The 72,089-nt window shown below is 42.0% G+C and overlaps 3 protein-coding genes and 1 non-coding gene across 4 annotated transcripts in view; 1 reads left to right on the top strand and 3 right to left on the bottom strand.

Moving 5' to 3' along the window:
• The first annotated feature begins 886 nt into the window (after positions 1-886).
• TRNAG-UCC (transfer RNA glycine (anticodon UCC)) lies at positions 887-958 on the top strand. The gene has a single exon. It is a non-coding gene; the product is annotated as a tRNA-Gly (tRNA).
• Positions 959-3,850: 2,892 nt separating this feature from the next.
• On the bottom strand, positions 3,851-5,645 carry LOC105060533 (putative UDP-rhamnose:rhamnosyltransferase 1). The gene has a single exon (XM_010944290.3). The coding sequence runs from the start codon at positions 5,364-5,366 to the stop codon at positions 3,969-3,971; it is 1,398 nt and encodes a 465-aa protein (XP_010942592.1). The 5' UTR covers positions 5,367-5,645; the 3' UTR covers positions 3,851-3,968.
• Positions 5,646-36,926: 31,281 nt separating this feature from the next.
• On the bottom strand, positions 36,927-39,080 carry LOC105060532 (lycopene beta cyclase, chloroplastic/chromoplastic). The gene has a single exon (XM_010944289.4). The coding sequence runs from the start codon at positions 38,540-38,542 to the stop codon at positions 37,031-37,033; it is 1,512 nt and encodes a 503-aa protein (XP_010942591.1). The 5' UTR covers positions 38,543-39,080; the 3' UTR covers positions 36,927-37,030.
• Positions 39,081-64,807: 25,727 nt separating this feature from the next.
• LOC105060530 (uncharacterized) overlaps positions 64,808-72,089 on the bottom strand; it is a 10,547-nt gene continuing 3,265 nt past the window's right edge. The window contains 6 exon segments of the mRNA XM_010944288.2: positions 64,808-65,170; positions 67,674-67,734; positions 70,340-70,412; positions 70,415-70,636; positions 70,711-70,759; positions 71,107-71,508. Of these exon segments, the coding sequence (XP_010942590.1) occupies positions 65,123-65,170; positions 67,674-67,734; positions 70,340-70,412; positions 70,415-70,636; positions 70,711-70,759; positions 71,107-71,508 (855 nt within the window). The 3' untranslated portion in view covers positions 64,808-65,122.

Below are 72,089 nucleotides of genomic sequence, written 5' to 3'. Positions count from 1 at the left end.
TCTATATAACCTTCTACCCCTAAGAGGGAGGCTTAGGTAGGCAGTGAATCTCTTTTCCAATTGATTAGGGCTGCCAATTGGTGTGACTCTTCATCTTCCATGTTTATCGAATCAATGAGCTCTTATAGAAGTTTATCCTTGGTCCAAAAGCTTGTTCAAACCTAAGGAGGATAGCTTTTATGGCCACCAAACACTCTTTTTTCCCCACATTGAAAAACAATGCATCATCTGCAAAGTGGAGGTTTCTAAGGTTGGAAAAACATGGCTTAGATCCAATCCATTATATTAGGGCCACCTATCTGGCTTGTCTGAGAATTCAAGAAAGCATATTAGTGACTAAAATGAATAAGACTAGAGAAAAGGATCCCCCTGCCTTATTTGTTCTTGAACCATTTTCTTGGGGACCCATTCATTGGAACCACCACCGACACCTAAGAGAGAAGGGCATCAATATAGATCCCTCATTTATTAGGGAATCCTCTAACCCTAGTACCTCATTACTCAATAATTTAGTTTCTTTTTTTCTCTTTTGCAAAAAAATACTTATCTACTTCTAGAACATTACATTATTTATAATTTGTATTGAAAGGAATCTTGATCTCGTACTACTTGGGTCTAAATAGGCTTATTTTTTTGTTTATCTTGCTCAAGTTTTTATATTTAAAACTTGGATTTTATAAATGGCTAAAATTTAAATGTCGAATACAAATTTTTATAAAAATTAGTAATATATATATGTATATATATAAGTGGGATAAGGGTCCAATCATGGTTGGAGTTAGCTCTGCCCAACGTTTGACAAAAAAAAAAAAAAGCATAGGGTTAGATTGCCTTTAGTCGGAGGCGGTATTACAGATTATGGTACTTCTACAAAAGGTAATTGTAAGCGTTTGTAGTCCAACGGTTAGGATAATTGCCTTCCAAGCAATAGACCCGGGTTCGACTCCCGGCAGACGCATAAATTCTTGCAATGGCACCAGCTTGCGTTTTGTTTTTTTAGAGCCTGCCAGCTTAAGAAATGAGAGCTGGTCCTCCTCTCTATCTTCATCGTCTGCATGTTCCACCAGCTTAAGAAATGAGAGCTGGTCCTCCTCTCTATCTTCATCGTCTGCATGTTCCACCAGCTTCCAAGTATTTGTCCATAGCAGAGGGCCTCCCCTGAGCTGCACGTGTAGGTGGGCATATTGCTGAGAATTAGATCACATACAGAATACCATTAATATTTGATTGAGTGCTCAAATTCTTCTATCCAACACCAGCTTGCGTTCTTTTTTTTTTTTTTTTAGAGCCTGCAGTGCAGTGCCTATTAAGCTGAAGAAATGAGAGCTGGTCCTCCTCTCTATCTTCATCGTCTGCATGTTCCACCAGCTTCCAAGTACTGGTCCATAGCAGAGGGCCTCCCCTGAGCTGCACGTGTAGGTGGCCATAATAACATATGGAAAGACCATAGAGATCTAGTGGCACAAAAAGATTAGTGTTTAATATTTGCTTCAAGTAGTTGAACATGAATCAGGTTTAAAAACTCTAGACTGCTTTAGTACAGCCATTTTGTCAGGTTAAGTTAATGGCAAGATTAAGCCTATCTACCAGGAAAGATAAGTTATTTCTAAGATTTCAAAACAATCTCATAAAATGGAACTGAAACCACCATGAGTTGATTTCTTGGATTTCTTTAGCTCTCTAACCCCTCTTAAAGTTACTTCCTACTTTGCTTTTGGCGACCAACATCTCAAGGAATTTTTTTTTTCTAAAATTTGACAATGTAACCCAAATTGTTAAATAAAACCCCGAAATACTACATTTAAATATGAAAAAATTAAGGATTGAAGAAGCAAAGCAAGTATACAAGGGCAGACTATTGGCAAAATACTCTAAAAATGAGATAGCTTGATTAGTTAACTTATCTCAGTGAGATGCGATTAGCAGGTATCTAATAGAGATCTGATACACCACAAAATAGAGCGAGTTGAGTAGAATCAATGGGACTTAACTTTCTTAACTATTAAGTAGATAAAGTTTCTAATTTGGTCAGGTTCAAACTTCAAAATTAATTAGAAGCATGGTTTATAGTCTACTTACTTTTGGAAACAAGATAACGCGTTTTAGCAGGCAAAAGGAACGATGACATAACATAGAGTTGGCGACGACATTGGTGCCCCCAACATACAGAGGGCATATATATGCCATTTGAAGCTTTAGTTTGATCATTCCACGACCACAAAGACAGAGATCATAGTTGGAGAAGAAGATAGTCAGGAGCCCCTCAGACCATCTCTTATGCTGCACTAGCAGCTGTCCAAGTGTGGCAGGGGCAACGCCGAAGAAAACCACCCTCGGAGGGTTAAAATAAATTGATTTCTATCCATTCCATTGGATTTTGAAGCCAGTGATCACATCCACCTCGAAAAAGCATACATCAAAACCACCTGCCACTCAAATGTATTGAACTCGTAGACGATCATAAAATACCAATATTATTTAATTATGACACTGTTCACTAACATCACATTATTTTGTCATAATCAGGAGCATTTGAATTCAAAAATATTAATTTAATAAAACAACAAAGCTCAATCGTCACATCGTTTGGAAGAGAATTAACTGTTCAAAACCTTGACAAGTTTGTTGTTTTAATGCAAAAAAAAGGATGAGAAGTTTTTTGTCCTTTTCACAAAGTTCACCTCTTGTTTTTATTGAAATGAGCAGCAGTGCCCCCATTTTTTTTCTTTTCTTTTCTTTTTCTTTTTTGACACTAAATGCTGCTGTAGCAGGACAGTGGTTCAGTAACAAAGCACGACTTCTCTAATCAATGAAGTATGTCTTTCCAAACGCAAAACAGGAAGGATGCTGCACGCTATTCCTCTGATTTTGGTTTGTAAAGCTGCCACCTCCAAAAGAGGAAGAGGAAGTGGGTTCGGATATAGTTTGCGGTTTGGTTGGGATAATTTTGGCTCGCCATGACGCCACCCAGTCAGTCCGTCGCAGCGCTTCTTTTTTTTTTTTATTTTTTCGGTGGGAAGTCGAATCGTTCTCTCTCTCAGAAAAGAAGGTCGAGCAGCTTCTCTGGGCGCGTGCATTTGGAATGGGAAACATGGCTAAAGTTTAAATGGAGCAAGATCAAGGCATAGCCGCAAGAATGGACTACTTTTTTGGGATTTCAAGGAAGAGCATGGATCCTCTACGCGTTCAGGATCTGGACAAAATAAACACCGCTCTCGAACATTTGTGAATGTTCTATGTTAATTTGGCACTTCTCTGGATGAAATGGGATAAGAACATTGCTCCCGCTATCCATATCGTATCCAAAATCGGTACGAAACGGAGTTTTCTAGCACGTTTATGAGGAGCTGGTTGGCGTGTTCTTCACGGCCAAAACGCCATGGTAATCCATCGAGGAACCCAACATGTGCCAATTCTGGGTACCTATTGATATATATACATGTTATTTATTTATTTATTTATTTGAGGGGAACACATTATTTTATTCGTATTATGTGATGTTCTGTTTGGAAAAAAAAGAGTCAATCCTGTATTCGTACTGTTAAACCGGACTTCAGTTAGCGGACACTAATTTATCACTTCGTATTAGGGCCATGATGTGGGATCTAATTTAACAAAATTTTTTTTTTCCTAGACACCTGCAAATTTACTAGTCTTTTTGTTTTATACATCTAGCTCAACTCTGTAGAATAGTGCGTAAAACTAGAGAAAGAAATATCTGTATGGGAAATAGTTGTATGCAAAAGTTTTCTGGTAAACTGGACTATTAGTAGTACCAAGAATACTTTTTCTAGTAACCAGCATACCACAAACCATTTATGATTTGTTCATCCTGTGAGATTCTAAAACATGAACTTATGATGAAACTTTTATTTATTACATCGATCCGGTACTACAATCTTCTACAAAAACTCAAGGGGAAAAGCCTAGACATCCCCAGACGGCTACGGTGAAAGATGACCCACAGATTACGCTGCCAATGATCTGCATCTCATGTGATCTTTCAAGTAGTGAACGAAAGCATCCATGTAACGGCCATGGATGTCCTTGTTACCGAAGACCTCCCTCATTCGTTTAGCTGTTTCTCTGAGCTTCTTTCCCTCTTCTTCAACCATCACCAATCTCAATACCTTAGCCACGGCTTCCCTCGTAAACGAGCCAGTTTCCTCATCCCTCTCCACCTCCAACCCGACCTTCTTCTCCACCATCACCCGAGCGTTGATCCCCTGATCGCCGAAAATGGGCAGGAGGATGAGTGGATGCCCGAATGCAAGCCCTTCGATGAGCGAGCTCCAACCAGAGTGTGTGAAGAAACCCCCGACAGACGAACATGCCAGAATCTCCAGCTGAGGCATCCAATCCACGGCAACCATCCCACGGGCTGCGATCCGGTCCTCGAACCCCTTCGGCAGTAGCTCTACCTCTTCTCCCTTCCTCCTGAGAGCCCAGAGGAACGGCAGGCCAGAGAGTTCAAGCCCAAATGCCAGCTCGTGCACGAGCTCGTTGCTTAATGTGGCCTCACTCCCTAAAGAAACATAGACTGTAGACTCAGGTGTTTGCTTCGTTAGCCACTTAACGACGTTCCCATGGCCAGTGTTTGCCATTCCGTTTGTGTTTCCGCCATCCGGTCTCTCATCAGCTAACGGAGGAAGGAGGCCGAGCGGAACGATTGGTTTCTTGTAAAGCTCTGGAAGGAGGGTTAGCCATTCACCATCAAACTCCATGCAACCTCTCATGGCCATCAAGTGGCAACCTTTGACGACCGAGTTGAAGCGATAATTATCTGACACCCCTGAGGCGTTGACGTCGCTCAGCAACTTAGCTAAGGATCGGGCCTCGTGGAGACGATGAGCCACCTTCGTAGGGAAGGGGATCCACTCGGGTGTCACCGTGAGTTGCTCTGGTGACCTCTGCCCTGCAGCGAAGGCACTGAAGAAAGATGGGAACGTGTTGAAGTAGGCGCATGGGATGTTCAGCTTCGAGGCGATCGGCGGCAGCCAGTGTGGAGCAAAGTCGCAGATGATCCAGTCGGGTTTTGGAGATGCTCGCTCGAGAAACTCGGCAATTGGTTGGTCGAGTTTATCGAATGCCTTCTTCAGGAATGGAACTTTATGCGGTGGGAGATCGGTGGTGGCCTCAGCATCATCGGGTAGGTCATGGGATGGCGGCAAGGGGATGGAAATCAGATCTATAAGAGGAAGTAGAGGGAGAGGGATATTTGGAAGCCTGTGGATGTTTCTTGAGGTGGAAATGAAGAAGATGTGGTGACCTCTTTTTGCGAGGGACTTGGAGAGCTCAAGGAATGGTATCAAGTGGCCAAAGGCCAGCCATGGGAACAGAACAATGTGGAGAGGGCCTTCACCCATGGGATGGATACCTGAGCTACAGAAGAGTAGAGAGAGAATGGAAATGATGCTTTTGGGTGTGGGTTAAGATTGTGGTTCAAGGATGCAGAGTAGACCGTGTGGGAGCGGAGGATATATAGAGCATTAGATCGGTTGATTCTTTTGGGTCGGTTTACAAGAATTGGATCTATGAAGGACGGAAAAGAAAGGAAAACGTGGAGTGCAAATCGGAAACTTCTACTGTTCGTTTGCTTTTGCTTCCGTTCTCTTTTGAAAGTTCGAAAGCTTTAAACATTTTGCGAACAATTTCAAGGCAGTCATCATCAAAAAATTTCAAGGCTATGCGCCACCTCTTCTAACTGCTATTAGTTTGATAATTTTTTGTCATATTTGAGAATTTTCCACGGTGCTTGGTTTCTTGAGTTTGGTTTTTGATTTATCATGTATAATTGTCTTATATTATTTCTGCATATAAGAACAAAAAAGAGGCTAGCTGATATTTTGAGCCACTCAGAAAATGCAGGTGAATTTGTCGATTTCTCCTGCAATTTGCCTTGGGAAGGCAGTAGCGAAAGTTAGATATTAAAATGGGTGGTTAAGTGTTTTGATCATATAGAACCACATAATCCAAAACACATTATTTTGTTGTACATATTTGGATGTTAGCCAACAAGACTGATTAATGAAGTTCTCATGCTGAGTGGAATTTGCACGATTCTCCTCTCACCACCTTTCTTTAATTAATGTATATATAATTAATTTTTTGATTAAAGCATATAATTTCTGGTCGTGTGATCGACCGCACCAATTTGAAGCCCCACGTCAGGTGCGCCGCCCGACTCTCATGCTCTTTCTTTGTATTTCGTTTTAATATATATTCACAAGTACAAAACGATAGCCATGAACCTTGAAAGCGGTTGTAGATGACCGCCGATTCGTTGTGTGTTTGCCGTCTTCGTTGTCCATTCATCTTTATCCGAGCAAGCCCCGAAGACCGGTTCTCGTACCACAGTTTTGGACCCCTTTTCTTTTTTCTCTTGATTTCCCGAGCCTGCTCAAGAGGGAGAGATGGGGGTGGTGATGCTCCGTCTGAGAGCGACCGGGCTATGGGAAGGACGGTGTTCAAGGCTTCAAACCACATGCCGGCTCAGTTTTTGCGGGATGTGTGATTTAGATCAACAGAGACTGGAGAGGAGGGCCGGCGGGCTTGGATGGGTGTCTTTGTAGCGGGCCTTTGCTTTGGGCTTTGTAGGTCCTACCAAAATCCGTTCCCAGTCGACCATCTCACCGTCAAGGCAGGGCAACCCGAAAGACATATTTAGAGCATATTTATTTTAAAAAAAAATTAAGTTTTGAAATAAAAATAAAAATGAGTAACTTTCATTTCAGCTATTTGGTTGGGAAGAATCTCATTATTATGCCTCTCCGGTAAGATATGATAGTTCGGATTCTTCATCTGATTGGAGTAGTGTGGTGCCAATTGGGATTCCGATCATCTGTAAAGAAAGTCTATATACATCGAAAAAAAAATATGAGGGTTTCTCCAGCAGGAGACCCTCTAATGCTTAAGTCAGTGACGATTGGAAAGGGAGAGCAATAGAAGAAAATAATGAGAATAGTAGAAAGAAGTAGTGAGTCCTCCATTTCTTTCTTTTTTTTATAGAGAAAAGTTTGTTAGATGGTTAGCAATCGCTCAAACCAAAGTAGTGGGTTGTTGGTAGATTGTTGGAAATTAGTTACAAGGCCAACTGCCTATGTAGGCCATTACAACAAAATGCCAACTCAACAGAATTTGCATGCTAACAGCTTCTTGTAGCGTCCGAATTATAGGATAGCTTATGGAGGATCAGAGCGGAAATGAGGTGAGATCGGCAGAGCACTGATGATGTAGACCTCATCCGATAGCTGATTTTAGGTGATCGGCTTCCAACTGATGATATCAATGTCGAGCAAAGCACACGTCATAGATTGTCCACATCATAACATCAAACGTTTGCCACACCTTTGAAGATCGAATACGCCATCAGGTAGACCAAATATGACCCAACAAATCTCATTCTTATTTTGATTTTACGGAGGATGGAAATATGCACCAATCCTTTAAAATCTAATTCAGATTCTCATTCAGTGTTCAATTGCCATTTCGATTCCAATTATAAAGCAAACACATCGGAGAGTATAACCAATATGATTCCCGTTCTAATTTTAATTCATTCCGATGCTAATTTGAATTTTGGTCACGAACCAAATGGACCCTTATTCTGTCTCCCCCACTTCGTCTTCTCCAGGCTAATCTCTAAATATTTCTCATAGTTGACACTGTCAAATACTACTTATTTTAAGAAGTAATATTAGACAATGTCATCTAGGATATACACTACCTAGAGAAAAGAGTTAAGCTGCTGGTCATGAACAGATTGCAGAGTGCAGACTAGAAAAGAAAAGGTCTTTTTAATTAAAAAAAGGAAAGCAAAGAAGGATCATTGGACCAACGAAGTAACCGTAGATTGTACGTAGCTAGTGGCACGGAGTTTTCTACAACAACGTATCTTTGGAGGGTGTTGGAAGATACCCACCGACCGACCGACTGTCGGAGGGCCCGACCGACTGGCGGCCCGACCGACCGACTGGCGGCCCGACCGACTCACGGCCCGACCGACCGACTGGCGGCCCGACCGACTCACGGCCCGACCGACCGACTGCGCGGCCCGATCGACTAACGACGGACGGCTCCGACTGGCCGATAGACCGACCGATCGTCGGTCGGGGCGACCGACTGACGAATGCCATCAGCGGCTAACTACTGACCATTCAACGGTCCATCGCCGACTGAGTGTATGTCGGGCGTATCCATCCCGACCGACTGAACCCGGAGGTCTGGTGGCCGACTCACATGAAACTCGCCAACCGACGGAGGAACCCGACGCCACTCTGCTGGCCACCGACCTAGGGTCGGCCGACTCCTCCGATCGCCGTACAGCCACCGGACCTTGTCAGCTCTGACACGGACATGCGGCGCAGTTACCTAGGGGCGTTGTCCCGCCGAGAGTATGGTCAACCCTGGTGATTGGACGGCCACACGGCGACATGACATTTTCACGGCGACTCTGACAGTCCACAGTGAGTTGACAGTCCCTCACTTGTCCGCACCATTAATGACGGCGCCATACCGTGCTCCACTATATAAACCGGGGAAGGCAACAGTGCAAGGGGGGGATCCGCTCCGTCTCTCCCGAAAACGCAGGCTCGCTCCTCTCTCTCTCTCTTGCTCTCTTTCTCAGAGCTCTCTGTCTACATTTCACTGTTGCCCAGTCACCTCTCTGACTTGACCGTCGGAGGGTCCCCGCCGGAGCCGCTTCCGGTCAGTGCGGACTTCCTTTTGCAGGTGCACGCTTCCCGGCGATCAGACGACGAGGCGATTGGCCGCAACAGATTGGCACGCCAGGTAGGGGACAGCATGACAAAGACAAGAGCTCAACGATCGAGGGTCACTGGGTCGGCCAGGCGCTCTTCCCGTCGGGAAGAGGCCTCCCCGCCAGCCCCGGCGGCGGAGCCTAGCTCTTCGCGCCCTGCAGTGACCACGGAGGCCCAGATTGCGGCCATCGTATGGCAGATGACCGTACTGACCGACGCAGTCAAAAGCCTCCAGCAGCAACCGACGGCCCGACCTATGCCTTCCAGGAGCAGCCGCCGATGACCGCGCCGATCCCTGTCGCCTCCATGCGAGCGCCCCCAACAGTGCTCCCACGGAGAAGAGGAGGGACGACCATGGCACGACGACCGACAGTCCCAGCGGCCCTCTCCTTCCCCGTTGGAACGGGCAAGGAAGGAGAAACGGCCGCGCACACCGTCGGCCTCTCTTTCAGAATCTTCCGGAGACTCCACTCCTGGGGTCTCCCAGCATCGACGAGCGAACGACTATGAGCGACGGTTCGAGGAAATCGACCGCCGACTCGCCCAACTGCAGACGGACGGCCAGAAGTCTTCCAACGACATCGACTTCCAGACCGCCCAACCTCTCTCCCGACTGGTCCTCGACGAGCCGATTCCCAGTCGGTTCAAGATGCTGCACGTGGAGCCATACGACGGCTCCACCGATCCAGTCGACCACCTCGAGAGCTATAAAGCTCTCATGACGATCCAAGGGGCAACCGATGCTCTTTTTTGCATCAGCTTCCCCGCCACACTCCGCAAGGCTGCCAGGGCTTGGTACTCCGGTCTCCGATCGGATAGTATCCATTCCTTCGGGCAGCTCGAGCACTCGTTCGTGGCCCACTTCAGCACCAACCGAAAGCCGCCGCGAACGTCGGACAGCCTTTTCTCCCTCAAGCAGGGGGAAAACGAGACGCTCCGACACTTCGTGGCGCGATTCAACGCGGCCACGCTCGAGGTCCGGGACCTCAACGAAGATATGGCTGTCTCAGCCATGAAGCGGGGCCTGAGGGCATCCCGATTCACTTATTCTCTGGACAAGACCCTCCCCCGGACTTATGCCGAGCTACTGGAGCGCGCATACAAGTATATGCGCGCGGACGAAGGAGCGTCCGACCGACGCTTGGCCGAGCCCAGAGGCCCGAAAGAGAAGCGGAGGAAAGGTCGGGAGCCCGCCGAACCCAGCCGGCCCCCGACCGATAGTCGGGTCTCACCACCCCGACGAATCCAAAAGCCACCTCGGCAGCAGACTCCGAGGCCGGTGCGTCTCAGGTACGACTCCTACACTCCTCTCTCCACTCCCCGTGCGCAGATCCTGATGGAAATCGAGGGAGAGGAATACCTGCGACGGCCTCCGCCTCTGAAGGCAAAAGGCCTCGACCATCGGAAGTACTGTCGGTTCCATCGCAGCCATGGCCACGACACCGAGCGGTGCATCCAGTTGAAGGATGAGATTGAAAATCTCATCCGCCGGGGGTACCTCAGCAAATTTCGGAAGGGTCCGCCGACCCAACCAGTTGCCGATCGACGCCCCCTGCCGACTGAAGAGGCGGCGACCAACCAGCCGACGGCCGGAGTCATCAACATGATCTCCAAGCGGCTGGGCCCGGGGACGTCTGCAGGAGGGGAGCCGACGAAAAGGCCACGCCCGGACGACGTAATCACCTTCACAGAAGACGACGTTCAGGGCATCCAGACTCTCCATGACGATGCTGTTGTTGTGTCGGCAATAATAGCCAATTACGATGTAAAATGAATTTTTGTTGATAATGGAAGTTCGACAAATGTTTTGTTTTACTCGACCTTCTACCGAATGCGACTGTCAACTGACCGACTCAAGAGGGTCTCCGTGCCCTTGATCGGCTTTGCCAGAGACGCTGTCACGATAGAGGGAGAAATTACCCTGCCCGTGACAGTCGGCACCGAACCACGGCAAAGCACGCTCTCCCTCACTTTCGCGGTTGTCCGAGTTCCTTCGGCCTACAACGCCATACTTGGACGACCCGGATTGAACGCCCTCAAGGCGATCGTCTCGACGTACCATCTCCTTGTTCGGTTCCCGATCAAAAACGGAATCGGGGAGATGCGCGGAGATCAACAGCTCGCCCGACGATGCTTCCAAATCTCCGCTCAAAGCGACGAATCGAGGGGTTCTCTGACAATCGACAAGCTGGACCAACGGGAGGAGGAAGAACGAGGTTCGCCGGCCGAGCAGCTCGAGGCGATCCCGATAGGAGAAAATCCCGACAGGAAAGTTTGGGTCGGGTCTCAATTGCCCGACACCGAACGACGCCGACTGACGGAGCTGCTGTCGGCCAATGCCGACATATTTGCTTGGTCGGCAGCAGATATGTTGGGCATCCCTCCCGAAACAATAACTCACCGACTCAACATCGACCCGACGATGAAGCCGATGAGGCAGAAGAAAAGGTCCTTCGCCCCAGAGAGGCAGAGGGCCATCGACGAAGAAGTGGACAAGCTACTCGAAGCGGGCTTCATTCGGAAATCCACGTATCCCGATTGGCTCGCCAATGTTGTCATGGTCAAGAAAGCCAACGGGAAGTGGAAGATCTGCATCGACTATACCGATCTCAACAGAGCCTGCCCAAAAGATAGCTTCCCACTTCCGAAGATCGACCAGCTGGTGGATGCGACGTCCGGATTTCGACTGCTCAGCTTCATGGACGCCTTTGCCGGGTACAATCAGATCTGGATGGCGCCTGAAGACGAGGAGCACACCGCGTTCGTGACCCCGAAGGGCCTCTACTGCTACAGGGTGATGCCCTTCGGATTGAAGAACGCCGGCGCCACCTACCAGCGACTCGTCAACAAGGTCTTCAAAGACCAGATCGGGCGCAACATGGAAGTGTACGTGGACGACATGCTGGTGAAAAGCACGCAGATCCCGGACCATGTTCAGGATCTCGAGGAGACCTTTCGCACCCTTCGACGACACCGAATGAAGCTGAACCCAACCAAGTGTGCTTTCGGGGTGACCTCAGGGAAGTTCCTCGGATTCCTCATTTCTCAGAGAGGGATCGAGGCCAACCCTGAGAAGATAAAGGCAATCCTCGACATGCGTCATCCGAACACCAAGAAGGAGGTCCAACAGCTGAACGGAAGAATCGTCGCTCTTAGCCGATTCATTTCCCGATCAGCTGAAAGGTACCTCCCGTTCTTCAAGATTCTGCGTCAAGCGAACGGTTTCTCTTGGTCGGGTGAGTGCGAACAAGCCTTCGAAGACCTGAAAAGGTACTTGGCTTCTCCACCGCTGCTCGTAAAGCCGCAGGTCGAGGAGACCTTGTATCTCTACTTGGCCACATCTTCCGAGGCGATCAGTTCGGTGCTCGTTCGGAAAAATGAGTGCCGAACTCATCAGCCCATCTACTACACCAGTAAAGTGCTCCACGACGCCGAAGCCAGATATTCGGAGATGGAAAAGATGATTTTCGCCCTGACTGTCTCCGCGCAACGGCTCCGACCATACTTCCAGGCCCATGCCATGGTGGTGCTCACCAACCAGCCCCTGAGGGCGATAATGCATCGACCCGACACATCTGGACGACTCGCAAAGTGGGCAATGAAGCTTAGCGAGTTCGACATTCAGTACCGACCAAGGCCTGCCCTGAAGGCCCAGGTCTTGGCCGACTTCATCGCCGAATGCCCGACGACCGACCAAGGGTCGGGAGCTGAAGATCCGGGATGAGATGCGGTCTCTGAGCTAGACCCGATCTCCACCTGGGTACTCCACATCGACGGAGCCTCGAACGCTCAGGGAAGCAGGGCCGGGCTCCTGCTCACGAATTCGGATGGGGTGGTCACCGAATACGCCCTCCGGTTCGACTTCAAGGCCTCCAACAATCAAGCCGAATACGAGGCACTCCTCGCTGGCTTGAGGATGGCGAAGGAGCTGGGCATCGACAGCCTCCGGGCATTCTCCGACTCTCAGCTGATCGTGGGGCAGGTCAAGGGCAAATTCGAGATGCGAGATCCGACCATGATCAAGTACCTTCAGAAAGTGAAGGACCTCGTGGCGCGCCTCGAGCATTTCGAGATCTCCCACATCCCCAGGTCGGAGAACGCCCGTGCCGACGCACTCTCCAGATTGGCAACGTCGGCCTACGACTCTTTGGGTCGGACGTTCGTCGAAAATCTCCAGCAGCCGAGCATCGATCGGGTCGAAGAAGTGCAGCAGCTAACGTCCGAACCAAGTTGGATGGACCCGATCGTCCGGTACCTGACCGACGGGATCAGTCCTGAAGATCCCGCGGAGGCCAAGCGACTCCGATGGTCGGCCTCGCAATATGTCATCATGGACGGCCGACTCTACAAAAGATCATTTTCCCTCCCTTTGCTCAGGTGCTTGGGGCCGACCGATGCCGACTACGCTCTCCGAGAGGTTCACGAAGGAATTTGCGGGAACCACTTGGGGGGCAAGTCCCTAGCCTTCAAGGTCCTGGGACAAGGCTACTACTGGCCAACCATGAAGAAGGATGCGGCAGAGTTGGTCCGGAGGTGCGAGCCATGCCAAAAGTATGCCAATATTCAGCACCAACTAGCTAGCCAAATCGCTCCCATTGTCGCTCCGTGGCCCTTCGCCCAGTGGGGAATCGACATTCTTGGTCCGTTCCCACCGGCGTCGGGCCAGAGGAAGTTCATCGTTGTCGCCATCGACTACTTCACGAAGTGGGTCGAGGCCGAGCCCTTGACGCAGATCACCGAGCGGAAGATGGAGGACTTCATCCAAAAATCCATCATCTTTAGGTTCGGATTGCCGCACACCATCATCACCGACAACGGACGGCAATTCAACAACCAAGACTTCAGAGACTTCTGCGCCAGGTTCCACATCCGGCACCGATTGACTTCAGTCGGGCACCCTCAGTCCAACAGCGAGGTCGAGGTGACCAACCGAACCTTGCTCCACGGACTCAAGACCCGACTCAATGAAGCCAAAGGTCTCTGGGTCGACGAGCTGGGCTCCGTTCTGTGGGCTTACCGAACGACCCCCCGCGTCCCGATCGGGGAGTCGCCGTTCAGTTTGGCCTACGGGACAGAGGCTATGATCCCGCTCGAGATTGGCCTACCATCTTCAAGGGTCGAGCGGTACCAAGAGCCGGACAACTCTGAGGGTCAGAGGGCCGACCTAGACCTCTTCCCCGAACTACGAGATGAGGCTCAAATCCGAATGGCTTCATACCGACAGAGGGTCGCCCGGTATTATAACGCCAAGGTCAGACCAAAGCTTTTCAGGCCTGGCGACCTGGTCTTGAGGAAGGCGGAAGTGTCGAAGCCCTTGGACCAAGGGAAGCTGGCTCCCAACTGGGAAGGACCCTACAAGGTTGTAGACACCTACGGGCCGAGGGCCTATCGGCTGGAGACCCTTGAGGGGAAGCCCATTCCCCGGACTTGGAACGTCGACAACTTGAAGCTGTATTATCAGTGAGTTTTGTAATTCAATAGTCGGGATACAAGTTCAGTTTGAAAGTTCGGAGTTTTAAACTCTTCGACTAGTGATCGGTGCTCATCAAGGTCGAGTCCCAACGTGTTGACGTGGACCTAGCATCCACTTAAAACCGACGACCTCATCATCGGTAACACATCGGACCCTCACCAGGACCGATGCATCTACAATAATGGGAGTCGACACTCCTTCGACTTTCGACGACACATCGGACCCTCACCAGGACCAATGCATCTACAATGACGGGAGTTCATACTCCTTCTACGGTCGAATTTTCGGGCCGAACCATCGGCCGACAGGCCGATCGGGTCCCGACCAAAGAGAGGCTAAAAGCCCACGCGACTGTCGTCGCGACTTCCGACCAGGCTACAGCCGGTCGAGGGATATTCGGCTTACCACCATCTATCGCACGATGCGACCTTAGTCGCATCCACGACTTGCCGACCGACCTACGGCCGGCTGAACGACATTCGGCTTGCCACCGTATGTCGGAAGACACAGAACCCGACGCAAGAGCATGGGGACCCGACTTGCTATCGTTCCCCCGACACTGCGCCGGATGACATTCGACCGAACGCATCTATGGAAGCCCGACTACCAAACCTTTACCAGGATCGGTCGGCTCCCGACTCAACAGATGCACCCGACTGACGACTTCGGCTATTGGAAGCCGACCTAAAGTCGGAACGTACTCTACTTTCGGGGCTGCACAAGTTGTTGAAGTCCTACCGACTTAAGTGAGTTGGTGACTTACCTAAGTTAGCGACTCACGTTCGACATTGCAGACATGTTCGGCATTACAAACAAAAAGAGAAAGAAAGAAATTTCATTCGTTGCTGAAAGAAAATTACAAAGTCGGGTCGAAGCCCGATTACATATGTTTTTTTTTCAGAAAACAAAAAAAAAGGTAAAGGTAGTCGGCAGGGCCCGATCGTCTGTCCTAGTCGATCTCTTCGACCGACGGAGGATCGGGGATGATCGGCGTCTCGGCCATAAGCGGCGCTGGGTCGGCGGCCGAAGGATGGGCTTCAGTCGGCAAGGGAACTTCGGTCGGCACCTGCTCCGGGACGGCTTCCTCCGCCATGACGATGCCCCCCGACGGCTGGTCGGCCATCTCCTCGGTTCCTTCTCCTTCGGCTCCTTCCTCCTCGGCTAACGGCGGGACGACGCGGCTGACGTCCAACTCTGGGTACAAGACATGGACGGCATCCCGACCGTCCTCGAACCTGACCCGGTATGAGGCGAAGCCCGACTCGAGCATCTCCTCCCGGTATTGGTCGGAGGCCCGGAAGTCTTCCACCGCCCGATCGGCCGACTCTTTCGCCGACCTTGCCTCATCCTCCGCGCGGGCGAGCGACTCCCTCGCCGACTCCGCTTCGACCCTCGCCATTTCGACGTCGATCTGAGCGATCGACAGCTCCTCTTCGGCTTCGGCGAGCTTCTCCAGACTGACCCGAAGTTGCTCGCGTTCCCCTTGGAGTTCGGCGGTGGCGCCGTCCCGTTCGCGTCGGAGACGACGCACGGCCCGACCCTTATGCTTGGCCTCCTTCTTGGCCGACCGAAGTTTAGACCCAAGCCGGGAGACCTCGTCGACTAACTTGGCCTCCCGGTCGGCCGATTGCTGAAGTTGATCGGCCAACATTGCCCTCTCAGCTTCGGCCGCCGCCGACTTCTCCTTGAAGGCTGTCCGAACGTTGCCGAACCTTCGGTACCCGGCCTCCAGTTCGGACATTGTGAAGATCAGCTGTCGATGGAAAAAACTTCGTCAGAATCGCATAACAAGAAAAATTTCTAAGGGAAAGGAGAAGTGATGCGAAGCTTACCTCAACCATCGTCGGGTAGAACCGCGACAGCATCTCGGTCACCTGCCGAGATCGCAGCGACTCTACGTCGGCTGGGAGGAGGATCCCTTGGCACAACCTCCTCGCAAGGTTGTGGTCGGCCAATGCCGACGCACCCTCGGGGTAGTATGCGCTGGGAGGCATTGAGCGGCTCCCCGATCTTTCCTCCTCCGCGGGCTCCATCGGGGCTTTCCCCCGATCAGCTGCCCCGACCGACGGGACCGGCAGCGAGGGGACGTTGGTTCGACCCGGCGCCCCCCGTTGCGCCAACGGACGCCGCCGGACGATGTTCGGTTTTTCGAACGTCATCCGGCTCCACCCGCACCGGCGAAGCCGCCGATGTTCCCTCGGCTGCCTCCTCAGTCGGCCTCTCCTCTATGTGGACCGTCGGAGCCACGAGGGCTATTACCGGCTCCGACTGGTCGGTCGCCGACGCCTCGACGGTCGGCGAAGCTGGAGCTGGTTTCTTTGGAGGGCATGAAGGGCCGGCCCCCGACGCTGGCCTCTTCCTCGTCGCGAACCGCCGAATCTCGACGTCCGTCGGCCGCATCCTTGGTGGTGTCCCTGCAATACCGACAAAAATGTTAAAGACCGGACCAAGAGCCGAACAAAAAAAAAAGCCGGGGGATCGGGCGATACCTATTCGGGGGACCAGACTCAAGCCGGCATCATAGAGAGCTTGTTCGGTAACAAGCTCCCTCTGCTTCGGGACCGACATGTCTTTCAGTCGGTGGAAGTCCTCCCGGTCGTCCGCCTCCACCCGACTATTGTCATTGGCCTCGGTTCGGGGCACACCCCAGCGAGAAGGAAAGCCCCAAGGAGAAGAGGAAGAAACAAAGAAAAATTGGTTCTTCCACCCATGAATGGATGATGGAAGACCGGTGATGAAGGCAAGACCCTTCCGGGGGTTGAAGAGCCACCACCCTCGGGCTTTAGGGTGGGGTCGGAGCACAAAGAATGCCCGAAAGAGTGAAACGCGGGGGTTGGTCGGCAAGAGCTGACACAACAGTGCGAAGGAAATGATTAAACGAACAGAGTTCGGCGCCAGTTGCGCCGGACAGAGTCCGTAATAATCTAGTAAATTCCGGACAAACTCCGGAATTGGAAGCCGAAGACCCGCGCGAAGGTCTTCAACGTATAGCGCCAGATCGCCAGGCGGGGGGCTGTTGACCCGACCGCCGGCCCCTGGAGCGGAGAGCCGAAACTGCTCCGGGATGCGATATTGCTCCCGAAGCCGATCGACATTCGACCCCGAAAGCGAGGAGGCCTCATCTTTCGGAGCTGATCGGGAGTCGTCGGTCGGGTTCCCCGACCGAGCTCCCTGAGTCGGATTCCTGGTCATTGTGCCGGAACCGAATGAAGGAGAAAGAAAAGGAAGAGAAGAAGAAGAAGAAGAGGAAGGCGGGACCACGAACCAGATGGATCCCTCCGGAAGCAAGAGAGCTCTGCCCGCGACGACTGAGAAATCGCCCGGACAGAGTTTCCCCAGCGAAATGGCAAGTGTGGGTCAGGGGTCCGGGAGGTCCTATATATATAGGGCCGACCGACGGCCGAGATGCTTCCGCGCCGACCGAAGGCCCACAGATGCGCGACGCGTGGCGCCCGCCGGTTGGCGGAAGATTCGGTGCGCCCCGTCCCGGGACGGCCGCACCGCCCACATTAAATGCAGAGGGGCGCCGGCCAACTACCCTCGACACGCGGCACGCGGGGCGCGGCTCCGCATTCATGCGCCCGCGCCGATTCGCGTTCCCGATGCGACGCCTGGCAGCGGCCCACAGCCCCGCGATCGGCGTCGAATATCCGATCGTCTGACGCCGTATCGTCCAGCGCCCGATCTACTGACACCGACGTAACGTCTGACAACGATAAGATGTGGCATCTGACACCTGACGCCGACGTGACTTCTGACACCGACTAGACGTCCGGATCGCGTGGCATTTATGAGGCGTCTGACATCGGATCAGCCGGCGGTACAGTCGGATCCACGCATGCGGCAAATCCACTCCCAGTCGTCCGGAATTGCTACCCGAATGAAAGCATCGGCCAGCTCACCACCCGACTGTCGGAGGGCCCGACCGACTGGCGGTCCGACCGACCAACTGACGGCCCGACCGACTCACGGCCCGACCGACCGACTGTCGAAGGGCCCGACCGACTGGCGGCCCGACCGACCGACTGGCGGCCCGACCGACTCACGGCCCGACCGACCGACTGGCGGCCCGACCGACTCACGGCCCGACCGACCGACTGCGCGGCCCGACCGACTAACGACGGACGACTCCGATTGGCCGATAGACCGACCGATCGTCGGTCGGGGCGACCGACTGACGAATGCCATCAGCGGCTAACTACCGGCCATTCAACGGTCCATCGCCGACTGGGTGTATGTCGGGCGTATCCATCCCGACCGACTGAACCCGGAGGTCTGGTGGCCGACTCACATGAAACTCACCGACCGACGGAGGAACCCGACGCCACTCTGCTGGCCACCGACCTAGGGTCGGCCGACTCCTCCGATCGCCGTACAGCCACCGGACCTTGTCAGCTCTGACACGGACATGCGGCGCAGTTACCTAGGGGCGTTGTCCCGCCGAGAGTATGGTCAACCCTGGTGATTGGACGGCCACACGGCGACATGATATTTTCACGGCGACTCTGACAGTCCACAGTGAGTTGACAGTCCCTCACTTGTCCGCGCCATTAATGACGGCGCCATACCGTGCTCCACTATATAAACCGGGGAAGGCAACAGTGCAAGGGGGGGATCCGCTCCGTCTCTCCCGAAAATGCAGGCTCGCTCCTCTCTCTCTCTCTCTCGCTCTCTTTCTCAGAGCTCTCTGTCTATATTTCACTGTTGCCCAGTCACCTCTCTGAATTGACCGTCGGAGGGTCCCCGCCGGAGCCACCTCCGATCAGTGCGGACTTCCTTTTGCAGGTGCACGCTTCCCGGCGATCAGACGACGAGGCGATTGGCCGCAACAGAGGGTAAAAGCACTGTGGACAGAATGTGGGCAAAGGAAGAGTCGAGACTTCCCAGCAATTTTCTTGAGAAAAAAGCACTGAAAAGATCATGAGAGGGATGCAATAATGATAGGCATCTCGTTCTTATACTTTATCATACCTTCACAATTCAGACCGACCTCTGCAACTGAAGAAGAGCTCTGAAACATCAAGAAGCGGTTGAGGAATGCAGATACTCGGCTGCTTAGAGTTCTGCAAGTTCATTGCTGAGAGTAGTAATTATGTAAGTTATTTGAGCTAGGTTTTGTGACGAAAGTATTCAAATCACTAAAAAACCCGGCAATTGTACAGAAATCGTCCTCTGTGGAAGTCACCAAGTCTCCCGAGGTCTCAAGTCGCTGCTCTCTTGCCTCAAAGATTGCACAAGGTCGCGCAGGGCAATGCAGTTCTTCACCACATTCGTGGTAGCAGTACCGTGACAACCCAGAAAAGTTCTTTGTCGAAGCTTTTTTTGTTAAAAAATATAAAATAAAAATAAATAAATAAAAAGAGAATACAACAAACAGGAAATCCAAAGATATGAAGGGGTTGTTCAATAGAAATAACGGTAAATCAGAATAGCAAGAGTAGTACTTTGAAAGATACATGATTTGTTAAAGACACATATTGTTCAGAATAGATGATATGGTACAAAATGTTCCATTTAACATTTCCGCATTGTATGGTATAAAAAGCTAATTAATGTGGCCAAATCCCACCTACCAATCACGAGCTGACTTGTGGCATAGTAGAAAACCAGTTTCAGAAAAGCTAAGAAATGGCTCTCCACTTGTCTCGAAACTCTAAAGAGTCCAACTCGAATGAAATCAAAACTCGTTATCTGTTAAAAAAGGCTCAAGACTCCGAGTACAAGATACAAGCTCTCTATCCTCTCTTCTCCTTTCTCCTTTCATATCTCCTATTTCCTAGAGTTCTATCTGATTTTAGCATGGAAGGACCCCCCAATTTTGATCCTTTCTTCTTCTTATTGTGTGCAAATTAGCATCTCTCAGTAGCAGATCAACATTTCATCCTCTAGGCAGACTGGCCGGCACTCTTCTATCTCTTGGACCAGATTTTGGTCTCAAAGTCAAACATTGAAAAGAAAGGAAGCTGCAGAGAAAATGATTATAGTGATGATGTACATATATATAACATCAATCATTTCCCTGATAGATCCCAACACCAACATTAACAATCACCATACTTGAGTATTTATCAGCCAACATCGAATTTAAGGCGTCAATTTTCCCATACAATGAAATAAGCCATCTCCTGCCACCTAGCAAGCCTCCAATAAATCTTCCGACCACCTAATCTATTCGTTTCGAACTTGTCCGAGTAAGCAGAGTCCAAAGCACCAGCTTCAGAACCTCCCCATCCTATGATCTAAAACCTGCAGCCCCAAAAGCTTGGGATGGCCTGACAGCAATAACCTGCTGGTGCATCTGGAATGAAAGAAATAGATGAATCTTCAACCGGATTGCAATATCACCATGGAAGACAGTTGAACGAATAACATTTCTACTTCAGAGCTAGAGGTCCGGTTACAAGAGCAGACTTAAACAGAACCTCAGCATGTCGATCCAGAACCTTCAAAGACGAGGGAACATTCCGACACAAAAAGGCTGAAACCTACAGCTCCAGACATTTCCTTCCCCCCTACCAGCCACATTCTCTTTGATGTATAACTGTTCTCCCATATGACAAAAACAGTGGAAACCACGGGTAGTCTGACCACCACTCCAGACAAGGCCCCTCACTCCTTCCAACTGTGCTGTTTCGATCACTATGATTGACTTCTTTGCCAGCAATGAAACATCATGAGCTCAAAGTCTGCTTCAAAATAAGCCAAGTTGCAAATATGTCCGGTCAAGCCAGCCAACCTTTCACTCTCTCTTTGAACAGGACACCTGACCTGCCCTCTCTAAAAATTCTCTCTATATCTACTAGTAAATAATCCATTGTACATATTGTAGCAACCCGTTTATTTGGGCCTGTAGCCCAGATGGCCCAACAACACATAAAAAAAAAAAAAAAAAAAAACAGAACAGAGAAGGAGGAAGACTCCTAGCCGGAGTCTTCTTCCTTCACAATTTCCGGCAAAATCGGACTCAAAGAGTCCGGCTAGGGTAGGAAACCTCCACTATAAGATCCTCCAACCTTCCTTTAGGAATTTACAACAAAAATTTCGAAGTAAATCAAGGGATTTGAGGGATTTTTCTCAGAGATTTCCGTGGTGGTTGATCGGAAGAAAAGAGGTCGCCGGAGCTGTTTTGGCCGCCGGAACAAGGTATTTCCTCTTCTCCTTGTTATTCTCCGGTCACCAATGTTTTTGGAAGCCGGCGAGGTGCCGGTTCGGGCTTCCGGTTCGGGCTCAAACAGGGATACCCTGTTTTTATGATTTTCTTCCTTCTCTGCCGCCGGCAACAAGGAGGGTGACCCTGCCGCCGGCCAGCTTGCATGCTCGGCCGTCGTTGCCAGATCTCCGGCCAAGTCGTCGGAGCCCGAGCCACCCTCTTTTTCCTCCCCTGTTTTGGCCCAACGGAACCCGCGGGAAGAAAAGAAGAAAGGAAGAAGAAGAAGAAAAGAAAAGAAAAGAAAAAGGAAAAAGAAAAAGAAAAGAAAAAGGAAAAAGAAAAAGAAAAAAAAAGAGAAAGAGAAAAATAAAAATAAAAATAAAAATAAAATAAAATAAAATAAAAAAGAAGAAGAAGGAGAGAATTTTTCTCTCTCTCCTTTCTCTCTCCTTTTTCTCTCTTTTTTCTCTCTCCTCTCTCTATCTTCTCTCTCTATATTTTCTCTCTCTAGACTTTTCTCTCTCTTTACGGATTTTGTCTCTCTAGGATCTTTTCTTCCTCTCTGATTGCATCATGAACCCTAGGATATATTTGAATTAAAAATATGATGAATTGAGATTGCTCCGAAATTCGTGCAGTAGATCTGATCCTAGTCCGATCCTATTCGAAATTTGTAACATTTGATTCATATTAAGTCACCCTGATAGGACCTCTGATGGTCTCGACCATGATTGCCTCATCGGAAGGATACGAAGATTTCTCTCTCCACTTTCTCTCTCTACTTTCTCTCTCTAAAATTTTCTCTCTCTTCATGGATTTTTTCTCTCTAGAAGTTTTATGGATCAGTGGAAGATCCAGATACATAGACAAGTCCTAATTTTGGTTAATCCTAAGAGAGGTCCTCGATCTGTGTATTAGGATCAATTATCGGTAATTTTCTCCATATATGTGATCTTTATATTGATCAGAATTATGAAGAGATGATTGTCTGCATATGATATCGAGTGGAATATCTTGTTAAAGAAATTCATAAATCAAAGAAGAACATTGATTTCTGTGCTTGGATCAGTCACCGGTAAAGGTAAGAATCCCTGTACATGATCACTATTATGTATATGCTATTTTACTATTGGTCTTGCATCGTTGGTTTTGCATCGTCGGATTTGAGATCGATGAATTTATTATACCTGAGATACTGTTATTTGATTTTGAGCATGAGTATGTTATGTCAATATATATGTATCAGAGATTGATGGCATGATTATATGGATATGACATATCTGAATTGATCATAATGCAAGACATAATTGATTGATGAAATCAACACATAATGATTAAACGAAAAGAAAGAGATATATGGTATGGACTAGCCTTGTCATGTGGAACAGCCGGCCAGGAGCTTATGCCTGGGACAGTCCGCCAGGAGCTTATGCCTGGGACAGCCCCCACTGGCTTACAAGTGGATCAGCCGGCCAGGAGCTCATGCCTGGGACAGCCCGCCAGGAGCTTATGCCTGGGACAGCCTCTCACGGGCTTTGGTACGTGGGACAGCCGGCCAGGAGCTCATCCTGGGACAGTCTTGAAAGACTTTTTAAATGGATTCGATCCGGATGATGACTGAGGTATAGACTTGGATAGTCCAGAGCCAGAAGGAAACTGTTAAAAATCATGTGATTATGAAAGGAGAAATGAAAGATAAGACATGAAACAATTGTTGAACAAAAGTGTTTCACCTGTTAACATATGATGGTGCATCTATTTTGACAAGACAGAAAATTTATGAATGTTTGCATTATTCTGGACATTGAACATGAGATTTTATATTTTATTGCTTATCCTTATTTTCAGACTATATTACTATATCAGTGTGATATGGGAATTCTTACTGGGCTGTAAAGCTCACACCCCTTTATCTTTCTTTTCTTCTCAGAGTTACAAGATGTCCATGGTTGGCTATGGTATAGATTTGTGAGTGAGCGGATGCATAGATAGAGTACCGTTGATACTTGATCAGAGGATTGAAGGAATGTTAATTGTAATTATGCAAATTTTATGAATTATTGTTGAAATTAAATATTATGGTTGTTAAGGTTGTAATGATTTAATTTGGCCTTGCATATTCTTTAGGGCTTGCTCTAAGGAGTGTGCGGCCATCACGTATCCGACCCGGGTGTTGGGTTCGGGGCGTGACAGAATGGTATCAGAGCATAGGTTATAATCATTAAGGATTATGATATAAGTGATTAGAATATTACAGAGTGATATTAGAGCTTAGGTTATGATCTTTGGAGATTACGATATAAATGATTAGGATGCGATAGAATAATATCAAAGCTTAGGTTTAAGATCACTAGAGATTATGAAGTGATATCAAAATTTTATGTAAGATCAGTAGGATGTGACTGAGTGGTATCTGAGCTTAGAACTTAGGTTACGTTCATTTGGAGATAATGATACAAGTGATTAGGATATGACAGAACAGTACTAGAGCCCAAGTTTAAGGTCACTAGGGATTGTCATATAAGTGATATCAAAACTTTGGGATTATAATCACTAGAGTATGATTGATAATATCGGAGTTTAAGATTTTGATCATTAAAGGTATGATAGTATGATATTAGAGTTTAGGTTATGATCACTAGGAAATATGATTTAAGTGGTATTTGAGTTTAAGGTTATAATTATTCAGAATTGTAATTCTAGTGATATCTGAACTTAGTTTATGATCATGAGGAACATGATAGATATAAAAGAGAAGATTCAATATTTAGATTTCAAATCAATAGATATTAAGATAAAATTTATGTATAAGTGGCATATGAGATCTATAATAGAATTGATGAGTTATATCTTAGATTTCAATTAGTAAGGTTGACCTAAGTATGAAAAGAGTTGACCTTGGATTGAAGTGGGAGGTATTGATAAGTTATGTTGAGTATACTAGATGATTTTGGAATATAAAACTTATATGATCGAAGATCATGATACTTTTTCTAATTTCGATGATAATTGACTGAGCATTATGAATTTTAGATTTATCAAAAGAAAGTTAATTAGGGTATGGTCTAAGAAGAAATTTCATCATATGAGAGAGAAATATTTTTGAACATTGAACCTATAAGAGGATCATATATGAAATTCAATCTTAGATGAAAAATATACTTGAATTTTATTATGAGAATATGAGATACACATCTTGATGAAATCTTTGGTTACTCAAAATATCATATTTTGAATATGATTCCTTGATCTTTCAAGTTGTATTGAATTTCAAGTCAAAAGTTTACTTTTCTAAGTGGATCAAAAGTATTTTGATATTATTGTTAAATAAAAAAAAAATTTATTTTGTCAGAATATGATACACAGGTTATGATGAAATCTTTAATAATTCGTATTACTATCTTTGGATTAGATTTTTTTTAATTTTTCTTATGATGGTTGAAGATGGTGAAGTGTATTAATTATTCAAGTTAAGTTTGGATTTTTTTTTAAATTGAACTAAAACATCTTGTTAGTGTTAAATTTTGAATGACTTATACAAGGGATAAAATTTTGTATGGATTTATTGATTAATATTAAGGGTTATGATGAACGGAGCTCTACAAGAAATAATCAAGATGATTCTACTTAAGGATGTTGGCTTGAGTTTTTTTAGTTGTCAAGTTAGAATTAATTCTTTTAAAAAGAAAGATTGATTTAGAAATTATCTAAATGATTGTAAGGTAAATTTAAGATTAACTCCAATTAATTCTAGACATGTCGGATTTTTGAAGAGTGATGAAACTTTGCAATGATTTCAAACATAAAAAGTGGATCAAGCTTTAATTTTTATATGCTATACCCGAAGGTAGTAAAGATAAAGAAACTTAAAATTTTGCCTTAAGTCTTATATGAAATTTGAAGGTTGGATCTATCTTGGATTGATCTAACATATAAGGATATTTTATCTTTGATAGACTTATATAATTTGGTAAGTTGAGATCAGAGTGCGCAGCAAAAGCGTGATGGTCTGAATTGATTAGAAATATTAAACCTTTAAATCAAAAGTTACGATGGAATATATTAGTTGCAAATAAGGAAGGATTTTATTGATAATGAAAGGATGCTATAAATTTTGATCTAATCTGATCATCATAGCCTGATAATTTTTGTCAGTAGGTTGTTTCATTGTAGATAATGCCAAGAAATTTTAGATATCTCAAGTTTATTAACAGCTTGATAATTCTGGTATTAGTTCAAACTTAGAAAGTCCTAATATAGATCTCATATTGTAAAAAAAAAAAAAATTAATATTGTTACTTAAACTGATATAGAAGATTGAGATTTTTCTTAAGATGAGAGTTTACATATAAAAATTGTTGAAAGATCAAGTGAAGGAAGAAATCGATGATTGTAAAGAGTGATCGATGTTTGACGTTTATTTATTTTTCTATCAAGGGTAGTCTGAGATAATTATGAAGTTGAGTGGAATCTATTAGACAAATAATGGTGGTATATTAATACAAGTTCAAAATATTACAGTTCTTCAAAAAGTTGAGAAATCAATAAAAAGGGATGAGTTTGAGATTTCAAATAATTTTTGTTATAACAAGATCATGAGAAATAAATAATATATATGACATTATCGTAAGCTTGAGAATGACATGAAGAATGTATACTTTGAAATAGATATCTCAAACGACATAATCTAATTTCGAGGAAGAAATTTTTTTAAGGGGGGGAGATTGTAGCAACCCGTTTATTTGGGCCTGTAGCCCAGATGGCCCAACAACACATAAAAAAAAAAAAAAAAAAAAACAGAACAGAGAAGGAGGAAGACTCCTAGCCGGAGTCTTCTTCCTTCACGATTTTCGGCAAAATCGGACTCAAAGAGTCCGGCTAGGGTAGGAAACCTCCACTATAAGATCCTCCAACCTTCCTTTAGGAATTTACAACAAAAATTTCGAAGTAAATCAAGGGATTTGAGGGATTTTTCTCAGAGATTTTCGTGGTGGTTGATCGGAAGAAAAGAGTTCGCCGGAGCTGTTTTGGCCGTCGGAACAAGGTATTTCCTCTTCTCCTTGTTATTCTCCGGTCACCGATATTTTTGGAAGCCGGGAGGTGCCGGTTCGGGCTTCCGGTTCGGGCTCAAACAGAGATACCCTATTTTTATGATTTTCTTCCTTCTCTGCCGCCGGCAACAAGGAGGGTGACCCTGCCGTCGGCCAGCTTGCATGCTCGGCTGTCGTTGCCAGATCTCCGGCCAAGTCGTCGAAGCCCGAGCCACCCTCTTTTTCCTCCCCTGTTTTGGCCCAACGGAACCCGCGGGAAGAAAAGAAGAAAGGAAGAAGAAGAAGAAAAGAAAAGAAAAGAAAAAGGAAAAAGAAAAAGAAAAGAAAAAGGAAAAAAAAAAAAAGAAAAAAAAAGAGAAAGAGAAAAATAAAAATAAAAATAAAAATAAAATAAAATAAAATAAAAAGAAGAAGAAGGAGAGAATTTTTCTCTCTCTCCTTTCTCTCTCCTTTTTCTCTCTTTTTTCTCTCTCCTCTCTCTATCTTCTCTCTCTATATTTTCTCTCTCTAGACTTTTCTCTCTCTTTACGGATTTTGTCTCTCTAGGATCTTTTCTTCCTCTCTGATTGCATCATGAACCCTAGGATATATTTGAATTAAAAATATGATGAATTGAGATTGCTCCGAAATTCGTGCAGTAGATCTGATCCCAGTCCGATCCTATTCGAAATTTGTAACATTTGATTCATATTAAGTCACCCTGATAGGACCTCTGATGGTCTCGACCATGATTGCCTCATCGGAAGGATACGAAGATTTCTCTCTCCACTTTCTCTCTCTACTTTCTCTCTCTAAAATTTTCTCTCTCTTCATGGATTTTTTCTCTCTAGAAGTTTTATGGATCAGTGGAAGATCCAGATACATAGACAAGTCCTAATTTTGGTTAATCCTAAGAGAGGTCCTCGATCTGTGTATTAGGATCAATTATCGGTAATTTTCTCCATATATGTGATCTTTATATTGATCAGGGTTATGAAGAGATGATTGTCTGCATATGATATCGAGTGGAATATCTTGTTAAAGAAATTCATAAATCAAAGAAGAACATTGATTTCTGTGCTTGGATCAGTCACCGGTAAAGGTAAGAATCCCTGTATATGATCACTATTATGTATATGCTATTTTACCGTTGGTCTTGCATCGTTGGTTTTGCATCGTCGGATTTGAGATCGATGAATTTATTATACCTGAGATACTGTTATTTGATTTTGAGCATGAGTATGTTATGTCAATATATATGTATCAGAGATTGATGGCATGATTATATGGATATGACATATCTGAATTGATCATAATGCAAGACATAATTGATTGATGAAATCAACACATAATGATTAAACGAAAAGAAAGAGATATATGGTATGGACTAGCCTTGTCATGTGGAACAGCCGGCCAGGAGCTTATGCCTGGGACAGCCCCCACTGGCTTACAAGCGGATCAGCCGGCCAGGAGCTCATGCCTGGGACAGCCTGCCAGGAGCTTATGCCTGGGACAGCCTCTCACGGGCTTTGGTACGTGGGACAGCCGGCCAGGAGCTCATCCTGGGACAGTCTTGAAAGACTTTTTAAATGGATTCGATCCGGATGATGACTGAGGTATAGACTTGGATAGTCCAGAGCCAGAAGGAAACTGTTAAAAATCATGTGATTATGAAAGGAGAAATGAAAGATAAGACATGAAACAATTGTTGAACAAAAGTGTTTCACCTGTTAACATATGATGGTGCATCTATTTTGACAAGACAGAAAATTTATGAATGTTTGCATTATTCTGGACATTGAACATGAGATTTTATATTTTATTGCTTATCCTTATTTTCAGACTATATTACTATATCAGTGTGATATGGGAATTCTTACTGGGCTGTAAAGCTCACACCCCTTTATCTTTCTTTTCTTCTCAGAGTTACAAGATGTCCATGGTTGGCTATGGTATAGATTTGTGAGTGAGCGGATGCATAGATAGAGTACCGTTGATACTTGATCAGAGGATTGAAGGAATGTTAATTGTAATTATGCAAGTTTTATGAATTATTGTTGAAATTAAATATTATGGTTGTTAAGGTTGTAATGATTTAATTTGGCCTTGCATATTCTTTAGGGCTTGCTCTAAGGAGTGTGCGGCCATCACGTATCCGACCCGGGTGTTGGGTTCGGGGCGTGACAGAATGGTATCAGAGCATAGGTTATAATCATTAAAGATTATGATATAAGTGATTAGAATATTACAGAGTGATATTAGAGCTTAGGTTATGATCATTGGAGATTACGATATAAATGATTAGGATGTGATAGAATAATATCAAAGCTTAGGTTTAAGATCACTAGAGATTATGAAGTGATATCAAAACTTTATGTAAGATCAGTAGGATGTGACTGAGTGGTATCTGAGCTTAGAACTTAGGTTACGTTCATTTGGAGATAATGATACAAGTGATTAGGATATGACAGAACAGTACTAGAGCCCAAGTTTAAGGTCACTAGGGATTGTCATATAAGTGATATCAAAACTTTGGGATTATAATCACTAGAGTATGATTGATAATATCGGAGTTTAAGATTTTGATCATTAAAGGTATGATAGTATGATATTAGAGTTTAGGTTATGATCACTAGGAAATATGATTTAAGTGGTATTTGAGTTTAAGGTTATAATTATTCAGAATTGTAATTCTAGTGATATCTGAACTTAGTTTATGATCATGAGGAACATGATAGATATAAAAGAGAAGATTCAATATTTAGATTTCAAATCAATAGATATTAAGATAAAATTTATGTATAAGTGGCATATGAGATCTATAATAGAATTGACGAGTTATATCTTAGATTTCAATTAGTAAGGTTGACCTAAGTATGAAAAGAGTTGACCTTGGATTGAAGTGGGAGGTATTGATAAGTTATGTTGAGTATACTAGATGATTTTGGAATATAAAACTTATATGATCGAAGATCATGATACTTTTTCTAATTTCGATGATAATTGACTGAGCATTATGAATTTTAGATTTATCAAAAGAAAGTTAATTAGGGTATGGTCTAAGAAGAAATTTCATCATATGAGAGAGAAATATTTTTGAACATTGAACCTATAAGAGGATCATATATGAAATTCAATCTTAGATGAAAAATATACTTGAATTTTATTATGAGAATATGAGATACACATCTTGATGAAATCTTTGGTTACTCAAAATATCATATTTTGAATATGATTCCTTGATCTTTCAAGTTGTATTGAATTTCAAATCAAAAGTTTACTTTTCTAAGTGGATCAAAAGTATTTTGATATTATTGTTAAATAAAAAAAAAATTATTTTGTCAGAATATGATACACAGGTTATGATGAAATCTTTAATAATTCGTATTACTATCTTTGAATTAGATTTTTTTTAATTTTTCTTATGATGGTTGAAGATGGTGAAGTGTATTAATTATTCAAGTTAAGTTTGGATTTTTTTTAAAATTGAACTAAAACATCTTGTTAGTGTTAAATTTTGAATGACTTATACAAGGGATAAAATTTTGTATGGATTTATTGATTAATATTAAGGGTTATGATGAACGGAGCTCTACAAGAAATAATCAAGATGATTCTACTTAAGGATGTTGGCTTGAGTTCTTTTAGTTGTCAAGTTAGAATTAATTCTTTTAAAAAGAAAGATTGATTTAGAAATTATCTAAATGATTGTAAGGTAAATTTAAGATTAACTCCAATTAATTCTAGACATGTCGGATTTTTGAAGAGTGATGAAACTTATGCAATGATTTCAAACATAGAAAGTGGATCAAGCTTTAATTTTTATATGCTATACCCGAAGGTAGTAAAGATAAAGAAACTTAAAATTTTGCCTTAAGTCTTATATGAAATTTGAAGGTTGGATCTATCTTGGATTGATCTAACATATAAGGATATTTTATCTTTGATAGACTTATATAATTTGGTAAGTTGAGATCAGAGTGCGCAGCAAAAGCGTGATGGTCTGAATTGATTAGAAATATTAAACCTTTAAATCAAAAGTTATGATGGAATATATTAGTTGCAAATAAGGAAGGATTTTATTGATAATGAAAGGATGCTATAAATTTTGATCTAATCTGATCATCATAGCCTGATAATTTTTGTCAGTAGGTTGTTTCATTGTAGATAATGCCAAGAAATTTTAGATATCTCAAGTTTATTAACAGCTTGATAATTCTGGTATTAGTTCAAACTTAGAAAGTCCTAATATAGATCTCATATTGTAAAAAAAAAAAATTAATATTGTTACTTAAACTGATATAGAAGATTGAGATTTTTCTTAAGATGAGAGTTTACATATAAAAATTGTTGAAAGATCAAGTGAAGGAAGAAATCGATGATTGTAAAGAGTGATCGATGTTTGACGTTTATTTATTTTTCTATCAAGGGTAGTCTGAGATAATTATGAAGTTGAGTGGAATCTATTAGACAAATAATGGTGGTATATTAATACAAGTTCAAAATATTACAGTTCTTCAAAAAGTTGAGAAATCAATAAAAAGGGATGAGTTTGAGATTTCAAATAATTTTTGTTATAACAAGATCATGAGAAATAAATAATATATATGACATTATCGTAAGCTTGAGAATGACATGAAGAATGTATACTTTGAAATAGATATCTCAAACGACATAATCTAATTTCGAGGATGAAATTTTTTTAAGGGGGGGAGATTGTAGCAACCCGTTTATTTGGGCCTGTAGCCCAGATGGCCCAACAACACATAAAAAAAAAAAAAAAAAAAAAAAAAACAGAACAGAGAAGGAGGAAGACTCCTAGCCGGAGTCTTCTTCCTTCACGATTTCCGGCAAAATCGGACTCAAAGAGTCCGGCTAGGGTAGGAAACCTTCACTATAAGATCCTCCAACCTTCCTTTAGGAATTTACAACAAAAATTTCGAAGTAAATCAAGGGATTTGAGGGATTTTTCTCAGAGATTTCCGTGGTGGTTGATCGGAAGAAAAGAGGTCGCCGGAGCTGTTTTGGCCGCCGGAACAAGGTATTTCCTCTTCTCCTTGTTATTCTCCGGTCACCGATGTTTTTGGAAGCCGGCGAGGTGCCGGTTCGGGCTTCCGGTTCGGGCTCAAACAGGGATACCCTGTTTTTATGATTTTCTTCCTTCTCTGCCACCGGCAACAAGGAGGGTGACCCTGCCGCCGGCCAGCTTGCATGCTCGGCCGTCGTTGCCAGATCTCCGGCCAAGTCGTCGGAGCCCGAGCCACCCTCTTTTTCCTCCCCTGTTTTGGCCCAACGGAACCCGCGGGAAGAAAAGAAGAAAGGAAGAAGAAGAAGAAAAGAAAAGAAAAGAAAAAGGAAAAAGAAAAAGAAAAGAAAAAGGAAAAAGAAAAAGAAAAAGAAAAAAAAAGAGAAAGAGAAAAATAAAAATAAAAATAAAATAAAATAAAAAAGAAGAAGAAGGAGAGAATTTTTCTCTCTCTCCTTTCTCTCTCTTTTTTCTCTCTTTTTTCTCTCTCCTCTCTCTATCTTCTCTCTCTATATTTTCTCTCTCTAGACTTTTCTCTCTCTTTACGGATTTTGTCTCTCTAGGATCTTTTCTTCCTCTCTGATTGCATCATGAACCCTAGGATATATTTGAATTAAAAATATGATGAATTGAGATTGCTCCGAAATTCGTGTAGTAGATCTGATCCCAGTCCGATCCTATTCGAAATTTGTAACATTTGATTCATATTAAGTCACCCTGATAGAACCTCTGATGGTCTCGACCATGATTGCCTCATCGGAAGGATACGAAGATTTCTCTCTCCACTTTCTCTCTCTACTTTCTCTCTCTAAAATTTTCTCTCTCTTCATGGATTTTTTCTCTCTAGAAGTTTTATGGATCAGTGGAAGATCCAGATACATAGACAAGTCCTAATTTTGGTTAATCCTAAGAGAGGTCCTCGATCTGTGTATTAGGATCAATTATCGGTAATTTTCTCCATATATGTGATCTTTATATTGATCAGGGTTATGAAGAGATGATTGTCTGCATATGATATCGAGTGGAATATCTTGTTAAAGAAATTCATAAATCAAAGAAGAACATTGATTTCTGTGCTTGGATCAGTCACCGGTAAAGGTAAGAATCCCTGTATATGATCACTATTATGTATATGCTATTTTACCGTTGGTCTTGCATCGTTGGTTTTGCATCGTCGGATTTGAGATCGATGAATTTATTATACCTGAGATACTGTTATTTGATTTTGAGCATGAGTATGTTATGTCAATATATATGTATCAGAGATTGATGGCATGATTATATGGATATGACATATCTGAATTGATCATAATGCAAGACATAATTGATTGATGAAATCAACACATAATGATTAAATGAAAAGAAAGAGATATATGGTATGGACTAGCCTTGTCATGTGGAACAGCCGGCCAGGAGCTTATGCCTGGGACAGCCCGCCAGGAGCTTAGCCTGGAACAGCCCCCACTGGCTTACAAGTGGATCAGCCGGCCAGGAGCTCATGCCTGGGACAGCCCGCCAGGAGCTTATGCTTGGGACAGCCTCTCACGGGCTTTGGTACGTGGGACAGCCGGCCAGGAGCTCATCCTGGGACAGTCTTGAAAGACTTTTTAAATGGATTCGATCCGGATGATGACTGAGGTATAGACTTGGATAGTCCAGAGCCAGAAGGAAACTGTTAAAAATCATGTGATTATGAAAGGAGAAATGAAAGATAAGACATGAAACAATTGTTGAACAAAAGTGTTTCACCTGTTAACATATGATGGTGCATCTATTTTGACAAGACAGAAAATTTATGAATGTTTGCATTATTCTGGACATTGAACATGAGATTTTATATTTTATTGCTTATCCTTATTTTCAGACTATATTACTATATCAGTGTGATATGGAAATTCTTACTGGGCTGTAAAGCTCACACCTCTTTATCTTTCTTTTCTTCTCAGAGTTACAAGATGTCCATGGTTGGCTATGGTATAGATTTGTGAGTGAGCGGATGCATAGATAGAGTACCGTTGATACTTGATCAGAGGATTGAAGGAATGTTAATTGTAATTATGCAAGTTTTATGAATTATTGTTGAAATTAAATATTATGGTTGTTAAGGTTGTAATGATTTAATTTGGCCTTGCATATTCTTTAGGGCTTGCTCTAAGGAGTGTGCGGCCATCACGTATCCGATCCGGGTGTTGGGTTCGGGGCGTGACACATATTCCATTTTTCTAATAAATTCGAGTGGCATCTTGCCTCCCTTTTTATCAGGAAAAAAATAAAAAAGCGAAAGAGACCAACTTCTAAAAGTAAATTCTTTCACTGATAAGCTTGCTGACATATGATTCACTGAAAACATCCACAATAGTTTTGCAGAATAGCCATCTGCCAAGACATTGCCACATCAAAAAGCACTGTCTCATCAGCATACGGTAGAAAACACCATCCTGCTAGAATTCCATCAGGGAAGTTCCCAGCAGTCGAATTGAAGCACATTTTGGCAAAGCATTTCCCAGTATAAGGGGAATAGTTGAAGGATTAGAGGTTCTTATACAGAAAAATCTCCGTAGAAAATTCAACAAGTGGCCAGAAAAATACATTGTGTGTCAGACAATTAATCAAACTCATTTTTGCCGAGAGTCTGCCTTCCACATAACAAATATTTGCTCCTACTTAACATTACTATTGGCTTCTTCAACACCCAATTTGGCACAGGAGTCCTGACATTCTACTCTTTTGCCTAATTTGGGTGCACTCATATGGCACTCAGAAATATTTAATACTGAATAAACTACAATTGTTACACCATGGATAAGAGCACAACTTTCAGAATTTTTTATGCTTTTGTACAACAAATAAACCTCTTTAGAAAGCTAGTCGGCTACAATGCTAAAACCCTTACGACAAGATTGCTTTGGAAAAATATAAAGAATGTACTCCAGAACTTTCTGATGCTTGCTCTCCATCCTTCTCGAACAGTATCTCTTAGTTCGAATTTCTTGATGCTTTCCAGTACTGGAAAACTTATACCATATTTAAACCAGATTAAAGAGAGTAAATCACTCCAGAATTCAACTAAGCTAAATTAACATGATATCATGCTAAAAGTATTACAAAATAGAATTTTAATAACAATTTTCAGAAGCTGCAGAACTAGCCGTTAAATTAGTAATGTTCTCTGAAAGATTTAATCTTCCCCCTGTTACTGATAATGTACAAATATTCTTTCTATATCTATATCTATATATATATACTATATATATATGTGTGTGTGTGTGTGTGTGTCGAGAGAGAGAGAGAGAGAGCAATTAGCATTTCCTTTTCAAAAAGGAGAAAGAACATCTTCCTTCACCTTTCATTTTTCAAGTGCTTCAACTTTCCACTTCAATTTTCAATCTGACATTCCTAAAGATACCGCAGAATTTATCACTCAGTGCTGTGATTCTAGGACACTTTTCACCAGCAGTGGATCTTCATGACCATCTTGTAGTGTCAATCCTTTTATTCTAAAAATCAACTTCTTTGTAGGTGATCCAAACATGCACTAACACTACATCAATGCTATCTGAATCTAAGAAGTGGCTGACAAGGGCAAATACAAGGGTTTTAATGAAATCATGCACAAGTTAACAGAAAGGCACTCGGATAAATGGAGGAAAGAAGGAATATTTAAGTAGGCACTAAGCTTTTTGGAGAGAGGAATGTAAGAATGAAAGGAAGTTGAGAGAATTAAGAGACAAACAAGAACGAGAGTATATGCATGAAAAACGACAAAGGAGAGAAGTGGGACAAATGAGCTAATAATTTTCCGAAGTGTCAGCCAACATATGCCAGTATGTACCAAGTATGGTGTGACACATATCATGCCAATGCTACTCCATGAAGGCAGTCAGCACCAGAATGTTGCACTTCACTCCTCACTTAAACTTAGCATACCACCAAGATTGGCAACTGAACCTATATAAACAGCAAGCCGGAAACAGATCAAGCCAGATGCATTTAGCTAACCCTGAACTAAAAGGAAGATCTCCAGTAAAGCCTCATGACAATCCCAAAATACCCAAAGTTTCAAGAATGACACAGGCTTCCTCCATCTTCTAAAACTTCCCCACATATATACACCATGAACACACTGTTCAGCACAAGAGTTCCAATAAGTAACAGCTCCCTCCAGATAAAAAGACACATTAAAAGAAACAGGAAGTAAAGTAACAGCATCAGCCATAGCCAAATGGCACTCTATGTAAGCAAGCATAGCAGAATCCCAAAAAGAATCAGCCACACCATCCCACAGTTGTTACAAGTTACGAGATGACAAGCACCTTAACATAGACCAAAATCCCTATGATAAGCCAGTACTATCGCCAATCAAATGAAAAAGGTGACTAGTAAGTTAATGAAAGTACAAACAATAGTCATAGCAGTGGCATGATGTCATGAACATTAGTGCAAACAGCAACAATGAAAAGAAAACCCAAGAAAAGATACAACCACCAGACCACTTCCACCTTAACCTTGTATCACCAGCACCCTTCACTCCAGAAAAAACATATTCAGACTCATTGTTGTAGCTGATTACAATATACTAGTGTGAATGGGACATAAGTTACATTTACAACATATGGATGCTATAGGATCAGAAAATGACCCTTTACGTGACAATCAAACCATCTAGCAGGTTTAACCACTTCCCTAGGTTTTGTTTCTGTCTCCATTCCAATCGACAAGGATGTGTTATTGTTTCAACAAATGTTTTGGTTAGGAAAGTTTATAGCCCTGTAATAAAGCCATTACCAAAGCCTAACATGGTATTTCTAAGATCCAGCGTGCATCCAAAATACGGCCTTGTAAAAATGAATCCAACTCAACAGCAAACACTAAGGATTCCTAACTCACCTATGACCCTTCAAAAAGATATTCCTAAGTTACTTATTATATTCTCTTCAAAATTCTGCAAAAATAAGATTTTTCAGATGCACCACTGTAGCATGTGGAGCTGAAGCCTGACATATCTTTTTTTTTTTTTGTTTAAATGTCAGAAACAGATATGAAGATCAAAGTGCAAGTTATGTGGCACATCAACAAATTCAGAGTTTGAAACTCTGGATTGTGTGCCTCTTGTGATTTGATATATGTGATATGTACAATTAGTAGGCATTTATAAGGTAAAAAAGAACAAAAAGCATTACAACTACATAAGCTTTCAGATGAAAGAAAAAACATTTGTTTATGTTTCAATTGCAGAATCAAACCAACCAATCTGGAATGCTCTTCATGTTTATTTAAACTAGCAATACAACTATAGGCTTTATGTGGAATAGCATGCTGTGGGTAACCAATAAATGCAAAGTTATCTCTTTTCCAGACAGTTATTATCAAGATTGTGAAGAAAAAATCCTGGAAGTCAACAGATATTCCAAAAGAAAGAGCATTTGAGGCTCTCTTCTATCTTGAACATTTCAAGTCACAAAATTCAGCTCATAAAGGATATTACAACTAACCGAAAAAGCAGTATTAGATATAAGTTGACAGGAAAAGAGATTAAGATGCAGGTCATAGATACAATATTGCAGTTACAAGAAAATCGTCTCCTCTTGTGAACTAATTTTCATCTCGTAACAAGTTCTTAATCATATTAACCAAAGGAAGCGTACCCTTGGCCATGATTTCTAACCTAGAAGTATTTGAAGCATGTAAGAACAGAGAAAACCCAAAAAGTACAAGCTCAGGAAGAAGCAATCTTGATGAGAGAAAACCATGCCAATAGTGAGGCTCTAAATCAAAAAAAGCATCGAAAAACCTCCTTGTTCCTTGCAAGTCAAGTTTAAGCAGGATATCCATACCGAAGCAGAAAAATTCCCTTTGCCTTCTCCTTTCAATGGGCCACAGATTCTTCCAAACCTCTGCAGACAGTTCATTACCTGAAAGACCATGATCAGAACCGACGAACCGAACAATTGAGTCTGCAACAATCGGCACCGCTGCAAGTGTCCTTGCTACCATGTAACCTGTTGATGGGTGAACCAGGCCTGCAGTCCCCCCTATTCCAACAACCCTTTGTGGAAGCACTGGAAGAGGGCCTCCCATAGGAATCACACATCTCTCATCCTCTTCAATGCTCTTAACTTTGATACCTAAGTGCCTCAATCTAGCCACCATCCTCTCTTGTATATCCTCCATTTGCAAGCCAGGACGAGCAACCAAGGAAGTCTCTTCCAGAAATATCTCTGTCGAAGAAAATGGCATCGCATACAAAAAAGTCGGAATTCTGCTATTTCTCTCTTTCAACTCTGTCCCATCTTTGAGATGTGAATCTCTCCAATCCATGAAGAGCATCTTGTCCAAATCAAATGGGTGTTCTTCCACTTCTGCCAGAATTCCATAAGCTACCTGGTACCCAGGATTGTAGGGCTTATCATACTGCACAAGGCATCTCGAAAATCCAGTTGCATCAAGAACCACAGTGGCCTGAATTGTGACACCATCATTACAAATTAGCAATGATTTCAATTCCTCATGAATCACCTTAACAACCTTTGCTGGATGAAACCGGACACCGTTGGAAACACATTTCTGCATCATCTTTGATTTGAGCTGCTTGCGATTGACCCGAGCATAAGGCCGATCGAGAAGCTTCTTCTTGAGGTCATCCACATAAACCACTGCACCAGGCCAGGTGGCATCAAGGCAATCAAGGAGGTCCAGTGCTTCAAATTCATCAACCCAGACACCATAGTTATTAGGCCAGATAAGCTTGGGGGATGGGTCGATGGAGCAGACCGAGAGGCCAGCCTCGGATACCTGCTGGGCCACGGCGAGCCCTGCAGGGCCTCCACCGACAACTGCAAGGTCCAAGGTGAGACCTTTCGAGGGGTCGTACAAGGGGAGATCAAATTCGAGGTTCTCTTTCTTGGTTTCGGGCACGAGCTCCAGAAGGGCATTGCTGCCAGCTCTAGCCAACCCTGTCTTAGACCATTTCCGGTGGGATCTCCTATAGGAAGCTCTGTTCACCTGCTGCTGAAGCTTCTGGGAGGGAGAAAGGCCGTGCCTTTCCGCAAGGCCGTGAACCGGGTGCAGCAATCCAAGCCTGCTGTAGATTCTGAGGGTATCCATGAAACCTAGGGTTTGGTCTCCAAGAAAACCGATCAAATTGGCACTACAGAGAGACTCAGTTTCGTATACTTAGGTATCTCAGAGCTTGAAGTAGATGTCGAGGGATTCCAAAGAGACAGCTTTAGAGGAGAAGATGAAAAGGAGTAAGAGAAGACTAGAGTTTTAGATGGAATTTGCTGTGTTGCCAAGTAAGAACCCAAGATTCTGAGATGCTTTCAGGAATTCAGCCAATCGAGTGATAATTAAGAAATAAAGACCACAAAATCTAAATTTGTTTTGCGTGAATTCTCCGGAACTCAAGCGAAACTTGGTTACTTTAGGGGATTGGAGAGGTTCGGAAGCAATAATAGAAGGAATCGAGTGCGCCAACAGATGAGATTCATTCAAGGGAGGACGGGAACTGAAGGCAGGTGCTATTTGTAAATGAAGGATGGGCATAGAGTTCTTACCAGGAAGGGAGAGCGGAGGAGAAGGAGGTGAGACATCTTGGTTTGAGGATTTGGAAGTTGACAAGTTGAGGTTGGGAGCCACTAGTGGAATTTTGTACACGCGCCAGCCATAAGTTAAAATACGTTTTGCATATTGTTCCGCGGAATTTTGTACACGCGCCATCCATAAGGGATGCTTGGGTGCAATTCCATTTGAAAAAGAAATTAATTAATTAATTAATATGTTTTTAACTTTTTTTTGGTGCACTTCTTTTATTTTTCAAAGATAATGAGAAAGTGGAGGATTCAATGGTTGCACTATTGCAGTGGCGAGCCGACAGCATTATATTTTAATTATTTACTGTGCAAATCTTTAAAAAGAAATATAAGGAGCCTTAGCTGTATTAAAGGGAAATATAAGAAAAGTCTACGGACTAATGCAGACACTCAAAGAGATTAAAAAAAAAAAAAAAACTAAGAACTCGTTTTCGTTTGGTCTGCTGGAGGTGGAGAGAGAGATAATTTTTTGAAGGTGGAGGGGAGTTTCTTTATTGGGCGCAGATCCGCAGTGCAAACTTTGCACTACAAGGTGCGGTACAAAATTTGATTATAACCACATGGAGCGAGGTGGATCCAACGGTTCTCGTAAAAATCTATCTCAACAGGTTCTAACAATGTCAAACTTCTCACAAAATTGATGTTAATAACGTCAGATACACACCCTCTGCTGTGCCATTCCCCCTACGTCATCCCATTTGCCCTCTACCGACGCCGCCATCATGCTGAGGTTCGCTTGGGTCGGCACCTCCCTTACTCGTCCCCATCATCCCCGATGAATACAGCACTGCCACCACATCTAACTGGACAACTTCTACCACCGGCAGCATAGCTTGTAGATTGCCGCCCTCCATCAACTCCTCCATCGAAAACGGCCTGTCCACACAGGACTCTTCCAGCACAAAGCGGGTGGTGAGAATGGTGGGGACACCGGCGACAGCTATCTTGTGGGCCTCCTTAGGGACGGTGATGGCATGGAGTTCAGAGAAAAGAAGAAGATGATATCGGCTTTCTGGATGCGAAGGGTGCAGCGGAGGTTGCGCCGAGGGCAAGAGCATAGCAGCAGAGGTTATAGAAGATGAGGCGACAGCTATTGGAAGAGGATGAAGGAGGCGGAGTTGGAGCTACACAGCAGCGGAGGATGTGTATCTAGGGTTAGTAATATCATTTTTGTGAGAAGATTAGCGCCGTTAGAATTCCTTGAGGAAGATTTTTATGAGAACCGTTGAACCTATTACTCTCTACGTGATTATAATCGAGTCTTGTACATCACCTTACAATGCAAAATTTGTACCGCAAGGGATCTGCATCCTTCTTTATTTGGTTTGAGTTTCACAGGATGAGAAAATATAAATTTTTTTATAAAAAAATATTTTTTATATTTCATAAAAAATATGAATGTATAGAATAAATAAATTTTGAGACTTCTTATGGAATGATAATTAATAATTTTAAAAAAAATATATTTTTTTAATATTATTTTTATAAATATTAGAGTTTTTCTACGATGTTTTAAAGGGTATTTCAATTTTTTTATTTTTTATGTATTTCTGACCATCAAATTAAAAATGGACTACTTGAATTTGAATTTATTAAAATGCTTGTGTGCACAGCTGGTGCGCTAAATATTTCAAAAATAAAGATTATTTCAACGTTGAATTGATGGCAAGTTTTGATTTTTTTTTCTTTTTCTTTTGCCAAAAAGATTTCTCCGTTGGCTACCAATGGATGAGCCATCGGCGGTGGCGAGGGCATGACGTGGATGGAGGGTGGAGGAGTCATAGGCGACCGAGGGGCAGACAAGCCATGGGGGCCGATGGAGGAGGGGAGTTGGGGTGCGGAGAAGCGGATGGTGGTGGTGGGGGAGGGGGAGTTGTTGTGGCATGGAGAAGTCCCAATCAGTGGGGGCATGGACAAAGGACGGAGGAGCCATGGGCACCACCCAGGGGTGGGCAGACGAGTCATGAGTGGCAGTATATGGGGTGGGGTTGGTGCGCGCATGGAGCAGCCATAGGCGGAGTGGGTGGGTGGCCATGTATGGGTTGGGGGGGTGTGCATGTGGAGAAGCCACAAGTAGAGTAGTAGGGGAGAGAGGTGGGTAGGTGGTGTGTGGATTGAGGGTGGAGGAGCCACGGTTGCCGATACCGGTGCTGGTGTTGGTGGGTGGGGCGGGGGCGAGAAGGGGGGTGGGAGGGTTGGGGGGGCAAGGGTTGTTGTGGCGGTATTGTGGATCGAGGATAGAGAAGCCGCAAGCATCAAGTGGGGGGGGGCTATAGGCAGAGGAGGAGTCACGACACCGGGTGGGGGGGCCATGGGCAGAGGAGGAGCTACCAGCGTGGGGTGGATGGGGGGTGATGAATATGAGGAGGAAAAGATTTTCTATGATGAATAGAGGAGGAAAAGATTTTCTTTTATTTTTTTCATATACAAGAGGGTATACAAGAGGCCTATAAATACATATATGTAGACCCAATTATAGACAGAGAATAATAAGAATATGCCAAAAAATAATATCTAAGGATCCTTAATTAGACACCTTTCTAATTAGATCTAATCCTTCCAATACTCTCCTTCAAGATGAGGCAAAGATATCTCGAAGCTCCATCTTGTCAATCAATCCAAAAAAAGAGGATAAGCTAAGTCCTTTGGTCAGAATATCCGCCACCTGTCGAGATGACCGAATGAAGATAATGTAGATCTGGCCCTGATCAATCTTCTTCTTGATAAAGTGATGATCAATCTCGATGTATTTGGTACGATCATGCTGTACTGGATTGCTTACAATCTCAATTGCCGCCTTGGTGTTACAATACAACCGAAGAGAAAACTTGTTCAGAAGTTGTAACTTCTGAAGCAGCTTCTGAAGCCAGAGAAGTTCATATATGCCTAGGGCTATTGCTCTATACTCAGCTTCTGTCGATGATCTAGCCATCACTGACTATTTCTTACTCCTCCAGGTAACTAAATTACCCCCTACATATGTGCAATATCCAGAGGTAGATTGCCTATCATCCAGTGATCCAGCCTAATCTGCATCAGTAAATCTCTCTACCTGAAAGGTGTTGTGTCGTGAGAACAATAAACCACAACCAAGACATCCTTTCAGGTAGCATAATACTTTGAAAGCTTCCTCCATGTGAGATTCTCATGAATCATGCATGTACTGACTGATGACACTGACAGCGTAGGCTATGTTGGATCTCGTATGTGAGAGATATATCAACCTTCCAACCAATCGTTGGTACCTTCCTCGATCAATAGGAAGTCTACCATTTGTCACTATCCGATGATTCTGGTTTATCGGGGTAGCAGCAGGCTTACACCCCAATATCCCAGTCTCAAAAAGCAAATCTAGTACATACTTTCGTTGTGACAGAAAAATTTCTCTGGATGATCGTGCAACTTCTATGCCCAAAAAATACTTTAGTGGACTCAGATCTTTCACCTCGAATGCTTGCTTCAGTTTTTCTTTGAATTGCTTAATCTCATAATAGTCATCTCCTGTTATTACAATATCATCAACATAAATCAGGAGTATAGTTTTCTTTCCCTTGAAATGCCTATAGAACAGAGTATCATCTGCATTACTCTGTCTAAATCCCATTCTTTTCACAGTCTGACTGAATCGATCAAACCAGATCCGAGGAGACTGTTTGAGGCCATATAGTGAGCGCTTTAGCTTGTAGATTTTTTCAGCAGTTGCTCTGGTCTCAAATCCTGATGGTATCTGCATGTATACCTCCTCTTGAATGTTTCCGTGAAGAAATACATTCTTCACATCTAACTGACGTAATTTTCAGCCAAAATTAGCAGCACATGATATCAATGTTCGAACAGAGTTTATCTTGGCCACTGGAGCAAAGGTCTCATCATAGTCTCTCCCATATGTTTGAGTGTAGCTCTTTGCTACTAGATGAGCTTTGTATTTTTTCACCTTGCATTTTGAAGTCTGTTTTACAATGTACATCCACTTACACCCCACAGGACATTTACCAACTGGCAGAGTAACCAGATCCCATGTTCGATTTTTGGATAAAGCATTTATCTCTTCTAATATTGCTTTCTTCCACTTAGGTTCTGTCATAGCCTTTTGTCAGGTACTAAGAATACTGATGGAGTCTAATGCAGCTACAAAGTTTTGATAAGATAGAGATACATTCTTATATGAAACATAGTTAGCTATATCGTAACGGTAACAAGCAGGAGGAACAATTGGACGAGTACCCTTCCGCTTTGCAATAGGAATATCAAGATCAGAATTGAAAAGAGTAGTCGAAATAATGTTACCATTATGGTTAGAGGACTCTGGAAAAAAAGATTCTGGAGAAGAAGCTTCAAGCGGTGGAGGCACCTGGACAGTTAGTGAATGCACACTGGACTCTTCAGCTATCCCAATACCAAGCTCTTCCTGGATATCATTACTATGATACTCCCCATAGACACCAGAATATCCAGGAGTGCAGAGAGAGTCATCCGAAAGAAGTAATTCTGGTGTCCAACTATCAGATGAACGACTTCTATAGTAGGCTTCAGTTTCTCGAAAAATAACATCCATAGTAACAAGCATTTGCCGCTCAGGGGGGTAATAACACTTGTACCCCTTCTAAGTAGCAGGGTAACCGGCAAAAACACACTTTAATGCTCGTGGATCTAGTTTTCCTACTGAGGGTCTATGATATCGAGCAAAACAAACACACACTCAAAGACTCTAGGAGGAACCACATAATCAGTAGACCCCTTCAAGCACTGTATGGGGGACTTAAACCCGAGTGTCTTGAGAGGCATATGATTGAGCAAGTACGCAGCGATCAAGACAGTCTCACCCCACAAAAACTTAAGAACTTGCATGGTAAAGAGTAAAGACCGAACTACTTCTAATAAATGCCTATTTTTTTGCTTGGCAACCCCATTTTGAGCCGGAGTATCAACACAAGTGGTTTGATGAAGAATTTTGTGAGTGTGAAGATACGTACGGAACTCCTGATTAATATATTCGGTGCCATTATCAAAATATAGAATTTTAATCTTGGCACCGAACTGAGTTCCTATGAATTTATGAAACTCCTTAAAGTAGTTTAAAACTTTAATCTTTTTCTTTAATAAATAGACCCAAGTTACTCGACTAAAATAATTAATAAAAGTAACAAACCACCTATGGCCCATAGGAGTAGTAGTACTACATGAACCCCATACATCAGAGTGAATTATAACAAAAGGTTCAGAACTTTTTATTGGGAATAGTGTCCCAAAGCCAATCGTCAGTCCGTTGATGGTTGTACTCCTTTTGTATTAGTACATAAATTATAAATAAATAAAAATTATTTTGATATTTTTTCATCATAAATGTTTCATCTTCTAATGAACTCCTGTGTTGTGGTGAAGTCCTTAGGACTATTTAGACTCGACAAAGGAGGATTTATCGCTTAGTCCTAAATCTGTTCGCGATCAAATGATACATTGTTACCAAGGACGACAACGTTTATCGAGCATAGGTCATTGTGTGCCATATGGGTTGGTTGTCCTCATAACCAAGGAGTGTAGAGATACTGGTATGGCATACAAGTGAGATGTAATGGTACATCTGCACTGAACGTGACCGCCTCTGGAGCTATTTCTGCTGTCAAGATTTGCTCCGATGGGATATAGGTATAAATATCCCTCCAACCTGAGACCGTCACGGTGACTTGCAAGCAACTCACTGCACTTAGGCACTGGACTATCTGAATTTCTAATTCAGTGATGGAAGGCTGTTGGGTGTAGTCAAGTACTTGACTTGTCGGTGCGTGTGTCAAGATGGGATTGACCACTCCAGTTTAGGAGCTGTGTACAGTCGTGTTTCAATTTAGCAAAATTTTGATCAGGGTAGTCCTAGTGAGGAGTCACAGGACTTATTGAGTTGAGCATGATTCGAATGATCTCATCAGGGTTGACAGTTTAACTCTGAGTCGTCCTAAACACAGGGGTCAAAAGGGATGAATTATATGGTAACCATATTCACGTAGGTTCTGAATGTTGCGATTGTGACTATTCAACCTATCCGATCATCGGGTACCATTGCTAGATGGTCACTTCGATTAGTACAGGAATTGGTTCTTGTGCTACTGGCTTAGGTTCGAACCTGCGGGGTCACACACATTAGAGGTTCCTTTCTGATCTGATGGCTGATTATGAGTCTTATGTGTCTGGGACTCTATGATTGAGAATTAAGATTCTCTGATCATGAGTTCCACACATTTTGGGTACCAGGATCAAAATTTTGAATTTTAAATTTTGAATTTGAAATTTGAACTCTTCGATCAAGGTTTCATATTGATGGACTTTGATATCCGATTGCCCATCGGATTTGGACTCAATAATTATGAGAGGTTTTATTAGTGATTTGATCGCTAATTAACTTAATTTGATTGAGTAATTATTTTTGGATCAAGTCCAATTGAATTGGATTCAGTTGGGTTTGACCCGATTAGGTTAAGAGTTGACCTAATCGTTAAGATGGTTTGGTCCCTGATTTGATCAGGGGTTGGACTTAGTCAATTTTTGATTTGATTAAGATTTTATTGAGCTTAATTAAGCCTAATTAAGTTGGGTTTAATTTAGTCTAATTGTGCTTAACCTATTTTGATTAGGTTGGTTCAATTAAGATCAAACCACCATTTGAATTTGAATCCTTGCACCACCTTAAATCTCTGCGCCCATTTGAATTCACGAGAAGAAACTTCTCATGAATTTTTTCTCACACAAATCCCTTATCACACCCACTCTTGTGCACCATATGGATGGATAAAGCTGATTAGTTAACCATTCAAATTCAAAGCGTGTTTGAATTTGAATGGATAACTTATCTCTTTTGCCTTCAAGCTTATCCATCTTGTGCGTCACATAATTCACACGAGAAAGAGTTTCTCGTGAAACTTTTCCATGCACAAAGAGTCCACGTCCTTTTCTTCTCACGCCATAAGTGGATAGGGATGAGTTGGTTTTCATTTGAATTCAAATTTGATTTGAATTCAAATGTATAACCACTTGTCTTTATCCTCTCACGCGGATAAGACACGTTTTGAACTATTTTAAAAGAGATAGGGAGCTGGGGCGTGCGTAGAAAAATTTTGAGAAAGAAAGTGGGGTGTGAGGAAGCCTTGTGCATGAGGTGAAGGTCCAAAACCTTCCGAGAGAAAAAGAAAGAAAAGAAAGAAAATTGGGCGCAGGATTTTTGGTGTGTACCCTAGGGTTCTACCTAGGGTTCGGAAAGTGAGATTGGTGTGCCACGAGTGTCGTGAGTCCACCAAATTTCAGAGAGAGATCCATCAGCCTCTCAACCAATCGTGCAGACAATCCGGAGCATCTGAGGAGTCGACACACATCGATCGAAGAAATTCGATCAACATCAGCCATCAAAAGGGTGAAATCACGAACTAGCATTCGTGAGGAACCGATCAGACGGGAGCTTCGTGTGGATGATCCGTAGAGGCCAGACAGTAGTGTGGCTGTGACGTGATAATCAGAGTCCTCCGACGGTGATCAGATTGTGGTGATCGACTATCCGCAAAAGATGATGTGTTCTGAACACAGTACAGTAAAAAGTTTACTGTTTCAAATTTGAATTTCAAATTTAAATGCATGCTGTTGTATCATATTTAGATCCTAGTGTAGGGTTAATTAGTATTAATTAATGAGATTAATTAATAATTTCACTGTAAAATAATAATTTTGAAAAAATTTTAAAATTACCATTTTGCCCCTGCACTGAATTTTCGCTTCAAATGGTATCAGAGCATGGTTCTAGAATATGATATACATATGCATGCGTAGATTAAAGTGTAATCTATAAGTTCAAATTTGAAATTCAAAATTTAAAATTTAAATTTTGAAATTTAAATTTTAAAATTTAAAATTTGAAATTTGTTTGAAATTTTAAATTTGAAATTTGAAATTCAAAATTTAAAATTTAAAATTCAAAATTTAAAATTCAAAGATTGAAAATTTAAAATTTGAAATTTGGTTGAAATCTCAAATTTAAAATTTAAAATTTAAAATTCAAAATTTGAAATTTGAAATTCAAAATTCAAAATTTAAAATTCAAAGATTGAAAATTCGAAATTTGAAATTTGGTTGAAATCTCAAATTTAAAATTTAAAATTTAAAATTTGAAATTCAAAATTTAAATTTTGAAATTAATATATTTAGATATACTTGATCCAAGTAGCAAGTAATCTAATTGGGTTGGTTGCCATGGCCGTTCGGTCATAGAAGAAAAGTAGGGTTTAAAGGCCCTCTCTTCCCATTCGATGGGGTCTCCTATGGCGGTAGGGGTGCCGATGCAATTATATCCCATGCCGATGAAGCAGCGAAAGGACTTAATTATAAAATTTATCATGAATGTGTTAGATTAGATCTAAAAAAAAATTCATGATTAATTTTGAGTTATTTTGTGTTATGAAATGAGTAATAGGATTGCTGTTTATGAATTGTGCTGACCCGTTTGTGAAATAAGTCAACACATTTGGTGAACAGAAAATAAAATCTTTCAAAATTTAAAAATTATTTTTGAAATGCCAAACCCTGACCCATCAGCCCACGTACTTAATTAAAAGAATTAAGTGTTGTCTAGTAGGTCTAGAATTGTGAATTAAGACCTAAGACAATTGCATAAACTTGTGGGTCAATGGGTTAGATGAATTAGGTCCATAATTGGGTTAGACCTAAGGTTAGCTTAAAAAATAGACTAAATGGAGTAATTGATCAAATCTAATCAAAAGTTGAATTAGATTAGGTCAAGGATACTCTAGACTCAACTTCAATAGTTGTAGTTGAATGGGTCCATGTCTTTAACTAGACCAAGATGGACTTAATTCATGGCTACGCGGTGGAGTCGTATTTACTAAGTTGATCAAAATTAAAACTAATGAACCGGTTGGTGTCTAAGGTAAGTTCGGCAGTTTTGACCAGTGGTTCTTAAGCGGGAGCTACTCACATTGATTCGATCATTGACGAGTTAATGGTAAATCCCCACCACTGATCTCACTTACCTGGCCAATCTGGTAAGTTAGATTTTGATTAGATCACTTGATAATTAGAGCTCACCCATGTCATTAGGTAAATCAGTGTGACTGATTTAGGTGCTCCTAATGCCAGCTTTAATTAAATCTTTTTTTAATCTGACTTGGTGAAGTCAGTGGGAGGATTGAAATTGGCTGGATGATTTCTTCTCTACTATCCTTTAATAAAATCTTCAAAAATTATTAGGTCCCTAAAATGATTAAGTTATAATGATAACTAAGTCAATGCCTCCCATTAAGTGAGTGATAATGAGTCCATTAGTTCAATGATCATTGGAGGCCCAAAGGTCTGGTGCTCATTGGCTAATGGAATTATCATTCATAATATGATAATTTGATTAAGTCTTTCTGATGGTGGTTAGGTTGGCCGGCCAAAGTCGGGCCTGATCATTTATTGGTCTGATTCACCAAATTAAGTCATGTTAATGGTTGGACCTAACCAGATCTTTTCAGTGGAGGCCAAAGCCTACTGATTAGGTTCTGGGGCAAAATCAATTACTAGAAGTTGTTTAGAGAAACAACTGATTAAGAACCTACCCATAGATGCACATGGGTTGACCAATCAAAGTTGGGCTCGTGTGTAGTCTGTGTGGATTCTAGTACCCATTAAAGAATTAAAGTAATTCCTCAAATTGGAGGTTGAGGCTACCAGTTCGTAAAAATATTAAAAAAAATTTTAGACTAAAGTCCAAGTCTTTAGTATTAATTTATGTACTAATAGAGGTCTGATTTTTCTTTATACAGCTATGGCCACTACCCTGTCGCTCCGATCATTATTAGATAATGACAAGCTCATGGGACCTAATTTCGATAGCTGGTATCAAAAATTGAAAATCATCCTTGAGCATGAGCAGATCCTTTATGTAGTAACGGATCCAGCACCTGAGGAGCCAGCTCCGAACGCTAGTAAGGCGATCCGAGACACTTACCAGAAGTGGCTCAATGACCGTACTACCGTCCGATGTATTATGCTGGCAGCAATGAATGATGAGTTCAGCTGTAGGTTTGAGAATGCCCAGCCACAGGAGATGCTTCAAATGTTGAACAACTCCTTTGGCACGCCTGACGACGTTGAAAGGCACAAAACTAGTTGTACCATTTTCAATGCTCGGATGAGGGATGGGGCCTCAGTCACTGATCATGTACTGTACATGATCGAGATGATTGAGTGCCTAAGCAAATTGAGTTTTCCTCTGCACGAGCAGCTCGGTAAGGATGCGATCCTTAATTTCTTGCCCAAGTCCTTCCTCCCATTCCTTACTCATTTTCGAATGACAAAGCCTGCAGTAAACTACCACGGGTTGTTGGGGTTGCTGCAGAACTTTGAGAAGGATCACTAGCTCCATCAGGAGTCGGTGAATGTAGTGGGAGGGTCTTCTTCTCATCGTCGACCCTTTGGGAAGGAGAAGAAGAACAAGAAGGTGCAGCCTCATGCTGGGACGGTTGCACAGGGTCAGACCAAGAAGCGCAAGCCCGACCAGAGCCAGGCGGAGTGCTTCTTTTGCAAGAAGCATGGGCATTGGAAGAGGAACTGTCCTCAATACATAGCCTCCCTGGACCCGAACAGGCCGAAGAAGAAGCAAGGTAATTATATGATAACTCCTTGCAACTTTTTCATTTGTGATACTACTGCCTGGGTATTGGATATCGAAAGTCCTTATCATATTTGTAATTCGATGCAGAGTCTGCAGGTCAGTAGGAGATTTGATGAAGGCGAGAGGTTCCTGAACGTTGGAGATGGAAGCAAAGTTTCAGTTCTAGCTTTAGGAATCATAAGTCTTGTAATCAATTCTCGTAATGTAATTCTGAGTGAATGTCACTATTGTCCAAGCTTTTTATTAAATATTATTTCGTAGGTCTTTTGGCCATGTACGGTTATAATTTTTTAATAAAAAAAAATATTTGCAATATCATTTTGAATGGTGTTACAATGTTTGTTGGACAATTAAATAACAAAATTTACTTACTATCACAGCCTGTTAATGTGGTTCAAAACTTCGGTAAATATCCTAGAATAGATAATGTGTCAGAAGTCTATCTTTGGCACTGTAGGCTAGGTCATATCAATAAGAACAGGATAAACAGGTTGGCTCAAGAAGAAATTTTTGAACTTGGTGATTGTGAATCACTTCCAACCTGTGAGTCTTGTCTTCTTGGAAAGATGACCAAGTCACCTTTTACTGAAAAAGGTGAGCGAGCCAGTGAACTCTTGGGTCTGGTACATTCTGATGTATGTGGACCTATGAGCTCAAGTGCAAAAGGTGGATATTTCTACTTCATAACCTTCACAGACGACCTATCGAGGTATGGGTATGTCTACTTAATGAAGCATAAGTCGGAGTCGTTTGAAATGTTCAAACTATTCCGAAATGAGGTAGAAAAACAAACTGGAAAGTGTATTAAAATTTTTCAATCTGATCAAGGAGGTGAATACCTTTCCAATGAGTTTCTGACGTATCTAGGGGAGAATGAGATTCTCTCTCAATGAACTCCTCCTGGAACACCACAGCATAATGGTGTGTCTGAAAGGAGGAATCGGACCTTATTGGACATGGTTCGATCTATGATGAGGTTTGCTGGTCTGCCGATCTTCCTCTGGGGATATGCGCTCGAATCGACTTGTTACCTTCTAAATAGAGTTTTGAGTAAGTCTGTAGCTAAAACGCCATATGAGATATAGATAGGACGTAAGCCAGTACTCTCGCACTTTAGGGTTTGGGGGTGTCCGGTTTATGTTAAACGTTTAATTACAGACAAGCTTGGACCTAGGTCTGACAAGTGTAATTTTATAGGGTACCCAAAAGAGATCAAAGGATATTATTTCTACCTTGCTGATGAGCAAAAGGTGTTTGTCAGCCTTAAGGCAATCTTTTTAGAAAAGGAGTTCCTTAGTGAAGGAACTGTTGCCTCTAAGGTCGAACTTGACGAAGTTCGATAGGTGAAAAATCTGACACATGTTACTGAACCTGAACCGGATTTGATTAGATCAGATCCGGAGCCCATTGATTATGCACCATTAAGGCGGTCTGGTAGAGTACCACATCAACCGAATAGATACTATGGTTTCTTGGTTTCTTGGTCGAACTTGATGAAAATGATGAGGATCCGATCACCTACATGGATGCAATGCAGAGACCTGACTCTGAAAAATAGCTAGAGGCTATAAAATCCGAAATGGAGTCCATGAAGATCAACGATGTGTGGACATTGGTTGACTCACCCGAAGGAGTGAAACCCATAGGGTGTAAGTGGGTCTTCAAGAGGAAGAGGGGCGCAGACGGAAAGGTAGAGACCTATAAAGCCCGTCTGGTTGCCAAGGGATATCGTCAACGTTATGGTATAGACTATGACGAGACATTTTCTCCTGTGGTAATGCTCAAATCCATTCGGATTATGCTTGCGATAGCTGCCCATCTAAACTATGAAATCTGGCAGATGGATGTGAAGACAGCTTTCCTAAACGGAGAGCTGGACGAAGATGTGTATATGATACAACCTGAAGGGTTCACATCCACAGATGAGTCTAAGGTATGCAAGCTACAAAGGTCTATTTATGGACTTAAGCAGGCATCTCGGAGTTGGAACATACGTTTTGATAGGATGATCAAAACGTATGGCTTCGTTAAGAACGGAGAAGAGCCTTGCATTTATAAGTAGGCTAATGGTCCAGTAGTAGTATTTCTTGTATTGTATGTAGATGATATTCTCTTAATCGGAAATGATGTCCTTGCATTACAGGGAATAAAGATTTGGCTGTCGTCACAGTTCTCCATGAAGGATCTGGGAGAAGCTTCCTACATCCTAGGGATGAGGATCTATAGGGATAGATCCAAAAGGTTGCTTGGCTTATCTCAGTCCACGTACATTGATACAATGCTGAAAAGGTTCAGCATGGAGAATTCCAAGAAAGGCTATCTACCGATAGGCCATAGAATTTTTCTCTCGAAAAGGGATTATCTGACAACACCTCAAGAGAGAAAGCGTATGGGTAGGATTTCATATGCTTCGACAGTGGGATCTATCATGTACGCCATGACATGTATACGACCAGATGTGACATACTCACTAGAGGTAGTGAGTAGATACCAATCTGATCCATGGGAGAATCACTGGAAGGTTGTTAAAACCATCCTGAAGTATTTAAGAAATACTAAGGACCAGTGGCTTGTTTATGGTGAATCGGATTTGAGACTTATAGGGTTTACAGACTCTAGTTTTCAGTCTGATGCAATGACAGCAAGAGTGTATCAGGATTTATTTTTATCCTTAATGGTGGGACTGTCTGCTGGAAGAGTTCCAAGCAGCACACTGTGGCTGATTCAGTATGCGAGGCAGAGTATATTGCTGCATCAGATGCTGCCAAAGAAACGGTGTGGCTGAGAAAATTTATCATCGAGCTCGGAGTAGCACCCTCTCTTGTTGGTCCAGTTTTGCTCTACTGTAACAGCTCTGGAGCCATTGCTCAGGCGAAGGAACCGAAGGCACACCAGTGGACGAAGCATATTCTGCGTCGCTACCATCTCATCTGGGAGATCATGGATCGAGGTGACGTCGACCTTCAAAAGATCAACGGGAAGGAGAACCTGGCCGACCCATTCACTAAAGCCATTGCGGTGAAGGAGTTCAACGATTATAAGTCGAAGATGGGTATTAGATACTGCACCGATTGGCTTTAGGCCAAGTGGGAGATTGTTGGGAATAGTATCCCAAAGCCAATCGTCAGTCTGTTGATGGTTGTGCTCCTTTTGTATTAGTACATGAATTATAAATAAATAAAAATTATTTTGGCATTTTTTCATCATAAATGTTTCATCTTTTAATGAACTCCTGTGTTGTGGTGAAGTCCTTAGGACTATTTAGACTCGACAAAGGAAGATTTGTCGCTTAGTCCTTAAATCTGTTCGCGACCAAATGATACGTTGTTACCAAGGACGACAATGTTTATCGAGCATAGGTCGTTGTGTGCCATATGGGTTGGTTGTCCTCATAACCAAGGAGTGTAGAGACACTGGTATGGCATACAGGTGAGATGTAATGGTACATCTGCACTGAACGTGACCGACTCCAGAGCTATTTTTGCTATCAAGATTTGCTCCGATGGGATATGGGTATAAATATCCCTCCGACCTGAAACCGCCACGGTGACTTGCAAGCAACTCACTGCACTTAGGCACTGGACTACCTGAATTTTTAATTCAGTGATGGAAGGCTGCTGGGTGTAGTCAAGTACTTGACTTGTCGGTGCATGTGTCAAGATGAGATTGACCACTCCAGTTTAGGAGCTATGTACAGTCATGTTTCAATTTAGCAAAACCTTGGTCAGGATAGTCCTAGTGAGGAGTCACAGGACTAATTGAGTTGAGCACGATTCGGATGATCTCATCAGGGTTGACAGTTTAACCCTGAGTCGTCCTAAACACAGGGGTCAAAAGGGATGAATTATATGGTAACCATATTCACGTAGGTTCTGAATGTTGCGATTACGACTATTCGACCTATCCGATCGTCGGGTATCATTGCTAGATGGTCACTTCGATTAGTATAGAAATTGGTTCTTGTGCTACCGGCTTAGGTTCGAACCTGTGGGGTCACACACATTAGAGGTTCCTTTCTGATATGATGGCTGATTATGAGTCTTATGTGTCTGGGACTCTATGATTGAGAATTAGGATTCTCTGATCATGAGTTCCACACATTTTGGGTACCGGGGTCAAAATTTTGAATTTTAAATTTTGAATTTAAAATTTGAACTCTTCGATCAAGGTTTCATATTGATGGACTTTGATACCCGATTGCCCATCAGATTTGAACTCAATAATTATGAGAGATTTTATTAGTGATTTGATCGCTAATTAACTCAATTTGATTGAGTAATTATTTTTGGATCAAGTCCAATTGAATTGGATTCTGTTGGGTTTGACCCGATTAGGTTAAGAGTTGACCTAATCGTCGAGATGGTTTGGTCCATGATTTGATCAGGGGTTGGGCTTAGTCAATTTCTAATTTGATTAAAATTTTATTGAGCCTAATTAAGCCTAATTAAGTTGGGTTTAATTTAGTCTAATTGTGCTTAATCTATGTTGATTAGGTTGGTTCAATTAAGATCAAACCACCATTTGAATTTGAATCCCTGCACCACCTTAAATCTCTGCGCCCATTTGAATTCACGAGAAGAAACTTCTCGTGAATTTTTTCTCACACAAAGCCCTTCTCATGCCCACTCTTATGCACCATATGGATGGATAAAGCTGATTAGTTAACCATTCAAATTCAAAGCGTGTTTGAATTTGAATGGATAACTTATCTCTTTTGCCTTCAAGCTTATCCATCTTGTGCGCCACATAATTCACACGAGAAAGAGTTTCTCGTGAAACCTTTCCACGCACAAAGAGTCCACGCCCTTTTCTTCTCACGCCACAAGTGGATAGGGATGAGTTGATTTTCATTTGAATTCAAATTTGATTTGAATTCAAATGTATAACCACTTGTCTTTATCCTCTCACGCGGATAAGACATGTTTTGAACTATTTTAAAAGAGATAGGGAGCTGGGGCGTGCGTAGAAAAATTTTGAGAAAGAAAGTGGGACGTGAGGAAGCCTTGTGCGTGAGGTGAAGGTCCAAAACCTTTCGAGAGAAAATGAAAGAAAAGAAAGAAAATTAGGCGCAGGGTTTTTGGTGTGTACCCTAGGGTTTCTACCTAAGGTTCGGGAAGTGAGATTGGTGTGCCACGAGTGTCATGAGTCCACCAAATTTCAGGAAGAGATCCATCAGTCTCTCAACCAATCGTGCAGATGATCCAGAGCATCCGAGGAGTCGGCACACATCGATCGAAGGAGTTCGATCAACATCAGCCATCAAAAGGGTGAAATCATGAACTAGCATTCGTGAGGAACCGATCAGACGGGAGCTTCGTGTGGACGATCCGTAGAGGCCAGACAGTAGTGTGGCTACGATGTGACGATCAGAGCCCCCCGACGGTGATCAGATTACGGTGATTGACTACCCGCAAAAGGTGATGTGTTCTGAACACAGTATAGTAAAAAGTTTACTGTTTCAAATTTGAATTTCAAATTTAAATGCATGCTGTTGTATCATATTTAGATCTTAATGTAGGATTAATTAGTATTAATTAATGAGATTAATTAATAATTTTACTGTAAAATAGTAATTTTAAAAAAGTTTTAAAATTACCATTTTGCCCCTGCACTGAATTTTTGCTTCACTTTTAACCCCAGACATAGGAAACACTCTCCTGGTATGTTTAGCCAACTCATAATGATCACAAACTAATAAATTTTTATTACAATTATTTAATAAAGAAGAAAATAAATGACTAAGAATAGAAAAAAAATATGACCCAACCTACGATGGTATAACATAAGTTCTGAAGTGGCATCTCTAGAAGACAATGCATACCCCTTCAAACAAGATTGCATACTGTTCTCATCAGCTGATAGGTAATAGAGTCCATTGTGCAGCCTACCACCCCCAAGTATCTTCTCCATTTTCAGCTCCTGAAATAGACAATGAGAAGACCAAAATATAATAAAGCAATTCAAATCTCTAGTAATATAGCTAATAGGGAGTAAATTTATAGAAAATGATAAAACATGCAATACTGATGACAATCTCAAACTAGGAGTATAGTCAATGGATCCTTTTTTTAAAATAGAGGTAAAAGATCCATCAGCTATTCGAACCTGGTCCTGACCTGAACATGGTGAATATGAAATAAAACTATTAGATGCCCCTGTCACGTGACTGGATGCTCCTAAGTCTATTACCCAGGAGTTGGATGTTCCATTTACACAAGTAAATACATGTGATAAACTATATGGAGTACCTGAGTGGGCAAAAAGAGAGGAATCAAGATACCCATCCTGATGGCTAGGCTGTCCCAGAGTAGAGGGTGTGATGCTAAAAAATGGATCATACTTTTTCATCATTCGTCGGAGGGTCTGATGCTTTTCTGCAGATAAACTATGTGCAGCACTCTCAGTCTCTTCAGAGGGATTGGCTTGGGCAGGTCCACGACCATAACTCTAACCTCCAGTTCTTCCACCACTACGACGACCACCACGGCCCCGATTACCACGCCCAAGCTGATTTGGGCGACCACGGAGATCCCAGCAAAATGACATGGTGTACCTAGGCTTGTTGCAATGAAAACACACCTTCTCATCTATCTGCTGTGGCGACACAGTAAGAGCAGATCTTATAGGACTATTAGATTCGAAGGTCACTCGTCATCGTGTCTCCTCGCTCAAAACAGTAGAGAAGACTTGACCCAAACTAGGCAACATATCTCTGGCGAAAAGCTGAACTCTGACAGGCTCAAATTTCGGATTTAGACCATATAGAAAGTTCTGAACCCGTTCTTCCTCTAAATACTTCTGAAATCCATCAACATCAATAGGGCATTGTGGAACAAAAGTTCTATAATAATCAGCCTCAGACTAGAGACGCTTCAACTTGATGGCATATTCAGTGACAAATAAATCTCCCCGACGAAGCTGACGCAATTGAGAATGAATTTCGAATGCTTGAGCAGAATTTTGCTTTTGTGAGAACATTTGGGCCACCGTTTCCCAAACCTCCTGTGTAGTCTCCAGCAGCTGCACACTTTTGGCCACACTTTGTGTCATGGTATTGAGAAAAAATATCAGAACAACAGAGTTCTCCATTCTCCATTGAGACATATCTTGTTGACCATTAGCAGGTTTCCTCTTTGTGCCAGTGAGATATCCTTCCAAACCTCATCCTTGAACAAGCAGACGAGTGCTCCTCTCCCATTGCAGATATGTTGCTAGGCCATCAAGTTTTACAGTCACCTGAAGAGCATTTAGCGATCCACTATCTCTTGACAAACCACCAGATTGAGTAGCAACTGTAATAAGTCGATCCAGTAGACTTTTAAGATCTTGCATAGAAATTGGATTGGCCATCTCAAAGTACGATAATCTCACCGATACATTATCAATCAATCATTGGATACTTCTTAACTACAGACTTCCAAGCATCCAACCATAAAATCTCTCCATCTTTGAGGTGGAAGAAGAAAAAAATAAATCAAAGGGACTAATCCGTCCCTTCCGTGATGCCATGGCTCTTAGAGGGTGCGGCGGAGGGTGCAGAGGGGCGGTCGTGTGGTATGCAAGATGGGTGGCGTGCAGTCGTCGGAGGGGTGCAGAGAGGCGATCGACGGGCGTAGAGGTGGGAAGACAGGTGGAGATTGGACGGCGGGCACAGATATGCGAGTTGCCGAAGAAGGGGCGTGCGGGATGCTGGAGGGGCACGCGAAAAAGTGGGAGATGCGGGAGGCTGTGTGCGAGGCGCTCGGTTGGGCAGCGGGTCCGGAGATCAGGAAGATGGAGATAGGACGGAAAGGGAAAGGAGAAGAGAAAGGGAAAAAAAATTACGATCGGAAGGAATGAGAGAATGGATCAGAATCTGAGAGCTCTGATATCATGATGAATATGAGGAGGAAAAGATTTTCTATGATGAATATGTGGAGGAAAAGATTTTTATTTTTCTTTCATATACAAGAGGGTATACAAGAGGCCTATAAATACATGTATTTAAACCCAAATATAGACAGAGAATAACAAGAATATGCCAAGGAATAATATCCAAGGATCTTTAATTAGACATCTTTCTAATTAGATCCAACCCTTCCAACAGGAGGTATCATGGATAAGTGGGTGGCTGAACAAGCCGCGGGTGGTCGGAGGGGGGGTGCGGAGAAGTCGCAGATGGAAGTCGCGGGTGGCGCAGGGGGTGGGCGTGGAGACACCACAAGTAGAGTGAGGCGGCAGAGCCACGGAGAAGAAATAAGAAGAGATAACAAAATAATAATAATATATTATTTTTTAAAATAAAATAAATATATAAAAATGATAATATGTAATGTTTAAAATATTTTTTATAATAAAATATAATAAAGAGGCACCACGGAGCTTCTCATGATGGAGTTGAGGAATTCTCTTGGGCTACGCTAAAGTAGGCATTTTACGTCCGAGCAGAAGCAACGTGGTTTGTTTTTATTTAGCCCATTCTCGAGATCGGTGGCTTAGGGCCCCACCCCACCACTTCACCCACTCACTCTCGGTCCTTTGAATCGGAAAAAGACAATACGAGGCCGGCAATGGCAGTGCTCGTTTGAAACTCCGAATCAATAATGCAACATCTGTCACCCAATGTGCCGTAAGTGGATTATTGATAGCTTGACTTCCATGGGGGAGCACAAGCCGTATTGCTAGCTGCACTGGAGACCATATTGGAGAAAAGAAGGCCGAGATCTATTTGTTCCTCGATTGAGATGGTATGTAACCGATGGTCCTCTTTTCTACGTAATGTGACATTGAAATATCTCATGCAAAAAATAATGCTGGCGAGACATGTCTTTGATCATAACGCATCTCTTTTAAAATTTAATGGCCAGTGACATTCTTGTATAAACCATAAGACGTCCCGGGACCAAGCCTTTGTTGCTCCTGTTACCTCAAAGTTTATACATGAGGGATGACCCGAGTGCTAAACTAATAGTCGTACGCCTTCACGTACATACGGAGGCTTCAGATGTGATTATTTGCTGTGCTGCCAGAAAAAAGGGAAATAAAAAGTGAGGGACTTTACAAAAGAAAATGTTTTATCTACCCTTTAGCATATCCTTGATAATTTAATTTTTATGAACCATTAGAATCATCCAGGACCTAGATATCAGGCTGTCGGTTGCTGGAGGATCACTTCTATTTGAGCCATCGGCTCCTAGAGCAGAGCCTTTTTCTTTGCATTTTTGTTTGACAATGGACTCTGATACAGTCTTGTACATACCTTGTAACTAGATGGCATGAACAACTGCCGCCACACTATTTTTTCTTGTTTTGGGTAGGTTTTGGGGTGTTTTCATCATGTCGGGACTTCCAAAGATGAGCCATGAAAATGCAATGCTGCTCGATCATTTGGAACCCCCGGATGGGATTTGGGTGGATGCCCTGCTTGTATAATGTTGGGAAGGTGGGCGAGAACAATCCAGTGGGCCGGTTTCCTTACGGATTCTTACGGTGTCCATTGTTGCCTCCTCTACCTCCTGAGCCCCTAATTGTAGTCTGAGTAGCGGTTGTATAGGCTTGTATTCCTTTGATTTCATTAATGAAAATACTGTTCTTACAATGCCATATCTAAGCGTGTTGCCGTGCCTTTTTCTTGTATTTTTCTGTGCATCTTGCTAGGTGCATTTTGGTTGGCTCCACCGTACTGTTTGGACGGGTATCATCTATGCACGATAGATATTATGGGTGGATAGGATATTTATTGAGGATGATTCTGCTACTATTATTGGTTGGATTCGAGATGAGATGAAGCATCTGAAAGTTCATCTTCTGCTCTGAGATATCTGGAGGTCCCTCAGTCACTTTACCACGATGACTGTTCGACATATTTTTGAGAGGTGAATAGCACTGCGGATTGGATTGCCTCCTTTGTTGTTGATTATACCGGAGGTTGTACTAGGTGTCAAGATAATGAATGTCCAGAAGTCTTGCATGATTTTATATATAATTTTTTAGACTGTACTCACATCAGAATGGTGTGATCATCTGATTGTATTAAAAAAATTATTAAAATAAAATTATAATAAAATCCTTCGTGAATCATCCGCCAGATGCACCGAAAGTGCAAAAATTTGGCTTGGTACTCACACCAAGTATGTTGAAGGTACACCATGCGGTATCCCTGCGAAGAAGGTTGCAATTCTATACGTTATGGTCACCTATTTTTCCTTACCATAATTTTAGTCAATTAATGGACTCTGCTGCAATGGGTACCATTTGTTTGGGTGTATATTTTGGAAGGTACTTTCAGAATTTATTTGATTTACGAAAAAAAATTTTTTACTAAAAAAATTATTTTTTTAAAAATTACATTTTAAAAATATAATATTTAAAAATATAGTTTTCATATATTTAATTAAACATCTATTTTTTTAAAAAACTATATAAAATATTTATTTATTATATTCTTAATTAATATAAAACCTTACATTGTTTCTTTCAAACTCTATGTAAATATCAACATAATATTTATATTAATATAAATATAATATTAATATTAATATAAATATAATATTAATATTAATAAAAATATTATGTTAGTAAAAATATAAAAATAATATCAATATATTATAAATAATGTAATATATATCAAAGTAAATAATATATTATATTAATATGAATATTAGTATAATATTAATAAATATTATATTAATATTTAGGAAAGATCTATAGTACTTTTTTATTATATTTTATTATAAAAAACATTTTAGATATTACACATTATCATTTTTATATATTTTATTTTATTTTAAAAATAATATTTTATAATTATTTTTATCCCTTCTTCCTTCTCCGTAGCTCCGCCGCCTCGCTTTGCCGCGGTGTCTCCATGCCGACCCTCCATGCCACCCACGGCTTCCGCCTGCAGCTTCTCCACACTCCCCTCTGACCCCTGCAGCTCATTCGGCCCCCCACCGGCCCATGGTTTCTCCCGTCCATCGTACGCTCATAGCTCCTCCACCCATGCGCCCCCCCCCCCCCCCAACAATCGGGTGCCCATGGCTCCTTTGCCCTCAAACCACAACTCCGCCACAACCACCCCTACCCCCCTGCCCCCCAACCCCATCCTCCCATCGACACCGTCAACCATTGCTCCTCCACCCTTAGTCCACACACCCTCTGCCCACTACTTCGCTCATGGCTTCTCCGTGCATGCACTACCCCCCCACCCCATGCATGGCCACCGGCCCGCGGTCCCCCCACCCCCTCCAACTCCGCCTATGGCTGCTCCATGCGCGCACCAACCCCCACCCCGGGCGACGCCCATGGCTCCTCCGCCCTCCATCCACACCCTTGTTGCTTGTGGCTTCTCCATGCCACAACAACTCCCCCTCCCCCACCACCACCACCCGCTCCCCCGCACCCTAACTCCCCTCCCCCACCGACCGTCGTGGCTCGTCCGCCCCCTCGGCTGCCCATGGCTCCTCCACACTCCGTCCACATCGTGGCCCTCCGCCACCTGTGGCTCATCCATCAGGGGGTCGACAGAGAAATTGTTTTGACAAAAAAAATAAAAAATCAAAAATTACCATCAAATTAATGTTAAAATAATTTTTATTTTTAAAATATTTATCATAACAACCATGCACAAAAGCACTTCAATAAATTGAAATCTAAATGATTTATTTAGATTTGAAGCAGGAAAACCCATCATGGTTCCCTAATTTTCATGGGGTATTGCTGCTGGCAGAAAGCAGCCGCCAGACTGGTTTCCGCATTCTCAGAGTCTGAAAAAACACCTGCAAGTGATGACCAATAGCTTTTTTTGCACCAAGAAACAAGATTTAAAAAAAAAAAAAAGCCCGAAAGCTCAATTGAGGCTTGATATAAATCTTGCAACGCTTTCAAGATCATCTCATAAACTCCACGACCACGAAAAGCTACCAGCAAGCAGATGGTACGGAACTTGGGTCACAATTTCGACTCAGAAGATGTAATATGTGATTAAGAAATTGGGCAGGAAATCTTGTACGTTCTCATTATCAAAGCATTATAAAAGAAATTCAGGAGACATATCTGAGGAACATAAAGAGCCAAAGTTGGGTTGGGTATGTATCCAAATCCATGATAATCCTTCACACAAATGGTAGATTTTTTTTGTTTTGGTAAGAAAGGGCGCAATTGCCTTAAAAGAAATTACAGCAGCTTACATATAACATAGCATACGCTCTGACATATATAAAAGCAACCCCACCATACCTAATATAGAAAAGATATACAGACTCAACCTGTAAACTAAAGAACAATACAAAACCTTTAAGCCATCAGAACTCATGTACCAAACCATCCCCTGCCATTTTGCTTGAGAACAGAGTACCAGACAAAAGCTTCAAAAAACTGTTTCGCCCAACTCTCTGCTGCAAAATATTTGAGGGGCTAATATTCAGCGGAATATACACAACAGAAAGCTCATTCCCGCATCATTTTCAGTCTGCTGCATCTACCTGCATCTATACACCACCGAGCCAATAAAATCCACTGAATAAAATACATGTTGCGGTCAAGGGGTCAGATGGTTTGGATAGATTGGATGGCTCGATCTCTGTGCTCATGAGGTATTATCCATTTTGGCCTGAACCCATGCCAGGTGCCATGGTGGACCTCACGGTTTTGTTCTTTAAAAGGCTCTACGCCACAACAGAAACTATTCTACTCTTCCATATATTTGAGTAATGTGGCCTTTCCATGTCTTATTCCTCTCTGGCTTGAAATACCTAACCATACATTGACTTTTCAGTTTCAGCTGAAACATTACTGACCCAACTCTATAAGTATAAGAATAGCAGAGCTTTCTTTTGGTCAAATACTTCTTGGCGTCCAGTTGCCTGTTTATCATGGAACATTATGTAGCCCAGCTACTTATTCCAACTTATATTGCAAGTGATGAAATAGATTGATGAGTTTGGGAGGAAGAACCACCGTGAGGAAGCTGAGATATATTCAGGACTTCATATGCTGTCTTCTATCTCTGCCTTTCATCCTCTGCCACTGGTTGTGGATCAGTCCCTGTCTCTCCCACTGGTTTGCAAACCTCTTTGTACACTTTCACAATGGTGCCCTGCTACTTTGAGGAGTGCAACTGCATTGCGGATTCTTTGTTATCTATAGGCTTCCTTTGTATCTCTTACAGAACCAATACTTTGGTTTGCGGTGGAGAGTCTGAAGGTGACTTCCATTGTCTTAAGTTGAGTTGCGGTGAGCGCTTCCTTTTGTCCTTGCTTCTAGCTTCCCCCACTAAGTATTCAGTGATTTCTATCTCTTGTACCTCCTAAGGCCCCTCAGAGGAAAGACTCATCAGCAAAGCATATTTGGATATAACACCCACCATTGGCACTATTTCAGCAGTTGGCTGGGTCTTAGGGGGAGACATCTTAAAGAGTTTTTACTGACTTGAATCCCTGATGAGCTTGAATGTCCGCCAGTAGGAGCCGCATAGGTTTGGGTCTTTTTGGTTTCCGTTCTCCCAGCAGAAGCAATAGGAATTCTAGCCGCCCAAATCCAAGGGCCATAAAGTGGCTTGAAAACGTGTCCTTGAGCTACCGCACAACCATAAGTATCCATGATTTGGCCGATCTTCCCACATGCATAACACATTTCATGCAGCTCTTCATAAGTGAATTGCTACCATAAGAAATTGTCTTTCACCCTTAGTCGGGCTCCTGGGCAAATATTCTTTGTAATATCAATAAGGACATAGACTCGGGCAAATCCCATTTGGGTAGAAGATGCTGTCCATTCATCAAGATACATGGGTGTACCAGCCATTGATGCCAACTTCATAATCATTTCCTTATCCTATAACTCCGATGGTAAATTGGGCAATTTGAGCTAAATCTAAGCCTGTCAGACTCTGTTTCTGCTCGGTTGAAACTATGGTCTCTAGCTTTCGAGAGACAACAGTTGATCCACCAAAGACCATGGTCCTTTTTGGAGTATTCTCGCTTTATGGATATTGAAAAATCAGCAGTCCCTCAGATAAAGAAGAGACATGGAAATCACCTTGGATGTTCCACCTAATTCTCATCTCCTTTTGCATATATTCAAGAGGAATTCCACGTCCAAGAAACTTACCTACAAGAGCATTCTTCCATCTGGCTGAAGATCGCTCAATCTCCTCCTCTGCAAAGGCAACAATCTCATCTTCTCAAGCTCTAGATGTTTCCCACTTGAAACGGCGAACTCCCTAGACCACCTATGTCCATGATCTGCCCCCCTCCGGCAAGCAATCAGGACCCGGATGGCCGAAGCTTCGAGTCATTTATCCCTTCGATGGTCACCTTTGGCGCTACTACAGAGGTCGTCGAGGAAACCCCCTCCAATTCCAACCTTTTCTGTGATGGACTGCCTTTTGTAGGGCAAGAGGACTCCCTTGAAGGCCACTTAATCACCCCTTTCTCCTTTAAATTTGCCCTCATGATGGTCACCGATGAGGAAGACCTAGCCTTTCCTATCCAATCGAGGTCGTTCCAGCTTCCTTCTTCACCGAAGGGGAAGCCCTAGCCATCTCTTTCCCTTTTCCCTCCATTTCTCTCATATATCCCTTGCCTACAAATAGTAGATTCAGTTTCCATTTCTCTGAACATTAGTCCTGAAAGTGATTGGAATACAAATTATTTTGTAGTTTTATATTTGTAGGCCGCTCCAATTATTTTTACATGCTTGTGCAAAACTTGGATGTCACTTATAGCTACGATTGAGTCATCTTGTTCCTCAGATGATCCGGTTTATAGCAGTACGGAGGTATCTTTACCCCTGCAACTTTTTGCTCATAAGCCTAAAACCACTGATCTAATTAATGCAGGAAACTTGGAAAGAAACAAAAGCAAACGGATGGCCCATTCGCATCCCGACACCTCCCATGTTTTTCCTTTTTATTTCATTTTCTCATCAAAGATTGGATGCCTGTAGTTTTAGATCCCATCCAAAGCTGAACAAGCCTCATGGTCTCATTTGCAACCAACGAGCGTTCTCCAGACATACAATAGCCATGTGACTATGATGACAACAAGAACATTTGGATGGCAATTTGCAAAAATGTAGTTATGTATCTGCAGTGGATCGACAGTTAAACAGTACAGAGGCCAGATTGCAAGACGACCAGAACAAAAAAAAAAAAAAAAATCAGAACTTTGCTTCCATAAAACATCATTCCACATGTGCTGAACTTTCAAAGCTTCATCCTTAAATCATCCACTAGCATTTTGCATTACCCTACCCACCTCCTGTGAAATTAGCTAGAATACAAGAACGAGCACAGAACAAACCCAACAAATTGCCCCGCAAGAATAGTTACAAGGATAGAAATACAGCAGCCAGCAAAGATTAGAGAGGATCAAAATGTCCAGTGTCAACCAGTGCACAAAATAGGTTGGCTAAGAAAAGGTAGACTTTTAGAAGGAAGGCAGCATCCTCGCCACTTATAGAACACTAATAGGTGCAGCTCCCAAAATCAGCAGATAGTGCATCCGAGTTAACCTGACAACACAATTAACAATTTCTAAAACTCACTAGTGGTGTCATGAAATGTAACATCCCTCTTACTGAAACTAAAGAGTGATCTAGAATGAGTTCCATAAAGGAATTAGAGTGATCAAACCATTTATTGCAGGACAGGGATATTCAGTTTGGCCTAAACCCAGTCAGTGACAATCATAGTAACAAACAAACGGTCTGGAACCTTCTTACCCAAAAATAAAACAAAAAAGGTGAATGTCATTTAAAAGGTTAACAGAAAAATTAGAAATTATCAAACACAGATAACAAATCAATATGTGAAATATCAGCAAAAAAATACAAATTATACAAAAGTAAATAGAATTTCATAAAAGCAGAATAATCAGTAAAAATCAGGGAGTAAAAAGTCATGAATAAATGATGATGCCTAACTAAGAGAATTTTGTTATTAACATAATGATAGCCTGTATCTCATCTCATGCCAATCAAGTGACAGTTAATACTACTAACAGAAAATAAGAGAAGCATTTTCTGAACAACCATTTATTACCCGTGTGCTGGCTAGAATTCAGAATTCAACTCGATCATCATTTTTAATCACCATGCATCATGATCTTCCTCTCCTCCCATGTCAATCTTCGATGTAAATTTTGTACATGGTTATGGAAGTCCAGATGCAAACTTTGCAATTTTTGGCCTTGTCATATTCTTTAGTTCTGCAGTAAATTAACTTTAGTTCTCTTGATTGCTTCTCCTTTAATTTCAGCTGCCCCTCCATTTACAAGGCAAGCCTGAGTCATGTATGGTCATAGATAAACAATTTCAATCACGTAAACAGCCTTAGTTCCAAATTGAACCAGTGTTAAATCAAATCCTACAATATATATACCTAGGCAATGTAATCAAGGAGACAACAAAGTAATTTGATTCTGGATCATCCCATGGTCACCAACTGCTGATATAAACATACATGGAAAGAGACAGCTTCATGATATGATATAAGAGGTAGGATTTTCATTTCATCCGTATACCCATTTCAAACCCAAATTATTGAGATCAGATTAACCATAAGTAACCAATGAGTCTTGTTCAACATATCTTGGAGCGACATTACAAATCCTACTGCATCACTCCTTTACCGAGGTAAAAATATCAATGTCATCTTTCTATGAACTCTTAGATAATAGGTTGCAAATAACACCACTGTTCCCATCAGCATTCCAAAACCAGACCTGAACCTCTAGATTCATCAGGCTCCTCTACGGCCACAAGTAAATTTAAGAACCAAGAAGCTACTTCCAAATCTATGTTTTAAGCTCAAAATGCTACATGGGATAAACCATTTTGTTTAGCGGATGGAAGTAGACCTTTGGTGTAATAGGAGTTCACTTATTGGACATAATAGCAGATTATTGCAGTATATGATGCAAAGTTGAATGTCACTTCCAGATCTATTAATGTTATCTACCATTCTCAAGTCACATTGTGCTATATGGACATTTCTTTTCCATGTTTTCAGTTATCAATGACTGATTTTTAACATGAGGATAAACCATGATCATATAGACATTCAATTGTTTCAGTAAGATAGTCAGCATCCAAGGCTCGCAAATTTCTGTGTAGAACAATGAACACAACCTTCGTCAAAATTATTACAAAATAGCACATAAAGCATAAGCAAACATCTTCCCAAAATAGTCATAGATCTACTAGTTTATGCAGAAACATAGCTTTGTTTAGAAGGCAAAACCTACAAATGAGTGGCTGATAACTGTAGTTATGTTCACAGGGCCTGTTTGGATGCTGAGGTAATTTATGCACTTAACATACCATCCATGGTGGTGGTTGGGCATATGTTGGTGCTGGATCTAACACGAAGGAGAAAAGGTGCTGTGATTATGGAAACCTTCATCCACAGAGTGCCTAATGAAGATGGATATGGAAAACCATCTCCAGAAGGAATCCGATAACCTTAATTTTTGGATTATACAATCAGCAAGGTCTCCGATGCTTTTAAATTTCTTTATTTCTGCTGATGCTTTCTCCCTTACAGATATGATTCTCGGGGAAGTAAGACATGGATAGCTGGTCCATGCATCCAAACTGCTCCTTAATGTCCTTACTTAAGATGACATAACCTAATCAAAAGGTATACACCCTCTGTGTCTCAGCAGATCGTATCAGCCTGTAAAAGAGAGAGGTGGAGCTCTGTTCCAATAACCTGGGAGCTGCCATTGTTTAGAACAGCAATATAAAATAGTTTATGTAAACTTGAGGGTGTTTTGAAACAAATAGATCTTAGGTTTCACATGATGGACGGTGTATGTAGTATCAGACTAAGGTACTGCATGTCTAATGTGTTCATAGAACCATAAAGGATAAGAGTTCAGGGAGAAAAGAATCTATGGCTCTTAAGATTTCTTGCTGAGCTTGGCATAGAAGACACTAGTTCAATTATGGATGTTTATGTCAAGCAAGATATTGTTTCGCCTCCACAAACTACCAAAAAGTGTATATAACTAACCTCAAATTTTGGCATCGCACATTTGTTTACTCCACACCATTTTTCACTTGTCACCCAAGGTCTGAAAAGAATAAGCAAGGAAACAAAACAAAAGATTATTGAACATATGAAATGAGCTTCTTCAAATGATAATACATGTAATAGATGATAATCAACAAACAATATGTAAACAGAAGTGACATTCTGCCACTAGTGATAATAATGAAGAGAAATAAACCACTAAATTTACACTACAAGCCTGAAAGTTAGATGGCTCATTAAAAAAATTTATACCTCAAATGTTTTTGTAAATGTATAAATTGAAAGTTTTGAACTCAATCTTATGGTTATCATGTATTAAAAAGAAAAACAAGCTTTTTTTACCTTGTATGATGGTGATGTGATAAAACAAAGTGCACAATCAGGCTAAGATAGTACTTGCGAAGTTGCAATCTAAAGCAAATATCTATATGTTGGTCCATACAAAATTATACCAAATCATAAATAAGGTGTAGCATGATCGCTGGTGTAATATAGAATATACATCGACAAATGGCGACAAATGGCCATTGTGGTATGTATTGGCTTGTGTCAGCTATTTAGGAGAGTATTTCTGAGATGCATTACACTACAGGCACATGATTGGGCTAACACGATCTGTTCAGTCATAATGTGAGAACCATGAGTCCTCAGTGGAGTCAAGAATCCAGTCACAAAAATCAGTGAAGCAATTGAATCTGAAGCATACTGTCATAATGGTAGAATATGTTCAACATTGCACTCAGTATCTTCCTACTAGTTACGTGGTTAAATTGATTTATTGGTGGATTTCCATAGACCTCCTACTCCCAGATGCCTTTGTTAGTTTTGTCACATAATGCATTAGATTAGCTTAGGCCTTGAATCATTATTTACTTCCATATACCTTTACATCATAATTGAATGGATTATTGATAATTTGACATCTTTTCTGAGTGCTTGATGATGATTTCACCCCAATTCTATGGTTCTAACATCATTCGAGATGAAAGTTTGGAAGCAAGTTCTGAAGGAAGACTAGATTTTATTGTGCATCTGTTATTCAAAATTAGGCTTTTTTTCTGGCCTTAGTTTATATTCTTGTTAGTATGATTCCCTTTCTTTGCCTTAAATTAAAGAATTCAAAATATTTTGGATCCCTTGCTCTGTTATTTAAGTAGAAATGTAGTGATCTTAATGGGATCATGAATACTGCTTCCCAACATTTGTCCTTCACGCACCATGGCTTTGTGGGATTCATAGTTCATACACCAAGAATGCATTATGCTAAGGTAAAATAAGTAGCAACGGAAAACCACAATGAGACAAGTGAATAAAGAAGGTCAATTTGAAAAAAAATAAATAAATCATTACTCACAATAACATTGACTACCTTCCTTTTGTTGAGGAAAAAATAAGGTTGACTACATAAAGCAGGTTTGACTTATATGGTGAACATCATGCATTCAATGGCAGCAAGGTTGATGGCAACCACGATTCAGACTGGCACAGAAAAGTTAGAACATAATGATATCAAATATATGGAGGCACTAATGTGGATCGGAGATAAGCCACTATGCAAGTAACGGTCATTGAATTTCTCAGAGTTTTATCAGTTGATCAGCCATGTCCAGAAACTAAGGCATAATAGGTTGGAGTACATCAATCAAAATTCATCTTGAATCAAAATGGATCTCATGGTAGTAAACACAACTGGCAAAGGAAAAAAAAGCCTAATGAGTTGTTTGCAGGTATAAAGCACAGATGGATGGCAATGTGTGAGGTTACAAGTACTTTGGGAATTTGAGATGACTTCAACTGAAATGAACCCACCGTGTATGGAGACCTGAATGGACCCAAATAACCCTATAGAAATTGAGAGCTATTAAGTAATGAAAGGAAGGTATAACCTAACTAACAGATTATGCATCAGACAAAACCAAGATAATCACTATGTATTGGCCAAAAAAAAACAAAAGGCTAATAATTAGCCAGGAAATATTTTTTGGATGATGCTGACATGGAGGCAGCCCACCATGCACTAAGCAAATGGGAGGATTTTGAATAACAATAGGAGAGTACTCTGATGCATATGAATTTTCCTGAATATTTTGATTTACTGCACCCTAAGATTCCTACAACTAGGTGGCAGCCAAATATAAATATATCTATATGGCTAAAGACACACAAGGGTGAAGCTTACCAGCATTTTTACGACTCAAGAAAGTCATCACTCTCGCTCTTCGCTACAAAGCCTCTGCTGAAGAGGGACACCTTTAGTTATCTTCATTATGCAATAATATCATGCCCCAACTTCCATTCAAAAAGTGAGCCTTAAAACCTTTGGCTAAAAAAAACTGCAGCATTATTCATTTATCACCATATGTTGAAGCCTACCTAACATTCAATTGTAGGTAATGCAACTACATTAGGTAATCTTACAGTATTTTTTTTAATCCCAAGAAAATAGATGTTAGATTAATGCTACCATACTAGCAGCTGACACCACACACATCCAAGAGACTTACTACACATTTTTTTAACTTCTTAAAACCAACATATGATTGTCAAATTATTTAATTCTTCAACTTGGCATTGCATGTATTTCAATGAAAAGGAATTTTTATTCAGCAATGAAAATTCAAGACAAATAAAAATGGTCACTTCACCTCCCACTTGAGGACCCGATGATGTGTGAAGGATCACATGAAAATTCAAGTAACTCATCAGCATGTTCCTTTTCACAAAGATGGTTCCCATATGATACGATGTTGACCCATAACAAGGAAAGACAGCTGCTTGACAAGATATGGATGTGTGTTCATGTATGAAATCCATGATCGCGACCGATGACAAATCTTTGTCCAAATTTGCAATATGGAAAACGTGATAGCTTTCTTCATGGAAAATATTAATTTGCATCAAATCTTCAGCTAGTTTGGAATTACTTTTTATGCAAATCTTCCCTGCCAATAAAAGGTCAGACAGGAATCATGTTTTCACCTGCATGCTATCATTTAATAAGAGCAAAGAGGTCTACCTCTAGATGTCTGCTCCAAAACACTACTTTAATCAGGAATCATTATTTCCTACAACAACCAGAAGATTAATAAAAGAAAAACTCAAGAATATGATTCTTCCAATATATGAAGAAAGTTACATAAAATTTTGACTTGATCTCTATAATTTTTTTCATATAGCATTCACACATGAGTTGTACTGCAATGTAACTGTCTTATGTAACCTGGTTTAAAAAATGGGTACAAGACTAGATACCAGCAGAAACATTACTTTTCCCTTCTTATTATACAGCAACTTATCAAAAATTTAGCATAAGTGCCCAAAAGATAAACATGCCCTCTAATTGATAAAGACAAAAATTCTCAGTTTATATCAGGTGTATGATAACCATATATATTCACATGCACACACATACCTTGCAGTGGAGAAAAGACTTTTGTGGCTTCTTTGAACGATCGTCAACTGTTGAACCATGAGTTCCACCAGGGCATGCAACAACTGTTACATGAGAAAACTCATATCCAGATCCAACTGATTCAGGTTCATGGCTTGGGGCCGGTCACAAAATCCTAGGTGTTGCTCGAAAAGGGCTAATTGCTGGGTCCACTTGATTGCTTGTTTCTTCCAGTATCCTCCTTGCAATGTCCAGAAAGTGGTTTAATGTTTGGTCCTCTACATTTTTAGACTGAAGGATGCATATATGTTCTACACCAGCTATTGATTTCTCCCCTGCCATAGGACCATGTTGCCAAAGAACCCTAAAAGTGCAGGTACATATAGATTCTCCTTCAGAGAATTTATGTTTGGAAAAGGATGCCTGCCATTTGAACACCCTAGTTCAATATCCAGAAAAATAGATCAATATGATGACTTGATATAGATCAGATTTTTAAGAAGGGTCTTGAAAGCCATTATAACAGTTCTAGTCACCTCCCATTGTTGTCTGCATCTGCATGCAAGCCTGCATGCATATATGTACATATATACATATGTACGTACGTACATACATACATATACATATTCATAGACACTTGCATCTTAAAGTACATTACACATGTTCATGCATGCAAGCATCCATGCATAGATATTTGATAAGCACGACTATCGAAATTCACTATCATAATTAAAATGTTGCATAGCAACTTCTTACTTTGGAGGATTAGTACAAGATTAGCACATTAAATATACATGAGTAATGCTATAGGACCCAAACCTGGTATCGAGAAAATAACATCTATAACCAGGGCACCATATGAAAAAAGGGGATTGGCATTCAGGATGTCAGCACAATGCAAGGCGAACATGTGTGTGTTTGTGTGTGTGCGCGCGTGCGCGCAGACACCTGCACATTAAAGAACATTACATATGTTCAAGCATGCAAGAATACATGCATAGATA

This window comes from Elaeis guineensis, chromosome 1, assembly GCF_000442705.2.
Source record: "Elaeis guineensis isolate ETL-2024a chromosome 1, EG11, whole genome shotgun sequence".
In the NCBI taxonomy this organism is placed as follows: Eukaryota; Viridiplantae; Streptophyta; class Magnoliopsida; order Arecales; family Arecaceae; genus Elaeis; species Elaeis guineensis.
Note: the sequence above shows the minus strand (reverse complement) of the source record. Positions and strands in the feature narration are given on the sequence as shown.

Excerpts from the sequence above, each read along its gene's own strand:
- LOC105060533 (XM_010944290.3), bottom strand. The coding sequence starts at position 5,366 with ATGGGTGAAGGCCCTCTCCACATTGTTCTGTTCCCATGGCTGGCCTTT.
- LOC105060532 (XM_010944289.4), bottom strand. The coding sequence starts at position 38,542 with ATGGATACCCTCAGAATCTACAGCAGGCTTGGATTGCTGCACCCGGTT.